Source organism: Melospiza melodia, chromosome 16, assembly GCF_035770615.1.
Source record: "Melospiza melodia melodia isolate bMelMel2 chromosome 16, bMelMel2.pri, whole genome shotgun sequence".
NCBI lineage: Eukaryota > Metazoa > Chordata > Aves > Passeriformes > Passerellidae > Melospiza > Melospiza melodia.
Window position 1 is genome coordinate 12,921,230 of NC_086209.1, and position 70,674 is coordinate 12,991,903.

At 43.6% G+C, this 70,674-nt stretch overlaps 3 protein-coding genes and 1 long non-coding RNA gene across 6 annotated transcripts in view; all 4 read right to left on the reverse strand.

Annotated features, from left to right (window-relative positions):
• Positions 1-4,121: 4,121 nt before the first annotated feature.
• LOC134425929 (protein FAM162A-like) lies at positions 4,122-8,901 on the reverse strand. Its single transcript, XM_063170949.1, has 4 exons — positions 8,657-8,901; positions 6,723-6,828; positions 5,360-5,468; positions 4,122-4,706 (listed from the first exon to the last, which is right to left on the reverse strand). Exons 1-4 carry the CDS (start codon positions 8,775-8,777, stop codon positions 4,599-4,601), a joined length of 444 nt encoding a protein of 147 aa, XP_063027019.1. The 5' UTR covers positions 8,778-8,901; the 3' UTR covers positions 4,122-4,598.
• An 11,045-nt stretch (positions 8,902-19,946) lies between these two features.
• LOC134425748 (sodium- and chloride-dependent neutral and basic amino acid transporter B(0+)-like) lies at positions 19,947-36,845 on the reverse strand. 3 transcript variants are annotated; one of them, XM_063170682.1, is made up of 15 exons: positions 36,759-36,845; positions 34,704-34,753; positions 34,482-34,620; positions 32,580-32,711; positions 30,942-31,103; positions 29,458-29,593; positions 28,569-28,701; positions 26,622-26,762; positions 25,438-25,666; positions 25,228-25,353; positions 25,027-25,145; positions 23,764-23,863; positions 23,261-23,370; positions 22,158-22,325; positions 19,947-21,557 (listed from the first exon to the last, which is right to left on the reverse strand). In XM_063170682.1, the coding sequence occupies exons 3-15, from the start codon at positions 34,549-34,551 to the stop codon at positions 21,411-21,413; spliced, it is 1,773 nt and encodes a 590-aa protein (XP_063026752.1). In that variant the 5' UTR covers positions 34,552-34,620; positions 34,704-34,753; positions 36,759-36,845; the 3' UTR covers positions 19,947-21,410. The 3 variants fall into 3 exon arrangements, with proteins under 3 accessions (XP_063026752.1, XP_063026750.1, XP_063026751.1); XM_063170680.1 differs by lacking the exon at positions 36,759-36,845 and adding an exon at positions 35,861-36,584; XM_063170681.1 differs by lacking the exons at positions 34,704-34,753; positions 36,759-36,845 and adding an exon at positions 35,226-35,291.
• Positions 36,725-50,760, reverse strand: SLC6A14 (solute carrier family 6 member 14). The gene is made up of 14 exons (XM_063170684.1): positions 50,682-50,760; positions 49,895-50,057; positions 47,995-48,126; positions 46,364-46,525; positions 44,880-45,015; positions 43,991-44,123; positions 42,037-42,177; positions 40,853-41,081; positions 40,643-40,768; positions 40,445-40,563; positions 39,178-39,277; positions 38,673-38,782; positions 37,569-37,736; positions 36,725-36,968 (listed from the first exon to the last, which is right to left on the reverse strand). The coding sequence occupies exons 1-14, from the start codon at positions 50,727-50,729 to the stop codon at positions 36,822-36,824; spliced, it is 1,914 nt and encodes a 637-aa protein (XP_063026754.1). The 5' UTR covers positions 50,730-50,760; the 3' UTR covers positions 36,725-36,821.
• Positions 50,761-65,537: 14,777 nt separating this feature from the next.
• LOC134425930 (uncharacterized) overlaps positions 65,538-70,674 on the reverse strand; it is a 13,404-nt gene continuing 8,267 nt past the window's right edge. The window contains exons 3-4 of the long non-coding RNA XR_010029806.1: positions 67,548-67,675; positions 65,538-65,614 (exon numbers count right to left, since the gene is read on the reverse strand). This is a non-coding gene — a long non-coding RNA (uncharacterized LOC134425930). The remainder of the gene's footprint in view (positions 65,615-67,547; positions 67,676-70,674) is intronic.

The following is a 70,674-nucleotide window of genomic DNA, read 5'->3' on the forward strand; positions in this document are numbered from 1 at the left end:
ATGTTTCCTCCATCTCACTTCCATGTTTGTGAGTATTTCTGCACTCAGCCACTTTCTACAGTATCACCACTCATTAGTGATACCCTTTCTAGTACACTCCCAGGGGATCCCTACAGGGGCTGGCCATTGCAGCAGGGTCTTAGGCAGAGTTCAGCAGCATCTCCAAGTGTCTGGGTGATGGGGAACCCCTTCCCAGCATCCCAAACCACAGCCCTTAAACCTCATTATCCTAAGTCCTCAGCTCTTTTTAGGGCACATAAAGGGGTGATGTCTATGCCAGTGCACACTTGCCCTGATGCCCTCTCAGAGCAGTGCTGCTCTCAGGGGTGCAATTTCCCCACCTTGAAAAGGTATGGCATGGCACTGACTGCCTTTGTGGTGCACACTGGGAGCTGCTGAGGAAAGCATTGATATCAGTTATCCTTTCCATCTCATGGTAGCTCTGCCCTTCCCAAGAGAATGCCCCTCAGCCAGCTGCACTTCTCCCCCTTCTCCTTGGCTACATCTTTTGTTGCTCTTAAGTACCAGTCATTATTGTCTCACCAACAAATAGGAGAAAATTCCCTGAGAGAAAGAAACAAAAGGAAAAATCCCAGCACTGTGGGAGTTAATACATAGGATGCTTTGCCCATTTTTGCAGGGTATCACTGTGCATCCCACTGGATCTGCATGTGCTCACACCACAGCAGTGGGTGCCCAGCAGTCCCCAGCCCACAGCATCCCCTGTGCCACCTGCACAAGGGCTCCCAGGAGAAGAAAAGTAGAAATGAGTGGGAAAGAACAACATACAATAGCTGTATTTTAGCTTTGCATTAATGCTTGTTTGTCAAGTAAAATTGCCTTCTCCTGGGGCTTAGAGTCCTGAAATATTGGGATATTTAAGTGCCCGCCTTTCACAGTTTTCTTCTGCCTCTTAAAACAACTTGGGACCATTCTGGAGATTGTTCTGTTCTCCCTGCAGCACCATTGCTTTAATGATGTCTTTACAACCTTAGTGGATGTCCTTGATACAGATTATAGCCCTGCTGGTAGAAATTTGTTGCAGGACAATGTTTAGACTGATAAAATTGCTTGTGGGGGATGAGAAGTTGAGTGCAAGGGGGTGCAATTCATAGAGCACCGTGTGAGCTGTGTTTGCATTCACACATTCTGCATACAGAGAAAAATGAACCATTAGGAACAATTGTAATTCACTCGGCTATTTTGGTTCCCATTTCATTTAGAAAAAGTCACAGGGCCATACATCATCTGTGGGATGTGGATTACAGACCAGCATGAAAATCCCGCCACATTCTGGTGAAGTTTCCAATAACTCTGATCATGCAGAACATACCTAAGCTGTGAATGAGCCCAACTTTTCTCTAGGAAACCCTGCTCCAGACTTAGCTCAAGGTTTGGGTCCTTCACTGAGGAACACTGCTGCAGAGGAAGAGTCAGGTGTGAGGTTTAGGTTTCCATGTAGAGAAGCTCTTGCCTGCACAGAGAAGGTGTGGAGCCAGCTTGACTAATGCAGTGCTGGAAGTTGTGTCTGGATCCCTTACAGAGCAGAGAAATTAAATGCTCAGGTCCTTTCAGTGCCCTTCAGGAGCTACTTACTCATGATATGACTGTCACAGAGGTTTTGCAATACATCACACAGCACTGGAAATCATCAAGCTACTTAACCATGGAAAATTGCTTTAATGTTATCTCAATGCGTTAATGAATGATTCATTAATTAATTCCAATTATTGAACACTGGCCTTGCTTTCCTGCTGGACTGGAATGACTCCATGCCAAATCCAAGCAGGAGAGTCGTGTTTAAGCCAGCTCTGAAATCATGGTGGCCATGAGGATCTCACCACATTGGAGGAAGAAAGCTCAGTGCACCCAGCTCTGCCCTGCAGCAGCCTGACTCCCTGGGGAAGCTGTCTCTGGAAATCATAGAAACTTCAAAAAGTGATGGATGATAACTTTAATCCCAGGAGGAACTGTAGCAGTGGTTTTAACGGAAGCAGAATTAGATAACCCCAGCTGCTCAGCAGAGCTTCCCCAATCATTGTTACTGTAATGTAAATCTCTGTGGCACCAGCACATTGTTAACCACTGCCATACAAGAATTCATTAAAACAGAAAAAAAATCCTGCAAGGGCAGAAGAATCCTTTCCCCCCAGCACAGAGCAGTAACGAGGAGGGGAGAGTTGAAAGGACTCACCCTTGGTCTCTCTGAGCAGCACAGCAAACCAGCATTTCCTCAGCTCTGTCCCCTGCCTCAGAAAGGAGCCAGCCCCTCTCCTCAGGGCCAGGCTGGCAAACACAGGGCCCCTTATTGAAAAGGGAAGAAAAGCTCCTAGCCAATAACACCTCCCATCCCCTTTTTAAATGCCTGGAGGGTCAGGTGTGACACTGAAGCAATTCAGATGGGAGGGGAAATGAAGAAACTCACAGCTATAAGGTGCTGAGGATCAGCCAATTATACATTCAGGACTCTGTGTTAATTAGAGGCTTTTCAAGAGGAGAGTCAAAGGACTTTGCAGACACAGATGGAAACAGGTTTTAACAAGCAGTGATAGGTCCCAGTGTTGGAGAGGCATGTCCAGCTCACACAGGGGAGACTCCAGCTGAGGCTGTGCTACACCAGCAGCCACCCACCACCGACCAAGTGCAAGCCACAGGTCAGTCCAATTGGTTTTTTGGGAGAGTATTATGATATTAAAATGAATAATTATGTAGGCACTGGTAAAGGATCTTTCCCTACATAATAGTCATAGCTCTTTATTAGAGCCCAAAAGCACCTGGGTCATCTGGTCACTCAGATGCTTTACCAGAGGCTCAGGGAGGAAGAATTGATTTTTTCTTAATGACTGTGTGTAATGTGGCAGCTTTATGCACTGTAGGCAGACAGCATGGCTGTTTAAGAGGATCTGACAAGAGCTCACAACTGAAGCAGGTTTCTTTCCTAGGCAGAGGAAAGTGCAGAGCAAAGACTGGAACAAGTCACAATTAATTTTCTTGTTCTTTAGATATTGCTATGGTCATGTCCTTTCCTGCTTAAGTCAGGGAAGCTCAAAACATGGATGTGCATTTGTTTACAAGCATCAAAATGGTTCCTTTAATTGTTACATAAACCTTCTGAAAAAGGGCACATTAAAGTAATTTAAGAATTTTAAAAAAATATATAAACTAAGAGACTGAGCAAGCTCTTTAAGTTTATCCCCAAATGAGCACTAACTTTGAGGTAATTCTTGCAATTTATTGCACTAACCAGGAAAACCAGGTCATACAAAATGAAAGAGCCCATATTACCTGTGAAGCAAAAGTGCCTTCTCAGCAGAGACTTATTCACTCTCTACTTGTCCTAGACCATTATTTCACTTCCCTGAGATGTGCTTTGTGAGGAATACTACAGGGAGCAGACATCACTTTTGGTGAACTGTACTGCATGGGGCTGTGAGTCAGAAACAAGGCCTGCAAGCCTGGAGATGTGACAGAGGTAACATCCCCTCACCCTAAACAGGTGTGCAGCAAGGGCAGAGTGCTCCTAAGAAGCACCAGAGGGAAAAAACTGCCCAAAAGCCACAGGCACAGGAGATGGAGCCCCAGAGCCCAACATCTGCTGCCCACCTGCCAGTGCCTCAGCCCAGCTTTGCCAGCAGCCTGTTTGTGCAGTGACACTTCAGCAATAAATGGATTTGATTTCTGACACAATAAACCACAGAGACCCGAGCAGGAGCTTCCAAACTCCCCTGGAGTGCAAGTGTGACAGCTCCAAGTAATAACCTTGGAAAGGCCAGCCCCAGTGTGATGCTCAGGACATTGCCCCAGGGCTGGGCAGGGCTGCAGCATCTCCTGCAGCAGCTGGGTCAGACTGGCTGGGTTTTGCCATGCTGTGTCCCTGGGCACTCCATGCAGCACATCCAGCTCCACCAACAGCGTTACAGGTCCTGAGGGGCTACATGTGACACTTGGGGGATCAGAGCATCAGCACCCACAGGCATGAACTGGGGCCTGTCTTGAAGTTAAGCCACTTTGTGAAAATGTAATTTTCAATATCTCATTAGGACTTCTCCCAACTGTTAAGCATAATCCCAGAGAGTTTGGTGACACTCTAAATGAAGCTGTGAAGAGATGTGTTTGTTTTAGATGTAATTGGACAGCTGTTTTATTATGAGTTAATGAACTATGATGATTAAAAAGAATTCAGTTTTAGCAAACCATGTATTAACAATTACTCTGGACTAAAATCACTGCTAAGCAAGAGCTAGACAACTTTCATGACAATCACTGGGAGCAATGATTGAATTGGAGGAGACCTGAGCACCAGCAGCACCATGAAAAGCTGATCCTGAGCTGGGGAGTCCTGCATTTGTCCTTTCCACACTTTGCAGTTTAAGAGAGATCTTTGTATATGAGCTGGGCCTGGTGCCAAAGACCAGAAGCCACAAAAAGCAGTTTATTTCCATAGGAGGTTCCTAGTTTGCATGGAGCAGTTTTTAAGCAGTGAAGTCTTCGCTCTGAGAGTTTCAGCAAAAAAGCTCTTAAGAGTTAAACGAAGACAGGTCCATATGCCACATGTGGAAATCACTTATCTTCTTATGTTAAAATAAATCTGTTCCAAATCATTGTGACTTCCCGACAGCTGCCTCCTGACCTTTCTCCACTTCAGCCCTCCATTTGGCCTTCTTCTCTGCATTCACCCTCAGCAGAGTCTGATTCTTCTTGGCAGCCTGGAAACAATTTGGTGGAAATCATTGCCTGCACACAATTGCCACCACTAAATTTCCCCACATCTGCACCACTTCCTTTGACACCTCACTGTCCATTTTGATATTTTCCAGTGATAGAAGTTAATCTGCTTCCTTGTTATACCACATTTTCAGCATTTGCAGCTCTGATTAGCGGGAGAATTATGCTGTAAATTGATTACAGGTGCACCGGGACTTGCAAGTCAAACTGGAGACCCAGCAGTGGTGTGGGACAGGGAGAAGAGTCACAGCTTTTGGTGCCCATGGTGGCATCCAGGCTGGGCAGGCAGGACCACAGGAGCCTCGTGGCTGGCAGATGTCAGGCAGAACCAGGTTCCAGTGACACTGTCTGAACTATTCCATTGCCTTTGGCCCAGCCTCCTGTTGAGACACCATCATAGAGAGCATTGCACTGCACAGGTTCATGGCAGAGTGGGTCAGGAGCAACACATTAATCAGCAGATTGTGCTTTCCAATGCCAGTGTCTCCTCTGGAGAAGGGGTGATACAGATCTTGTGCATACATTGCTCATGCGTACCTATTCTCAAACCTCTCTGTCACCCAGGTGCTTATTTCCAAAGAACACACACAGACCATGCGTTAAGTGAACCAGTACCCTCAGAAACAATACTCACTTCTTTGCCTGAGATGATCATGGTCACACAGCCCAGCACAGTCAGTGCAATCATGATGTAGCAAACCTTTACCCTGGCAATGCTCCTTGCAGTGTCCAGGACCTCAGACCTGTGGAGGACAGAGCAGATTTTTCATTCTGCAGCAGCCTGTGTGAAATGGGATCATGGGGAGAGGGGTAATGAACGCTCAAGTCTTGCAGCTACTTCCTGTCAATGTACAATAATGGGGTTCAGCCTTCTCTTTCTGCAGCTACTTAAAGGAGGACTCTAAAAATTAGCCTTGGGGAAAAGATTTAGGTCAAAAGCCATCAGTAATAACAGGATTAAAAACTCTTGCTCTCCTGCGTTCTTTTATTGTGTGAGAGAGGGAAAGCCTGTAAAATGACAGGGACAGGAAAATCTTTCCACTATAATAACAAAGGGCCAACCTTTGGGTGCTGCCTGGGGTGCTGTGCAGCAGCAGGAGGCACTGGGGCCATGCCACCAGGGCCAGGCAATGCCACCCTCAGGGAATCAAAAGCCCAGCACAGCACAGCTCTGCCAGGCAGTTGGCACCAGCCCCGTGAGCATCTGCCTGTGGTGGGAGGCTGGTGAGAGCACACAGCTGGGTCAGAGCACACAGCTGGGTCAGAGCACACAGCTGGGTCAGAGCACACAGCTGCGCCATCCATGAGTTTTCTTCCCACGCAGCTGAACAGCCCCATCCATCACTGGAAACCTCCACCACCTTCCATGAGTAACTCCTGGCATATACCCAACAATTCATGTTTGCAAGGAACTGCAGCATGGCAATGAGCCATCCCTGAAATTATATCCAGGATTTACTCACACCTGCAAGGGGAAGGACAGCTGGAGGTGACCCCGGGATGTCACAAGTCAGAAGCATTAGGATTCCAAAATTGAGTGATAATCCTTTAACAAAACATCTCAGCAAGGAGGTGAAACCACAGCCCATACAGGAGGAACTCATTGCACAGGTCTGTCAACAAAGCTGTATGTAGCCTCGGCTTCTAATTAAAATTGATGCAGCATTATTAATCACTGATCAATAAAACCCAGAAAAGCATGTAAAAACTCAGATTGAATGATGTCTTATTATGGCGGCTTCTGAGTTTTAAAGCCACTTGTCTTGCAAAAGATACTTCAGCTTAGTCTGAAATTTGTGATAACTAAAATAAGCACATCCAATTTACCTCACAGGGAATGACAAAAAGTTACAAGAGTTACAATTATTTACAGCTATTTTTGGACACCAGCATGGGGGAGGCACTAACTCCACAAGAGCACAGCTCTGGGTAATGCAGGCTGGGGTCTCAATCTGTATGTTCACAGCCAAAAGAATCATTCTGACATGTCCACTTACGAAATGTGCCTGGGAATGTCCTCCTCCTTTTTAAAGCGTCCCGACCATACCAGCACCTTTTTATCAAAATTTGTAGGCTTTCTTTCATTCCTGAAAGGTTCTTTACCTGTAAGAGATTTTGTACAAAGCAATGAGCTGAGCTTCAAGAAGGGAAAAGAGCTCTTGGTACAGAGGGAAGAGGATTGAAAATTTAAAATTACACTTTTCTATTCTGTGGAAGCTAAATGTGCTTTCTAACATCAAAAAGACTCAGCAGGTGGTGTGAGAACCTTTGTTACATTTGCAGCTTATTTAATTTGACTTTCTTCCGTTTAATTTTGGTAGGTTTTAAAGTAAAAAATCTCTTCTAAACTTCCTGATTAAGAGGGCAAATGATGTGGGGCTGAAGTCCCTGAGCCCACAGCAACATCTCCCCCTGTGAGCATCTTGCTTTTAAACGGCCCAACCAGTGAGTTAAGCAAACTGCCAGCGGCACAAGCAGCTCACTCCTCCACAGCTTCTCCTGAAATCACGGATGGAGAGATGATGTCTGCTGAAATGCAGCCTGGTGGGAGACTGGCAGTTGTTCTCATGCAAGCTGGGTACCACATTACTGAGCTCTAATGATGATACATTACACCCCATCAGGCTACCACGGTGATGCCATTTGCATGCTGTCACCCACAGCACGGTGAGAAAAGGACTCTGGCTCCTCTTGATGGAAACAAGCCCATTAACAGCCAACAACAAGGACAGTGGCAGAGAGATCCTGAAAACACAGTAAGCAATGGCTGGCTCAAACCCTGGCTTTTGCAGTGTACAAGTGGTGTTTGCAGGGCAGCTGAGACTGCTCACCCAGTACTTACATCCAGGTAGGTGCACCCACACTACAATGCCCTGTGCAAATGTGGGGCTTGGGTTGGGAACTGGCATTTGTGACCAGGATGGGCAGGATGAGATGGACATGAAGGTGTCTCCAGCCTCAGCATCCTCACTCCCTGCCTGTTGCTGGATTGCTGGTACTTAGCTGAAAGGAAATCACTGCTGCTGCAGAACAGGCATGGAGAGAATTTCTTCCTGCCTGTGTTGAGCTGGTGAAATTATAGTAAGTGCCTTGGCCCCAGAGCTGCTCATGTATGCCAGGACTTGTAAGTGGCTGAAAAATCCCAATTGTAAATCTTGGTCCAGGTAAATTGTCTCCTTTCTTCTCCTATTTCTCCCACAAGGTACAGTGAGACCAGGAGAGCTACATCAGCAAGTGCCAGAATCACATCTGCAGCAAGCAGTACACTTGCTCAAAGCAGATGCTCCATCCCAAGGAAGACAAGGACAAAGCCCCAGAAGCTTAGGGAAGCTGGAGACCCCCAGCCATCCCACAGGAGCACGGGCAGGCCCATGCAGCCCAGCTTTCCTAGGGTGAGGGGTCTGCAAAGGCACAGACAAGAAAGTGATGGTGCAAAGAGAAATTCTATCCATAGCAGGAAGCTTGTTCATGTGGGAGCAGCCCATGCCTGTTCTCTGGCTCATAATCCAGGGCAGTGCCTGGCACAAGCACACACAGCTGTGGCTGTAACCTGGCAAGGAGCAGAGCAGGAAGCAGAGGGGAGCAAATCCTCCACTTGCACCAGCCCTGCACACTCAGGGACAAGCACTGATCTTCCTCTGGAGACCTGGCAGCTGGGTAAGAGAAGGAACATTTATTTAATTGACAGATTTCCTGGCATGAAGCATCAGTTGGTATTTGCTGCCATAGGAGAACAGCTATATAATAGAAAAAGCTTTACCCCTGTGCACTGTGCTGGTCAGAGCTCTGGCTGAGCTCTCTGCCCCAGGACTCAGAGCCCTGCAGTACCTCAGCCATGGCTGAGAATGAGCTCATTTTCTCACCCTTTCCTGCAAATACCCTTTCCCTCCATGCTGCAGCACCCAACAGTGACCAAGGGCTTTCCACCCACCTGGATCAGCCGTCTGCCAAGCCGTGTCCTGGGCGTTCTTTGCTCTGCTGCCAGCAGCTCTGGCAGGGCACAGGACCAGCCCAGCCACCCTCTGGCTGTGCCCCAGCAACCTCCCCAGCATCCTGCCCTGGAGCCCCACCAGCCTGGCCAGGAGTCCACAGGCTGCTGCTGGGACTTAGTAAAGTAAAAATAGCTGCTGGGACTCAGTAAAGTAAAACCAGCCCTTCCTCTCAGAAGGGAGCAGCACGCACTTCCACCCCACTGACAACAGGCTTTGCTTACATCATGATGACGAGTTGAATTTATCAGCCGTGATTACCAAAATGACACACCCTGGGAGCTGGGCGGGCACAAATCACCGCTGGGGCAGCTCACACCCAGCCCTGACTCTGCCCCAGGCGCCCCATCCCAAGGAGCTGCTCAGGAGAACACTGGTTATTTACATTGTTTTCTCAGTCCTACTATGGAAGAACTAAAATAAGACAGTGTGCTGTATTTCCCCAAAGACAGGCTTAGAGAGTGCTAATTATCACAGCTGGTTAAGCTGTTAGAGTTCTTAATTGTTCTCAGCTCCAAAATAATCTTGCAAATCAGTTGCTTTAAACAGATTTTATGAAAAGGAGCAGTGTTTACCACAACTCAAAATAAATGTGGTTTGGTGGCAGGAAAATAAAGTTGATGTCTGTACCTATAAATGCAGTATAGGGAGTCCATCTCACATGCAGACTGCAAACTTTCCTAGCAAAGAAAAAATACTTCAGATATGCTTCAGGTTTAAAACAGTAAACTAAGAAATTATAACAAAAATCTCAGCTGAGGTAGTATTTGTCAGTCAGTAAAACTGTCATTAAAATGTAGTGATACCTATAAAGTATTTGCCGTCCACAAAGTCTGGATAGTACTGAATGTTTTCCATAACACCAACTGTTCTAACCAGAGAAAGAACCACAACCAATGCTGCTTTATCACTCTGACATTTCTCCTGCATTTTGCACAAAATTCTTCCTGATGGGTCAGGAAATGGAAATGCAAAATACTTGTTTCATTTGGAGCTGTGGGGTATTTACTCTCCTTAGACATGCAAGGCCCTAAAGCTGATTTACAGGTAAGGAAAAAAAATCCATTCAAAAGTGAAGAAGCAGTTGCCAAAAGGAAAATTTTCAGAACCACTTAGCAATACTATCAAATGCAATATTGCAAATAATCAAAATGTGTCCAAGAGCAAGGGGAGGGACTGCAAGGGAAGAGTACTGCAGGTGTGGGCAGGGATATTCTGAAGGGGCTGAAAGGATGAAAGATGTGAAACAGATGCAGCTCTGGCTCCTCGACTTCTGCCCCAAGAAAAAACACTGTCATTTATGGAGATGTTTTTATATTTTTTTGGGAACATGGAGTTAATGATACTGAGAAAAGAAGAAAATCCCAGCAGTGACAAATGTGGTTTTTCCTGTTTCATGAAAGCACCACTATGGATCCGGACACAGCACAATGTGTTCATCTTAATTCACTTGTAATTTGGTAAAGCAAATTAGATCCATTTCCAGATTAGGAACTCATACAGAAAATAAATAGTGTTTTGAGCTTCCAGCTGCAAACAAGACCTGCAAACAAGAAGAAATCAGTGGATGTGATTATGTTGAAAAAAGCAGAAGGGAAAGCTGGTAAAGTCAGAGAGAATATTTGTGTCCTGCTCAGGATTTCCCTGTGGTAAAATGGGTATGAGGGAAGATGCATTTATAGCCTGAAGTTTATGGCCAGCATGCCTGAGCATTCCCACGAGCTCCCTTCTCACCCTGTGCAAGAGCTGCTGAGTGAAAAAAGGCATTGTTAACCTGGACATCCCCTGGTCCCCAAGCCAGGAGGGCAGCAGGGGCTGTGGGCAGTGGGTGGGATGTGCTGCCCTGGTGCTCGGGTCACATTTGGACCTGCCTGGCCCCACAGGGGCTCCAGCTGTGCAGAACATCAGAGCATCTCCACTCAAACAGGCACTCTCCAAAATACTCATTGCAGAAGTGACTGTTCTTTATGTCATGTCTGATTATGGATTTGAAGAGGAAAAAAAGAACATTTTTATATTGTGTCTTAATTTCTCAAAATGGGAGAAAATTGTGGGGGTTGCAGGCCTCTTGCTTGCTCACCTAGGAGTTGCCAATTGTTTCCTCTAGCAGACACACCAGCTAACAGCTGTATTAATCATGTCTGCTGTGAGCAAAAAGGCACTTCAGGATTTATTATGCCAGCATTTGGAAGTGCAAAGACACAGAGGTCCCCACAAAACGACAAAGGCAGTTACTTGTTCCTGAATTTTATTTGTTTGTCTGGCACCATGCATGCTTAATGACAGGCTGAGTTTTACTGCAGTGCATGAAAGCTACAGGCACCTCTGTGTTAGGAATTCCAGCTTTCCCTACAACCCTGTGGGTCTCCCTCTGGCCCACAGCAACTTGGATCCCTTTCTGAAGAGCAGAGAGATGCAGAATGCTCTTGGACCAGGGCAGACTTGCGAGCAGCCTGATGAACTTTGGTCTCCTCAGAGGTGTGTTGTGCCTGTCTCAGTGCATGCACATCCCCTCTGGCCAGCTTACAGCACATCCACGGGAGGCTCAGCCAGTCACTCTCACACCAAGCCATCACTGATACCCCTCAGTGACTCATTACCAAAGGGCAGCCAGTATTTCATGAGCATTAAGATCACATGTAGGGAGTTGATTGAATAGGAGTAACAACTTGTTCAGAGTTCAGCATTAGCAAAACTGGGTCTAAAGCACCATCTCCTCTGCCTTCAGCATGCTTCTGCCAGGAGGAGAGCAGCACCCCAACTCCTGAGCAAGCCCTGGACAATACAGAAATCACTGACCAGCTCTACAGGCACTGCCCAGGCTTCCTCTGCCCTCACTGCAAGGGGAGGGCACAGATCTGAAGGGTTTTGAGTCACAAAGGACCAGACTAGCTCAGACAGAGCAGAGGATGGTCTGCAGCTGTGGTGGGGCAGCTCATGACATTTCTGGTTTCTGTGTGAGAGTGATAGGCAGCTGCCACACTTGCTGCACACTGCTGCCAACACTGAAGATTTAAACTAAACACAAAACCTCACAGGACTCCATCATGGTTCTGCGTCCTCTTCACACCCCTTCTGCCAGCTCAAACTCTGCTGCTTCAGCTGCCTCCACAGCAAGGACTAGCAGCCAGCCCCTAAACATACTCAAAAACCTTTGCAGAACTGGAACTGAGAGACCACAATATAAACCCAATTGTGTTTGTGAAACTCCATTGCTCTGGCTTATGGCTGACTTCATACTGTTATTCCCAGTGCCTTAATTCTGATTATTTTTAGAATTATTGCAGCAATGAGAAACTTGGACTCAGGTTCTCTTCACTTGTCCTTCTGCTGCTGCTTTCAACAGCCATAGGAATGAAAGTGTTTATTCTTCCAAGAGCCCCAGGTTCCCACATACCTCTTTATACCTCCTTGTTCATTTTCATAAAAACATATAACTAATCTTTTTCCTTATACACAGAGAAGAATTCATATGAGTATTAAAAAAAATAAAAAGGTATTACTCTGCAAAACTGTTTTCAGTGTCCTCAGAAACAAGTGTCTTACCATCAGCCTCTGGTTTGCATGCCATGAAAACTTCTTACACGAGGGCTGTGATGGGGAACAGAAGATAATCTTATCTTAAAATTCTTTGCCTTCCCCCATCTAATTAAACATGCAGCAGAGCTCTATCTTGGTTCCTAGACAAGATAAACAGCAATCCTGGATGGGCTTGTGGCTTATGAAATTAGAAGTGAGTCAGGAAATATCTTTCCACGCAACTGGATGTTCTCCAGCAGCACAATTTGACACAGCAAGAGCAAGGAATTGCTTTGGAAAGTCTCATTCACCTGCAGACTCCCAGCCCAAAGCTGTCCCTCCACTCTCAGGGCTGCAGCTCTCTCCAGATGAGTCACCTCCTCCCCATATCAGGGATTAGTCTGCCCTAAGGAAATTCAAATGCAAATACCAAGAACTAAAAGCTCCTTAACTGTTCCTCACCATGGTCAGGTCAATCAAAGGAATAGTTACAGCATCTTATAACAAAGCCAGAATTTTGTTGATTTGTAAAGAGTTCTTTGCACAAGCACCAACATGAGGCTTTAATCAACTCAGAACACTTGGATTCATATTTTTATAATTTTAAGTGTTGTCAATGAAACAAAACAATGAAGGAGTCCCTACCCTTTTTGTGTGTAAACTTCAACTTTGCTTTAAAAAAAGAAATCCTCTATCCAGTTACTGAGAGATCCTGTGTTTTCTGTCTATACTGTCCCTATTCCTCCAAATTTTATAGTACCTCTACCATTTGAAAAATCTTGCCTAGAAACCATAAATAAGATACTAAACCATAGTATTTAAACAAACAAACAAGACCAAGCCCAAACTCCACTGTCTCTGGTTAATCTTGCCTAATTCACACCACATGAGCCTTTTGACATCGGTTTCTTTAGAGGGAAAGCTAAGACAGGAGGACCCATAAGCCACATTTGCTGTGCTTCCTTCCATCAGTTCTGTGTTTTTAGAGAAGATGCAATAGAATCTTTGTTGGACACAGGAATGCAGCTAAGAATTGTCCTAATAGGAGCCAAATCCAGTGGAGGTTATGAGTTACAGCTGGAATCACTAATCTATGCAAGCAAACACAGTCAAAGAACCTGGAATGGCTCTGAAGTGTCCTGGGTACAAGGGGCAGGGTCTGTAACAGCTCGTGGCGGAAGGACAAAGCTCATGGCAGCCAAACAAAGTCAGTCCTTGCTCTGGCAAAGCCCCAGTTTGACTTTCCCAGGGTCTGGGATGACCACACAAAGCTGCTGGTCCAGCACAGGGCGACTTGGCAGGTGCAGCATTTGCCTGCACAGGGCCTGAAAGGTGGGGTGGTCCCAAGTGCAGCTTCACCAAGGGGGAGCAGCCCAGTGCGAGCAGCAAAGATCACAGGACCCACGGAAAATCATCCAAAATATTCGGGGTGTTGTGATGCAATCACAGCTTTTATTACTAGGGAAAATAATGCACTGATGAGCTTTGCACCAGGTCGCTGGTTCCTGGAATGGTGCACAATTGGACTGTAGGGCAAAAATGTGTGAAACCCCGGAGAAAACAGACCCATCAGAATCTTAACAGTTTACATTTTGACTCAGAGTTTGGAGAACCATTTAATTTAAATGTTTTCCACACCTGTTTCCCCAGCTGAGCCAGAGGAACACATTGACAAGGACAGACTTGCTGTTCCCTTGTCACTTAATTATTTTCTTTCCTAAGAAAAATGGCATTGTCTTCAAAAACAGATGCATTTACAAAAATTTCAGTCCATTAGTCAATAGTTTAGGGGGAAAAAAACCCTCTAATTTAAAAGGATTGAACCATTCTGTGTGGAAATTTCTTTTCCCTGCACTTGTTTTAATACAAGGATGACTCAGGTTTTTTTCGGCTCCTGCTGAGAAGTCATATACCACCAGTCAGGCCAATAAACTGTCAGATATCACTAGGACCCCCTTCATTGTGGGGTTAAATTTCCCTCTCAGTGAGTGGCTGAAAAGGTTCCTAACCAATGCAGGAGCACAGTGGGAGGCACTGCCCTGGGCACAATTTGCACCAGTAATGAACAACACAGCAACCAGAACAGAGCCAAATGCCTCCTCAAATATTTGAATTGTTTCTTGGCAATCCTTCTAAGGAGACCATGCTGGGTGAAACACAACCTACACACAGGATGAGATTTGCTTCCAGCAACTTTTATGTGTCCAAAGGGACCACAGGGAGACACATCTCCTAAGAGATGCATGGGCACCCAAGTGAGCATGGGGAGGGCAGGAGAGTGAAAATCTCACACAAGCCTCTGCATAGCAGCCTGGGGGCTTTGGTGGAGGAATGTTGTGTTGTTGCAGTGTTAAACCACTGGCTGTGTCTGCCTGCACACTCAGGGGTGGCTTCACTCATGCTGTGACTCCTCTGCTCCTTGCTTGTGCTTGGCACAAGGGAGTCCCATGTAGACTGGCAAAGCAATAATGAGTAGGAAAATGAGACATTCATCTTGAGAAGATGAATAAGGACTACAGAGGGGCAAGGAGCTGCTTAAAAATAAATTACATCCTACATAAACAGGACTTCACTTCTTCAGCAGTAACTCAAAACTGTCCTGCATTTTTTTGGACTATGCACATTGTAGAAACACATGCACAAACCATGGCAAAGAGCTGTCTCACTAAGGAGGGATTTACCCAAGATCTGAGTTTAGCATGGATATATGAGACGTTTCCAGTGTGCTACCCACATTGAATTGGCACCTTTCGTTTGCTTAACCTTCAAAAAAAGTCTCTCACAGGTACAAATACCATCCTTGGAGAACTGGGGGTTCCAGAAACAAAGACAATTTGGAGAAGGAAGTTAGTAAAGTGGGGGCCTAGGAAGACTGGAAGACCTTCTGATGTTGTATCAGAGGGACAAAAAGCACTTGGTGCAAAGTCAGTTCCTCAGGTCTGAGAATGAGGATTTCTGACTGCATTTGGTGAACCCAGGATGACACCAAGCTGCCAAATAAATGCTGGCATGGAAAAAGCAAATGTGATTCTAAGATGTACAAGAAAAGTCATTCTAGTAGAGAGAAAACAGTTTCAGTATTCTCACATAAAACATCTGGAATAGCCTGCAGTATTCTGCTTGTTTAAGAGAGTTACTCAAGAAGAAAAGGAATAAAGGAACAAATGAGAAGAATATATCTTTTTCTTGGCTGATTATAAATGGAGAGGCATCATGGTAGATGTCTCTCTGAGAAGCTCAATGCCAGAGAAGAAGGGCAGTCAGGCTGAATCCCAACACTGACACCTGAACAAAGGGAAAAAGCTGCTCCTGGTGAACTCCAAGGGCTGCACCTTTTCTGATGGGGCTCCTTGTACCTTCCAGCCCTGGGGCAGGGGCTGTCCCCACCCTTCCAGCAGCTGAAGCAGCACAAACAGTAAAGCCAACAGCCAGGCCACAAAGCTCTCCAGGCTCCTGCAGTGCTGGTTTAACTTCAGGCCACAGCTGCACAGTCATTAGTGTTTACAAAACAAGTTTCCAGAGAAGTAAAATTACACACCAAGGAAATAATAAGCAGCGATGTAATCAGATGTGAGAAGGAGATCATTTCATTACCTGAACCAGGCTTCATTATTCACCATTTCCCTGGCAAGAGCTGATAAATGCAGGCTAATGAATCTTCAAACTCAGATGAGCAGTTGGGGCTGCTGGCTCAGTGCTGCCACATGCAGAACAGGACCAGGACATCCCACTGTCAGCTGAAAGCCCAAGAGGTAAAATACAAACTCATCCATTGCAGCACTGCAGCGAGAGGAGGGAGAGGATTCAACCATGCCTGGCTTGGTCTTACAGAGTCACCTTAGCTATGGGAATGCTGTGGCTGCTATCTGGCTCAGAGGAACAAACCCTAAACGGCCCAAGACAATAGAGGATATGAGCAAAAACCAGAGCCAGATCTTTGGGAAAAGCCTTTCAGGACCAATAGTATCAGTCCTGACAGTTCCTTCCCCATCTCGACTGTTAAATATCATCCTCAGCCTGGTCATGATACAACATAACTACAAAGACAGAGGCAACAACATAAACACACAAAAAAGCAGGAGATTTGTCCACTTCTGTGGCACTGTCATTTCTTTAACACAATTTCCTGTTGCCTACTGTAGCTATTCGTCCTTCTAAAAAGCAAGGAAACAGGAAATACACCACTCACTGTAGATAATTATTAAAAAAAACCCACCCCAACCCCCCAAAAAATCCCACAACACAAACAGAAAACAATGCTAAAGAAAATACCAGATTAGGGGAGCAAACCTCCTTAACACAAATGAGTTCTCAGAGTTGTGAAGACAATCTCTGCTTTCCCTATACTTTCTGCATGTGTCACCAGCAATGTGGATCCCCAGTTTTATATGAAGAGGCAGAATATTTGGCAAGGCTCCTCTGGAAAGAGCTTAGACACTTAACAGCCCACATAAGATGAAAACCTTTTCAGAGCGGAACACACATGTCCTGACATTAAAGGGAAATACTGCCCTCATCTGTCTCCCAGTGACAGGTTTTATTTTCCTGCCTAGTCTGCCTAAGCCATTCATCACTTCCAGGATGAAAAGGTGACTCTGTTGTTGCAACCAGCTCCAAAGTCCATGCTTGGACTCAAGCTATTAAGCTATGCTGCTGTTGGTAACTGGAATCAATATGACCACGTTGCTGCAACAGAGCTTGAATGTAGGAATTTCTCAATTCTCTGCAGCGGAGACAGTGTCTAGGCTCAAAAGAAGAAAGTAGTTTGTAGATTCTTTCTAAAACTAAAACTAAATAATGAAAAACATATTTCTAATGCCAGAAGAGCAGAATACTGAGGTGCAGCATTGGGATTCAGCAAGAGCAGAGCAACCCCTGCTCCTGAAGCCATTTGCACACTCATGCACCAGGCAGGGATTAGGAAGCACAGAGAATGAGGCTGGTTTGCCTCTTCCATCCACACTGGCAAAAATCCATCCATCACACACACACACACATACACACAGGAGACACATTTTAAGCGCCATCAGTGGCCCTCAGGAAGGTGAAATGAAGGAGCAAATGAACACACATTCATTCATATTTCATAAAAGTATAAGCTTTGAAGCTGGAAAAATACATCTAGTAGACAAAGTGTAGCACTATCTGGTTCTGTAAGGGTTTGGGGTGCAGAAGGAGCCTCTATTAAATGTTCCTCAGTGAAACAATGCCAATGGCCAGCCACATCTTCAGAAAGTGCTGTGGCTGGTGAAAGTGCAGATCCTAGCACATATCTGGTGGCATTTCAGAGCTCTAGAGGAACACAGATTTTAAAAGCAGATGGAGGTGCTTCTCCACCCATGCCTGTGCCTCTTAGTTCTATTATTGAAGTTAGCCCTGCTGAAACTCCAATATGGGAGCTGGACAATGCAACTCTGCTAGTTCCCAGTTTACTGACATCTCTCTTTGCTTGAGCCTTATCCCACTTAATTCCCATTCCTTCTGATTTTATTTTATAAATCCCAGATTTAATCAAAGTCTGCATCTCCAAAGTTGAGCATACAGTTTCAGAACATCTTAATGGCAGGAGCATCATCCCAGATCATCCCAGCACAAGCAGACAGGTCTCATTTGATGACAACAAAGTGACTCTCTGGCAGCTCAGGGCAGGGGTTTGCTATCAACCACAGAGTCTGGATTTCAGGATTCCCCCAGCAGCATGATCAGCTCTCACCTGCACAAAGCCTGGAGGTGGCCACAGGTGTGGCACAGCCACAAGCTTTGTCCAGCCTGGAAGGCAGTGATGGAAACAAGGCTGGATGCTGCCTGCCCCATTGCTCCACACTAACATCCAGGCTCTTGTGTCCCCACCTGAGGGAGACAGACTGGCCAAAGCCTGCCAGAAACATTTTGATCTGTACAGAAATGCTCATGGGAAGTTTTGGTTTTTTTTAAACAACCCTGGAATTAATTTTGTTTCTAATTGCTATCTAGTTTCCTGGATGAAAATTTTCAAAACAGTCCTTCCAAACTGATTTCATGGAAACATCAATCCCAAATGATCTTTTCCAAGACCACAGAAGAAGCAGCGCACTCAGGGCTGAGCAGCCTCAGACCCTCCAGCTGCACCAGGGCTCCCTCCAGTGACTCTCCCTCACGGCAGATTTTCCCAGGTCACCACCTCCAGAGTCTGGTTAATATCTCAGCAATCAGTCTCTCACTACAGCCTTTTTCCCTGACACCTTAATTTGATCTGTCATTTCACAGCCCTGGAGCTCTATCTGAACAGGTGGAATATGACAGATTCCTCTCATTATTTTAGTCTTTGTCAAACACTGTTATTAATTCACCATAATCTACACACTTCTGGATTTTCCCATAAGCATTCTCTTTTCTCTCATCAACAGCTGCATTTTAACACTCTGTGATTTCTTCCCACATTGCCATCTGCCTTCCCAGCCTGTCCTGGGTGTACAACCTGGGTTTGCTTCTTTGGGGTCTTACCTGGAGGTTCCTCTTCTGTCTTTGAAGTACTTCAATACTCAGCAAAGTAAAACTAAGAACCAAAATTCCTGGCAGTCATCTGCTTGTGTTTAATCATTCTGGCCACAGAACACCTGGGGAAATTCTGTCTGTCTTCATGCTGCTAGTATTTCACTAACATGTATGTGTAGCTACAAGCTGCCTTGCAGGAATCCAGGTTAGGTGGTAGAGGTGAAGATGAGCTCTCTGCTTTCTTGAAAATGCCACAATTCATCTTTTAAAGGGAATTTCTTTACCTTACTTTGATTAACACTGGTGGAGGGGGATCTGCCATCATTGCTGCTTGGTGCTGGTTTCACTCTGTGGAACTCAGGCTGCCCATAGCAAAGCCAGTCATGGCTTTCATACTTTTTTAAATTACAGTAAGAAACTCTGCCAGGAAGGTCTGCTTTCCTGATTGCTTGAAGGAAAATAATGAAAGTCTAGAACTGAAGAGATTGTGCAATACAGAGAGATGTCCAGATGAAACTGCAACCAAACCGTGTTGAACGTGAATCTGATTGTGTCTGGCAGAGGACACAGGAGAAAATTCAATTCATTTCTCTTGGCAACAATGTTCTTTTTCTTGTAAATGAGTGAAAAGTTTGCAGACATGAATCTTAGAGCTTGAAGTCTACCCAAGTGAGCCCTGTGTGCAGCAGCAGGGGTTTCTTGCAGGGCAGTAGATGGCTGGTACCAGCCTTCAGCATCTCCTTTGCAAAAAATTTCCTGAATTCTTTCTGAAGCTGTTTTGTCCAATGTCCTTCCCCACCACCTCATTGCTCTCACTCACTACTTCACTAACTTCCCTCTCTTCCCCCAGTCTGTCCCTTCCCAGGCGAGGACTGCTGTCAGCTCCAGCAGCTGGAGCCTGCTCCCAGCCTCTCCAAGCTACTGACAGCCCTCTTTTCTGGCTGAACAATGATCTTAGAGCAGCTGGAGTGCAGGAAAAGGCTCCTCTTCACCAGCTTCTAGTACAGCCTCCAGTCCCACAGTCCTTTATATAAATTCCCATTTAATTACTTTCTGTACTTTCTGAGCCCACTCGAAAACAAGACTATTGCAACCTTCCTGGAGGTTGAATCTTTCCACTTCATGCTCTCAAAGGCTTAGGATCATAGCAGCTTTTGTGGCCACCAACTCCACACACAAAATTAAAAGTTTCTAGGTCCAAACACATTAAAAACAGAAAATTACATTTTATTTGCCAGTTCCAGAATCATTAAAAATAGGGGGGAAATCACATTTGTTCACCATAAAGTGTTGATTTGTCACAAAAAAAAGGAAAAAAAAGCCCACACACAAAACTCCCCAAGTATAAAACATAAACCAAGGTATGCTGCTTGAGCAAGAAAGCCAGTAGCCACACTCCTTCTTGTCCAGAAAAAGTGACAAAGCCCTGAGAGGACGTAACAGCTGAACACTGCTGCTTTGTTGCCAAGGAACCATTATCACAGTGAGAGGTGTTCTTCAGCACACCAAATGTATTCATTCTCTCCTCAGTCTTTTTTTCTCCCCTTTACCTGGATTCACTTGTATTACAAGTCAGTTTCTCTTCACCCAAACCCTTCCTGCCTATGTAGATGCTCAAGTCTGTGTTCCCAAATACATTACAAACTTCATAACTTTTCATTAATTTCATTATTTCAGCAAATTTTGGATAAACAGCACTACAAAGCAGTTGTAACCTTCACTTTAAGTTCTGCTTCTTTTGGCCCTACCATAATACTGCTTGAATCTTTTTTAAAAGCACTTTGGGTCTCCTTTGGAAGGGAAACTCAAATCTGACTGAAAGAAGCAGAAAAAACCTGATGGGTAAAGCATTGATGAAAATAGGAGAGCAGACAAACCAGAAATCAATGGTTACCCTTTCATCCTGTAGAACCAGAGAATATGGAAACATGACGTCTTTGAATTAAAGACAGATGAGGGCTGAGCACAGGGCATGAGAGAGAAGATAGCTCTTTAGGAATCCCAAGGGGAATGAGAAATAGAAGGCAGCCTGCTTTCAACCATATTTAAACCTTATTTCCTGTGATGGCAATTTTTGCCACACAATATTTGTATTTGTTTAGACAACACACACACACGCGCGCGCGCGCACACACACACACACACACACACAGAGTATACTTAACATCAAATCCTGAGCATCCTCCCAGGTGCTTACAGAGGAGCTTAGGGAGCAAGGCTTAGACAGAGAAGAATTATTCATGTTCCCTGAGCTCCAGTGCCCAGCAGCAGCACACCCGTTCCGCTCTGCTTACTGCACACCCCTGGGGTGGCAGAGCTGCCCCTCAGGGCATGGGCACCCGCACACACAGCCCCTTTGGGCTCCAGCTGGGAGCACCAGAATGTCTTCACTCTCCCCCATACCTGTATCTGCAGTCCAGCTGGATACCAGCCGGATGGGGTTAATCATGCCCAGTCCAGCAGCCTGGGGAGCCTGCAATGGATTATCCTGCCCTCTCAACCTACACACCTGGTGAGATCTCAGTGCCTAATTGATGTGTTCCACCCCAAAGACTAAAACAATAAAAATGAATAATACAACTCGCTTTCATTGTAGGGCTGCTCATTTGCCTTTTTTTTTTTTTTTGGTTTTTTTTGCAATATTGAAAGACGAAAGCCACATGTATGTTCTGAAAAGCAGTCATCCAAACAGCCATCTCACGGTCACTTGTCTGAGACGGCAGCCGCATCCGCAGGGGGATTCTCGTCCTCCTTTCTCTTGGGGTCCACCATGTGGCTGTACCGCTCCCCTCGGTGACGCTCCAGGTAGGGGCCCCAGTTTGATGCAGGCCGGCAGCAGCTGACAAGGCGCTGCAAAGCAAAACCAACAGGCATTTAATGTCTTCCCTTAGTCCAGGCTGCTTCTAAAATTCAGTACAATTATAGCTCTAGGCACACACTGCAGCTCAACAAATGGCAAATCACCAAAGTTGTTTAAAATTGTTCCAAGTGTCTTTGGGGTTGGTGGGTGCTGGACACTGAGGTCAAGGAACAGGAAAAGCTGTGACCAACACAACTGTTTGGGAAAGTTTGCCAAGAGCAGAATATCTCAGATGTGTCACTTGCTTCTGTGAGGAATGGGAGGCAAAACTCCAGAAAATTATATGGGGATAGAAAGCAATAGAAATTCTTCAGAGAATTTAAAGAAGCTGGAATAGCAACAGAACTGATGAAAAATCTCTCTCAAATGGTGTGTGTGCACTCCCAAAGAATTAGACGTTATCTTTTTATCAGAACATGGCAGGGAGATGCACCTTTGATGCAACTACCAGAGACAATGCTTTGGTCTAAAAGTCCACTTGAAAAACATGTCAAAGTAGTAAATGTGTTGGAGAAAACAGCACAGGTGGTCCTGATAATACCAAAGAAATTCAGATTTGGGGCTATATCAGTGGGGTTTTTTGCCCTTACCTCAAGAAGGGTTCCTTCAGCTCTATATAGTTTTACAACAGCAACAACAGGAATCCACATGATGCTGAAGATGATCATGCACCAGCCAAGAATGTTTCCCCAGGCTGGGTATATTATTGAGCCATAAGTGGGATTTGAAAATGTCATCAAAGACCAGATCAAAACAGCCTAGAAAAAATGGCAAAAACAATAAGAGAAAATCAGGTTTCCAACAACATTGAATTTGCACTGCTTCCAAGTTGGTTTAATAAAAAGAAGGGCTGTCTACAAGTTCTGCACAGTTCCCTCTTGTTTCCTGAGTAGGAGAACAGTTGTGCAGACTTTGGTGTTCAGTCATCACCAAGCAGCAAGACTGAAGGCCAGGACTGAAAAATGACACCAGTGCTGAGGTGCACTAAGTATATTTGTGTTTGAACATAACTTAATCTCTAGGTTTTCTTTAAATCTTATTTTGGGTAATATATGTATTGCTGGCTGAGCCCAGTACCCTTCTCTAAATGTTTTTTGCGTTCCTGTATTCCATTATTTACAGGAACACAGGAAAGAACCTGAGATTAGAAATTGGCAAATATTGCTTCAGAAATTGGATCGTTTTAAGCAGCATTTTCTAAACTATAGTCTGGGCAGATTACAGGTAATGTACTGGCCAGAGTGACTTCCCACTGTTCCTGGATTGGCAATGTTAATCAATTCTGTCATAGTAACATAATCCAACCATCTACACTCACCATTGGAAGTACAGGTTTAACAAAAACCAAACATTCAACAGGACATTTAAAGGTCTCAGTTAGACAGCAGAACATCTGACCCAAAAATGGGATTTCCCTCAAAAGGTTTTCAAACCAATCTCAGTCTGAAATTAAGATAATCCAGCTGCCAAGGCAGAGGCTCTAGCTGCCCTGTGTTAGTCCTTGGGAGTGTAGACCCAGCTCTCTCTGTATCAGAAAGCAGATACAGCCCATAGTTCACTTCACTGGCACAGCTATGCCCCATCTTTATACACAGAGCCCGGGCAGTCAGTCCTGAATCTTCACAAAGCAACCTCTTCAATATTAAGTTACTAAATTCTGTCACACTAACACAATCCAGTCATGTGCACTCACCAATAACACCACAGGAGTGACGTAAAACCAGGACATTTTCCACCACAGCCAGAATGAATTGGTCTTCTTTCCAATCATCATTTCAATGTCTTGAATGAACCTTTTTCCTCCTGTTGGAAGACAATCATGGGACTCACTGTAAAGCAGGTACCTCCCTTGCACGTGGGGTTACTCAAAAGCAATCAAAGAAAAGCATAATCAAGGACAGTTTCTCCAGCTCTGCATTAAAGTTTTTTTTAATCCTATTATTATTCAGATGGTTAACTTATAATTTCTTTATTGTAATAATTAGTATTTTATACCCCTGGCACTGCTCAAGGCCAGGCTGGATGGGCCTTTGAGAAACCTGGTCTATTGGAAGGTGTCCCTGCCCATGACAGGGGCTGGAATCAGGATGATTTTTCAAGTTCCTTCCACCCCAAAACCATACTGTGACTCCATGATATGAACTGCTCCTGAGATTGTTTAGTTTAATTAATGTATTTTCAATGCAAATAATTTACCGTAAATGTGGGAGATGCCTAATATCTCCAGGGAAGCTGAAATGAGGATTCCCCATCCAGCACAGAAGTGATCTATTAGGTTAACCCAGTAAACTCCTGCCTGCAGGACAAACATTAGAGGTTAGAATTTGAGTAGTAACATACAGATAAGATGCATTTGTTCAAGACAATTTAACTAATCATGACTCTGAGTTTTTAAGTTCACAGTTCTCCAGGTCAACTACAGATTTGTGAATATTATTTTCTTTAAATCCTCTATGTAAAGTTGAAAAGCACATCTAACAAAACACTATAGGTGCTACAAGCAAGATCTATGCTTATATAGAGCATACATAAACAACTGAGAGCTAGATTTAAATTTGGAGCTTACAGGAAAAAATTTGGGGCCGAAAGTTTTATACTGAACTATAGCCAACAGCTATACCTGTTATCAGTTCTGGGAGGCTTCAATCCTCCTACATGCCTGACTTCTCCACGGGGCTAACCACAGCTTTGAACACCAGCATGCAATAGCAGGATCCCAGAGCAGAAAACAATCTCTGAGCCATTCCACACTCTTGTGATTGAGTCCCTTGCAAGCTTCCTCATCATCCTGTTTCATGACTTATGTACTTTGCTTGACAATACAAATGTCTACTCACCACAATTACCTCCTTCACATTTTCAGTCTGATTACACACATAAATCTTTATTTCTAGATCGAGTAATAGCAGTGAACCTTTACACCCTTAAAAGCAATTGCCTCAAGAAATTTTACACAGTATACTTAAAATTCCTTTTCTGTATATCTATTTATAGAACTATACACGTGCAGGAGAAGTAACCATGCAATCTACAAATGCTCATGAGCCAATGGGTTTTTAATACATGGACAGGTCATTCCTTAATTCCTGTCCTCCTTGGTAGTGAGTTCTGAACAAAAAGATCCCATCAGCATTTATTAGCAGCACCCACTGTGCTGTGGACATGTTCTATGTGTGTACTTGTGAATACACAAATAAATTCCTGAACTGAGGAACCATAATCAGGCTGATCATTTGCAGGCTCTGTAAAAGCCTTCTATTTAAAAGCCTGTCTCAGTTCAATAATCACAGAAAACCTTTGGTTCTTCAAGCTTTCCACTTGCTTGTGTGTTTAGGCACACTGTCAAAATTCAAGGGTCTCTAAGATTTATCCACAAAGAAAGCAACAGTTGGAAGGGGTGATTTGAGTTCATCACTTGCAGCATAACTAAACTCACTACCAAAAAACTTAATTTCTTACCTGAGTAACACAGACAAGCCCAAATAAAAACAATACTGCACACACACCCATGGTTATAGGTCCTCTATATTTTTTTAACGCGGTGGGATTTATATCTTGAATGCTGGTTATAACTGTTTCTGCAAAGGAAGAAGAAGTGAGTTTGAACAGCAAAATTAAGAAAATTAAGAAAAGACATGAGTCACTTAAAACCCCACTTACCTATAAGGGCAAACTGGGAGTCAAGGCCCAAAAGCACAAGCATGAAGAAAAACAGAATGGACCACAGAGTAGAAGCTGGTAACTGAGTGAGAGCCTCTGGGTAGGCTACAAAGGCCAGATCAAACCCTGGAAAATATTGGAGAGAAGGATGTTGTTGTCGTGCCTTGGCCAATGCAAGTCCCAATACCAACAGTGTGACCATCAGCCTACCTGAGTCCACCACCTCTGAGACAGGCCTCTGAGACACAAATGCCATGTGCCCCAGGATGGAGAATATTGCAAACCCAGCAAATACACTGGTGGCACAGTTGACCACACAAACTATAATGGCATCTGCGTAGCAGTTGTTGTAGAACTTGTTGTATGAAGACAAAGCAACAAGCCCGCCCCACCCCGTAGAAAGGGAGAAAAATATCTGGGTGGCTGCAGCTTTCCAAACCTGCCAAAAAGAAAACTAACATGAGAATTGCTGTATTACTTATAGTATTTATCATAAACACTGAAGTCTGTCCACCATTGAAGCTCAAGGGTATCTTTTTTCATTCAGCCTGTGTATCTAATTCTATTTTGTATGAATTTTAGGGAGGATAGAATATAACATGCTGGTGACCTTGCAGTCTCAATCACAAACAGTATCTCTATCGTGTCTAAAGGTCACATCCCAAGCACGTTGCCAAATACTTAAATCGTAGTGGGCTAACCCTGACGAAAAGATTAGATTTGTTCACATAGGTGAATTGCTGAGATGTGAATCTTGGCACAGAAACAACAAATAAGGACCACCAGGACTGGTTGCAGGAGTGAGAACTCCCATGTACCCTCCCACTTGTGTGACCCAAACAAACCACTCCTGCTTCTGATGTAGCCCCTCAGCTAGTGCCAAGCACTCATATAAATACCACAAATACATATCACACCTAATGGTTGCTTTTGATAAAACTGCAATAATATTGGCATAAGCCAGAACAAAGAAAGTTCTGGCTTTCTTTGCATGAGGTGCCCTTCCTGGTCCACCTAATTACCCAAGGTAATTTCCCAGGCAAGGCATGGCCTGAATTTCAAACTCAGGGATCCCTTCAGCCTTATGATAAAGTCCCTTAAAATCATCAGCAAGAACTTTGTCAGCAGATCCTGCTAAGATTAAACTCCAGCACGGTCCCCAAGAACTGTTTAGAAGCAATAGCACAGTTCTCATCACTGGTGTGGCAGGGAGGGCGAAGGAGGTAACTGTCTTTCAATTTGAGAGAAGCTGCAATAGGGGCTTGGACGTTTTACACAACCAGCTGCTGATACAAAATACAGGGCAGAACCTGAAGGACCTGACTGGATAAAAAAGAAGAAAGCCACATAACCAGGAAAGCGTGTCACACTTCTGGGGCTGAACTTCCTCTCACCTCCGCCTCCATCAGCTTGGTGATGTTGGACTCTCTCCCAATGTAGAACTGGACGCCATCCAAAGCACCTTCCAGGGTGGCACCTCGCACCAACAGGACGAACAGGATGACATATGGGAAGAGTGCAGTAAAGTAGACAACCTGCAGAAAGATGGGCAGGGACACACATTAGGTGTGAGGGGATCCACAGACCTTCATGCAGGAAGACTGGACAGGCTGTAGGCTAAGGTCTGCTGGTACAAAAGAGAAACAGGCAACCAGAGAAATGAGCACATGCCAACCACCAAACCATCTGGCTTAGCCGGTTCTGGAGCTGCATTCCCGCAGAAGCAGAAGGCCCAAGCCACATATCCACTTTTGAGAGCGCACTTGACCAGTTTCAGAAATGCATTTTTCTGGCATGATTTACTGCTGTAGGTCTGGATTCAACTAGCCCACACATCTCTTGCTAGGCAGTGCTTCTAGCAAGTGCAAGCTGAAAGCCAGGAAAAACTAGGCGACCAAGGGGGAATTATCTCCTGCTAATCCCCCCAACCATCCCTCAAAAAAAAAGCCAAAACAAAAAAATTTTTTTTAAAGTCACTGCTCTGGAAGCTTTCTTTGATGGAGCAAGGACTTTTAGGTTCTCTCAGACACAGTTCTATTCTGTTGTACTAGCACAATGGGACCAAGGCCAGCAGTACAGTTATTGTCACACAGGCTACGTTCAACAATACTCTGGTTTCTTGAGTCTTAGCTTCAGTGTTATTCAGACAGGGAATTGACCCAGGACTGCTGCCTCCACCAAGCCAGAGCATTGTGCCATTGTGTGGTGAGTCTGACATTTCCAAAGACTTCCTTCATGCTTGCCTAGCACAATTCTCACTGCCTTTCATCTGTCTTGCTCCTGCCCAGCTAGATTCTTCCAAGTCTCACCTTACTCTCCAAAGAAAATTGTCTTGGTGCCAGAAAAAAAATGACAACAGCAAGAGCAACTGCCAGGAACCCAAAGAACATGAGATTAAGAAGAGCCATGCAGCCAAATAATTGAGGCTGGGAAAGAACAGATATTCCACCTCAAGGAATTAAACAAGGACAGAAAGCTCCAAATAGAAATTAAAACAGGAGGAGACCGCACACTGAGCGGAAGAAAGGAGGCAGCAAGGAACCAAAGAAAGGCACAATGACAGAAGGAAAATGGGGAAAGAAATCTGTGCAGAGAAGGTGAACAAAAGAGCAAAGGCAACTGAGACTGAAGATGTAAACGATGGAGATGCAACACAAAGGTGAGAAAAGAGTATGAGGAGGAAGAAACCAAACCAAGAAAAGGGTCTCGGTGAGAAAGGATAAAATTCAGCCTGCCTCAAGTCAGCCTAGCCCAAAAAAAACTCCAGAAAACCATGCTGCAGCTTGTGGAAATGGGAGCTCAGCAGAGACAGATTCTGAAAACAAGCATCTAAGTACCTTGTCCCTACAACTAATTTCAACCCTTGGGAACAAACAACATTTCACAATCTGCCAGAAACCTGCGCACACACACACACCTGTTCACAGCACCTGACCTGTATGGTCCAACCATCTCAACCAGACTGGAAGCACAAAATAATCACCAGGTGCTCCCAGGGCGTGTGCCCATGTGTGCCATCACACGCACGCTTCCATCACACAGCCCAGGCAACGGCTGAAACTCAGCTGGAACCACCGGCACAACGGCAAGATTCCAAAATACAGGGCAGCCCAGTGGAGTGGAGGCCCAGGAGTGAAGTAATAGTTGTGTAATCAGCACCTTACTCATATTTTATGTAACAGTTATGAAGCCGAGGAGGAGAAGGGAAGACAAATGCTGAGCCCAGCAGAGGCGGGTGTGTTAGGACTGCATCCTGCCTTGTGCTAAAGTTCCCTGGCTCCAGCTGACATTGGGAGGGCAGAATCAGGCCAAAAGTCATCTCCTTGGTCTTCCTAACATACCTTTCCAGAAGATTTGATTCCTTTGTACAGGGCACCTGCAACAATGATCCAGGCGAGGAGGAGGCAGAGAGCCAGGTACCAGACGACCCTGCCGGTCTCGTCCAGCCCACTCGAGCGCTGCAGAGCCACTTTGCTGAAAGCACACGATGCTCCCGTCAGGAGGGGATGGCACAGCACACAAAGCTCACACACTCCTCTTCAGCTACTTCTCCAGAAAAAATGAGCTGCTGTGTGAGGCTATTACAACACTCTGCAGCCTTTTCCAAGAGCGTGCAGTTGGAAGTGCATGATTGGCAATGAGAAGCTCTATATGTATGTAACTGCAATTTTTCCTTCTTTTTGAAGCCTACCAGCTCTCATCTCTCCATACATCTCCTCTAAGACCCACCTAAGATATTCTGTGTTAATCATGAAATCCTGACAGGAAAAGAAGAGCCCAAAAGAATCAGTTTCCAGGAACCCAGTGAACACAAGGCAAATTGAGACCGTGGAGCAATAAAGAAATGGCAATTTTACAACAGGCTCAGATTCAGAATAAGGTGAATATATTTTACACAGTAACTCCTGAGAAAAAGAAAAGTATATGCTATGTGTAAAGATGCCAAGTAGTGCCTACCAGGACTCCAGAGAAGAGAACTTCTAGAAATGGCAGCATTTTCCAATTGGTTAAAGGTTGACTCACTTGCTTCTCTTTCTATACATAATTTCTCTTAAAAAAAGCCAAACTTATCAATTAAATTTTAAGTCCCCTCTCTAGTGATTTGCATGCCCATGTCCCTTGACTACATTTTTTCTGGACTGCAAGATAAGACGAAAATAAAAGGTACATCCAAAACCACAAAGCATAAGAAGGTATTTTTTCAGTAATTTCTTTAAAGTATTTACTTACTTCCAGTATTGCTCGGTAGGAAATTGCACTGGTTTGTACGTTATGGTGCCCTCTATACATGTGAGATTGTTGGCCGTGACGAAGGTGTAGTTTGCACGAATGATTTCCCCATTGTATGTTGTGTTGCAGTCATTTACTGAAATCAAGAAAAAGGAATCATTAATACTGGGATGGCTCTTATTTAAAACATCAGACCGATACAGCAAATGTGTTTCCTAAGCAATTACAGCTTCAGTTTGCCTGCTAACAAGATTTGGAAACAAACCGGAAATGTCACTTGCAGCTGTGATTTCGCTACTTGACTGTAAATCAAAACACCAAGAATCTGGTGTGCTCACCACGTTTTACTTATCCTCAAGAATACTTACAAAAATCAAATCTGAGCATAGTTAAAATTGTAGCCTTGGTTACTCCATGAAAACCTTTGTCCCAAACCAAGGTAACACATGGATCATCTGGTATCTGATATTCATCTGATTGCGGCAGAGGGCTTGTTAGAACACTTTACATATTTTCCTTGGAGCAGAGTTGGAGGAATGGAAACTGGGGTTGGGAATTTTTTGCCAGAACATACCATAAAAAACACTTCATCAGCATATGCATCAGCATTTACTGGAAATTCTTATTGAAGCCTATTTCAGGACAGCTTCCTCAGTTCAGTTCAGTTTTGTGTTCCCCCAAAACTTACAAATTAGGTGCTGAAATCTTTGTTGTTTTGCCAATAAATGATCACCAACTTTTTGTTACATAAGGCCTCTTAGAAGATATTTTCAGATATATGGTTGAGATATATTTACATTAATACTGCAAACAATATAAGCCATCCTCATCTTGTCCTTGTTATTTTAATAATCACTGGTTACCAGGCAAGAACATTTCCAGCTGCTAACTGGTAATTACCTCACCAACTTCACCTTTTGCCTTAAACTGGGCTGATACAGAAACTGGTGAGGTAAGTGCTTAGGCCCTACATCTGCTGTGAAACACAAGAACAATGGTGTGGAGATACATTCTAAAGAGTTAATGAAGAGCGAAACCAGCGCCTCAGTGGTGCTCAGGATTACCATAGCCACAGGGGACCCAAGGAGTAATGAAAAGACCTCGATAAAAACTACTCCACTAGTTTGTCTCATGGAAGGGGTTTTTTTGCCACAAAGCCTGATGAAATGGGAATGCCGTATTTCAAGCAATTGGAAATGTATGTATTAGAAAAAAGCTGAGGTTTAAAAGGAAACAAAAAGGATCCAACAAAGTGATTTCAGCCCAGTTCTCTGTAGATTTCCCAAGCATCCAGAACCGGTGGCAAAGAAGTGGATAAGTATCACTCCTCTGTGTTCAGATACAAAACTCCAGGAAGGACTTTTGAAGCCATGGGTAGCTGTCCTAATCCTGTACTTTCACCCAGAAAACAGTTACCAAACAATTACCAAATATAACCAGTACCAAAACCAATAATATTCAACTCTGTCTGGTAAGTATGGTACCTTTTTGTGTCTTGCTGCAGAGATCATCTGACCAGGACAAGCAATCTGACCACGGCAACACTTTTTGAAATGAGGCAAAGAAATAGAAGAGTGCATAAGCAATGATAACATTGTAGTAGATGGTCACAAATGCTGTCAGGATGACCATTGTGATGCCCACTCCTAGAAAAGAGAAACACAAAATATCTTAACCACCTCAAACTCGGGTTGCAAAACCCCTCCTCCCACTAAAACAAATAGCCTTCACTTGACTTTTAAAAGGTGACATGGGAAGAAGTTCAAATTGGTTTTTGTTTGGTTTTAAAATATTTTTTAACAGCAAACAAACAGCGACATTTCAAACCCATTAAATGATGGATATGATCCAAACTGACCATCTCAAACATGCTTTTGAAACACAATTTGAATCAGGCCCATAGAAAAATGCACTATTTACAAAGTCTAAAGGAGAAATTCAGTATTTTGTTCTCTCCCCATTCAGAGGGAAATTTACTAAAATAAAACAAACTCTACTAGGACTGCCCAAGCCCTTTTAAAGATTCCACTGTAATGAATGCTTTAAACCACAGTAAATCTTCTCAATATTACTGTTCTCCCCCTTGTTAAATCAGTTTTGTTCTGTGAGTTTGGAAAAGCCTGACAAACAGTAGCAGTCATCTTAGAAACTATAAATAAGTTGCTGTCTTTACAGATATATAAAATATATGCTGGGTTTAAAACCTTTTGCTTTAAGATAGACAGACTGCTTTCGTGAAAGTTTCTTGTGCTGCAGAACAGAGACTGGCAATAAGAGTAAATGTTGGGGCAACCAGTTTCTGTAGGTGACAAGCAAATTCTTGTTGCATCCGAAGGAAACTTCTCCTACGTTAACTCCTCTGGTAGATTAAGACAAACAAAACCATTGCAGAGTCCTTTACACCCTTGGTACAGGACCAGGATGGACAGGCATGAGTGTAGCCATGGTTAATTGTTTCCAAACAAATCTCCTTTGAGAGTGTTTGAAATACAAACCATCACCCCAAACTCAAACTACCACTACAGCATGCAACGATTTCTCTTATCTCAAGAGGCACCCCACTTTACAAAGCCAGAATCTAGGCTATTTTATCCCACCAGCAGGTGACTCCCAAGGCAGCTGCTCACTGATTGTGCACAAGATTGCACAGAGCACCCAGACCCACGTGCCTGTGCCCACACTGGCAGCCAAATACAGAATTAACCCATCCAACACACAATTGCCTCACAAGCTACACTGGACATGAAGCATAAAAAACCAGTGATAAAGTCAACTTCTAAAATTTACTTTCAATCTGTTGCTCGCATTACACAAGTTGTTTTACTTAAGTTTTTCCCTCACACGGCAAAACAGAGATATTTCCTTCTGCCTGGACAGATGGAGTGAGAGTGATGGAGCTGCTGAGCACAAGAATCTCTGACAAAACCTTTCATAACCAAGAGCCTTTCTGGGGGAATCTTTACTCAGCATCTGTTTATTAACTGAATAATGAGGAAGTATATACCTGAGGACAGAACACTGGTAACACGGATATCGGTGTCTCACAATTAGTAACTTCATTAAGAAATCATTAATTCAAAACAGTTTATTATTAGAATAAACGGAAAGATAAGAAAACCAACCTTGAAACAATGGTAGCATTCTCCAGACTAAAATTGGCCCTTGACTGGCAAACTGCCCCATGGAACATTCCATGAAAAATAAGGGCAAGCCAGCTAATGCCAGCATGAAGGTGTAGGGGATTAGAAAAGCACCTAAGAGGAGATAAAAAATGGGGGGAAAAGCACAATCACACACACAGAGAAAACAATCCATCTTTCAGTATTCACCACAGTTTTATCACATTTTATACTCCTCCTTTCTCCCCTGTTCCCCACTGGAGGTGCTTATTTTTGAAACAGAGAGATTTGTTTCTAAGTCCTGTTTTCTATAAGACTAAGTAGTACCTGCAATGAAGGTCAGAACTGATTTTAAAAGAATGACTTCTCTTATAAGAAAGTAAATTCATTTTATAAAAAACTATTGAGGATGTGCTCTAATACAAGTAAGAATGCTGCTTAACTGTAGTGCACCTTGTCCACTTTCTATTTAATCCTCCAACTTTTAATTTAAAGAGGAACAGAACCATTCCTGTGTGCGCTCAGCTGTGTTTTGCAACTGCCCTGTTAAGCAGGTACTGGACATCAAAGCATGAAGATTATTTTCAATGGTTGGCTGAGTCCTGTGTCAAACATCATCTCAGGATGGCTCTTGTTCAAGTCCATTTAACAGTGCATGTTAACCTGATATCAGTGAGCGCCTTGTTCTGTGAAAGGGACTGGCACTTCTTTGTGTGTGCACAGAAGACAGGGAAAGCGAGAGCACGAGTTTCATAAACATAACACGATATCCCTGCAGGAATCTGTCCTCATCACTCTCAGTGAATTTAAAGCAATCAAGGACCCAGTTCTGCAAGGAACTGCAAATACCTGATGAAATTTCAGGAAGTAAATTGTCCCACAGAATTAACTGGATTACTCCTCTGTTTCAAAACAAGGATATAACAGTTGTCTTTATCAATCATGGGCAAGGGGCACAGAAAAGGATGCAAGCAACAGCACAAATATGCTTTAAATGCGAAGTCTCTGCTGCAGCAGATGAAAAAAAATATCTAGTCCATGGGCTGACATCACAACTTACTTGGTTTTCACAATTTTCTTCAACAAAACTTCAAGTAATTCAAACCAACCCATGTCACTCCAATAAAAATTCCATACTGGAGATGCCTCCTTATATTCCATGTGTAGCTGTGTGGGTTGTACTGCCTTTACAGCCCAGAATTTTACTTCAACAAGAGTTAGGCAGAGCAAACAGGTACATACAAGTAAGTTCTCTGCAGTTACTATTTAGGCACTCTTTAATTACCAGGGGTCGCCTGGCAAGTAGATAAAGCTCTGGAATACAAGCCAAGGAAGCCAGTGCCTCTGCGTGGCTTTGCCACTAGTTCATTGTGTAAGCAGGTAGAGGCTCTCCCTGTCTCAAACACTTCCCAAGTGTTTGATCTGGGTAATTATTGAGCTGAGATAAATATTCTGGCTTAGAGTGTTTCCATGGAAAAACAAAGGTGCAGAGGGGATTCCACTGTTCTCTATAAACATACCAGGTATGGTATATAACATAAACTTACCAGAGGGTAAGCACTGGGGAGGGAGAGCAGCTATTTAGACAAGGAGAGGATATTGGCACATGGACAAAAAGGTACACGTTGTTTATGAGTAATTCAGAAGATGGTATTCTCAGGTAGAAATTTGCAACTCAAACTAAATACTATTTCCCTTCTCAGCTGGTACCAAAAAAGCACATAGGTGCCTCTTAGTGCCCTTTCCCATGAGCAGGCTCTATCCCAGTTCCCAGGGTGGTAGAGCTCACATCCAGCTTTAACAGAACATGCCCAGCCTCAGAGCTGGCCCTTGGAGCTTGCTCTGCTCTCTCCTGGGGATAGCAAGGTGTGCCCCCCCTGTGACCCTGCCGTTCAGCACAGGTACCTCCTCCATTCTGGTAGGCGAGGTAGGGAAAGCGCCAGACGTTGCCCAGGCCCACGGCATAGCCCACCATGGACAGCAGGTATTCGGCTTTGTTTGTCCAGTTGCCACGGTCCACATTCTCATCGGTGCATCTGACCTCCTTTGAAGAGAAGAGGGAAGGCTTGTGATACCCACCAGACAAGAAGGGCAATCATATCATCATTTCTCTGTCCAGAGACGTACCTTGTCAGGATCAGCAGAGTCATTTTTTTGGGTACCAGTCCAGTTGGCCTCTGGCAGGACAGCACAGACCTGTGAGAGAGGGTCCCCCCAGAGAGCCCAAACACCTCCACAATTTTGCCTTACTCCTGCCTTACTCCTTTGTGCTATCAGCTGCAGGACACTCCTCTATTCTGCCCCTACAGACGCCCCCATACTTGTTCAGATGTTCACATCAGCACATACCTGTATGCTCACTTTAAAAAACACCTGTCCTAGCGCCTTGTACATCTGTCGAGGAGCTCATCCCACTTTACCTTCCGCTACCTGTTTGAATCTCGCCTGCACAGACAACTTCATACCTGCCCTCAGCTGCCGACATACCTGCGCCCTGCTTGCCCGAGCGCCGCTACGCCCACCTGGGCACCTCCACAACCCACCTGCCCAGGTGCACCCACACTCGCCTACATTCTCGCACACCTGCCCAGGTGCCTCGGCACCCCACCTGCCCGGGAGCCTCCGGCCAGCCTCCCCCCGCCGCCTCACCTTCTTCTTCCCGCAGGACAGAAAGCCGGGCAGGCTGAGCATCCCCATCTCTGCCGCCGCTGCGCTCTGCCCGCGCCGCCCGCCGCCCGCCGCTTTATCGGGCCGGCAGCCGCCCGCCCCTCGCTGCCCTGCCGGGAACCGCGGCCCCTGCGCTGCCCCGGGGCCCGGGCGGGGCCGCCTCCCGCCCCCGGGGCAGCCCCTCGCAGCCCGGGCCCGCTGACCCTCCCCCGGCCCCGCGCCCGCTTCCTCGGGAACACCCACCTGCCTCAAACACCTCGCACGGTCACCTGCCCACTTCCCCTCCTAAATACCGCCTGCCCTCCGCACGCCCTCGCTCCTCGCCTTAGCCCGACCCACTTCCCTGCCGCCAACCTGCCCGGGCTCGCTCCCCCACTCTGGGCTCTTCAGCTCTGCTTGCACCCCTGCCTGGCCGCCTCTCTGTCACACACCTTCACTTCTAGCATGTCTCCCCACTCCTTCCCCTCTTCCTGCTCTTCCAACATCTACCCACACACTCTCCTTGTTTTCTACCTCAGGACTGCCAATCCCCCATCAAACACTGACTTTCGCCTGATCAGCCCACTCCGCTGCTCCTTGTGCCTGCTCCCCACGGAGGCACTGCCTGTCGGCCTCACCTTCTCCCACTGCCCTGGTGGTTTCTTGGCGGTCCTGCTTCCGCACCAAGGAACTTACGTTCCCCGGTAGTTTTTGCATCTTAACACAACTTTCAGGTACAGACTCAGAAAGGGCAAGTCAGGAGAGTTGTCATGTCCAGTGGAAGAACTAGAGCAGAATGACCAGGCAACCACCAACACAACCCATCTGCCCTGTTCCAACCAGAACCGTGGCTGTGACATTTCACCCTCTATGGGAAGGGATGTCATAGTGACCTTCCCCAGACATTCCATAACAGCCAAGGACACTCCTCAAAGTCCACACTGAGTACAGACATGGGAAGACACAGATTTTCTGGTTGCTTAATTGCTCTCCCCTATTTATAAATGGTCTTTTCCATGGCTCTTTCAGATCCACACCTTGACAAATACCTTTTCTGTCCAAATTAGTGGGGACTTTTTATTTAGCAAAGTGCTACCCAGTGTGTCTCAGTATGCCAGGCAGCAGCACACCCGTTCCCCTCTGCTTACTGCACACCCCTGGGGTGGCAGAGCTGCACCTCAGGGCACGGGCACACGCACACACAGCCCCTTTGGGCTCCAGCTGGTAGCACCAGAATGTCTTTACTTTCCCCCACACCCGTATCTGCAGTCCAGCTGGATACCAGCTGGATGGGGTTAATCATGCCCAGTCCAGCATGTATCTGGGCATGATTAACCCCATCCAGCCTGGGGAGCCTGCAATGGATTATCCTGCCCTCTCACCCTACACACCTGGTGAGATCTCAGTGCCTAATTGATGTGTTCCACCCCAAAGACTAAAACAATAAAAATAAATAATACAACTCGCTTTCATTTGGGGGCTGGATATTAAAGACGCAGGGCTGCTGATTTGCCTTTTTTTTTTTTTTTTCGGTACCTTTTCCATATCAAAAGACAAAACCCATATATGTGTTAAAAAACAGTCATCCAAACAGCCATCTCAACGTCGCTTGTATACAATGGCAGACACAGTGGGAATCTCGTTCTCCATCTTCTTGGGGTCCACCATGTGGCTGTACCGCTCCCCTCGGTGACACTCCAGGTAGGGGCCCCAGTTTGCTGCAGGCCGGCAGCAGCTGACAAGGCGCTGCAAAGCAAAACCAACAGGCATTTAATGTCTTCCCTTAGTCCAGGCTGCTTCTAAAATTCAGTACAATTATAGCTCTAGGCACACACTGCAGCTCAACAAATGGCGAATCACCAAAGTTGTTTAAAATCGTTGCAAGTGTCTTTGGGGTTGGTGGGTGCTGGACACTGAGGTCAAGGAACAGGAAAAGCTGTGACCAACACAACTGTTTGGGAAAGCCTGCCAAGAGCAGAATATCTCAGATGTGTCACTTGCTTCTGTGAGGAATGGGAGGCAAAACTCCAGAAAATTATATGGGGATAGAAAGCAATAGAAATTCTTCAGAGAATTTAAAGAAGCTGGAATAGCAACAGAACTGATGAAAAATCTCTCTCAAATGGTGTGTGTGCACTCCCAAAGAATTAGACTTTATCTTTTTATCAGAACATGGCAGGGAGATGCACCTTCGATGCAACTACCAGAGATAATGCTTTGGTCTAAAAGTCCACTTGAAAAACATGTCAAAGTAGTAAATGTGTTGGAGAAAACAGCACAGGTGGTCCTGATAATACCAAAGAAATTCAGATTTGAGGCTATATCAGTGGGGTTTTTTGCCCTTACCTCAAGAAGGGTTCCTTCAGCTTTAAGTATTTTTACAATAGCAACAATAGGAATCCAGATGATACTGAAGATGATCATGCACCAGCCAAGAATGTTTCCCCAGGCTGGGTATTTCACTGAGCCATAAGTGGGATTTGAAAATGTGGTCAAAGACCAGATCAAAACAGCCTAGAAAAAATGGCAAAAACAATAAGAGAAAATCAGGTTTCCAACAACATTGAATTTGCACTGCTTCCAAGTTGGTTTAATAAAAAGAAGGGCTGTCTACAAGTTCTGCACAGTTCCCTCTTGTTTCCTGAGTAGGAGAACAGTTGTGCAGACTTTGGTGTTCAGTCATCACCAAGCAGCAAGACTGAAGGCCAGGACTGAAAAATGACACCAGTGCTGAGGTGCACTAAGTATATTTGTGTTTGAACATAACTTAATCTCTAGGTTTTCTTTAAATCATATGTTGGGTAATATATGTATTGCTGGCTGAGCCCAGTACCCTTCTCTAAATGTTTTTTTGCGTTCCATTATTCCATTATTTACAGGAACACAGGAAAGAACCTGAGATTAGAAATTGGCAAATATTGCTTCAGAAATTGGATCGTTTTAAGCAGCATTTTCTAAACTATAGTCTGGGCAGATTACAGGTAATGTACTGGCCAGAGTGACTTCCCACTGTTCCTGGATTGGCAATGTTAATCAATTCTGTCATAGTAACATAATCCAACCATCTACACTCACCATTGGAAGTACAGGTTTAACAAAAACCAAACATTCAACAGGACATTTAAAGGTCTCAGTTAGACAGCAGAACATCTGACCCAAAAATGGGATTTCCCTCAAAAGGTTTTCAAACCAATCTCAGTCTGAAATTAAGATAATCCAGCTGCCAAGGCAGAGGCTCTAGCTGCCCTGTGTTAGTCCTTGGGAGTGTAGACCCAGCTCTCTCTGTATCAGAAAGCAGATACAGCCCATAGTTCACTTCACTGGCACAGCTATGCCCCATCTTTATACACAGAGCCTGGGCAGTCAGTCCTGAATCTTCACAAAGAAACCTCTTCGATATTAAGTTACTAAATTCTGTCACACTAACACAATCCAGTCGTGTGCACTCACTATTAACAGCACAGGAGTGATGAAAAACCAGCATATTTTCCACCACAGCCAGAATGAATTGGTCTTCTTTCCAATCATCATTTCAATGTCTTGAATGAACCTTTTTCCTCCTGTTGGAAGACAATCATGGGACTCACTGTAAAGCAGGTACCTCCCTTGCACGTGGGGTTACTCAAAAGCAATCAAAGAAAAGCAATAATCAAGGACAGTTTCTCCAGCTCTGCATTAAAGTTTTTTTTTAATCCTATTATTATTCAGATGGTTAACTTATAATTTCTTTATTGTAATAATTAGTATTTTATACCCCTGGCACTGCTCAAGGCCAGGCTGGATGGGCCTTTGAGAAACCTGGTCTATTGGAAGGTGTCCCTGCCCATGACAGGGGCTGGAATCAGGATGATTTTTCAAGTTCCTTCCACCCCAAAACCATACTGTGACTCCATGATATACACTGCTCCTGGGATTGTTTAGTTTAATTAATGTATTTTCAATGCAAATAATTTACCGTAAATGTAGGCGACACCTATTATCTCCAGGGAAGCTGTAATGAGGAGTCCCCATCCAGCACAGAAGTGATCTATTAGGTTAACCCAGTAAATTCCTGCCTGCAGGACAAACATTAGAGGTTAGAATTTGAGTAGTAACATACAGATAAGATGCATTTGTTCAAGACAATTTAACTAATCATGACTCTGAGTTTTTAAGTTCACAGTTCTCCAGGTCAACTACAGATTTGTGAATATTATTTTCTTTAAATCCTCTATGTAAAGTTGAAAAGCACATCTAACAAAATACTACAGATGCTAAAAGCAAGATCTATGCATATAGAGAGCATACATAAACAACTGAGAGCAAGATTTAAATTTGGAGCTTACAGGAAAAAATTTGGGGCCGAAAGTTTTATACTGAACTATAGCCAACAGCTATACCTGTTATCAGTTCTGGGAGGCTTCAATCCTCCTACATGCCTGACTTCTCCACGGGGTTAACCACAGCTTTGAACACCAGCATGCAATAGCAGGATCCCAGAGCAGGAAACAATCTCTGAGCCATTCCACACTCTTGTGATTGAGTCCCTTGCAAGTTTCCTCATCATCCTGTTTCATGACTTATGTACTTTGCTTGACAATACAAATGTCTACTCACCACAATTACCTCCTTCACATTTTCAGTCTGATTACACACATAAATCTTTATTTCTAGATGGAGTAATAGCAGTGAACCTTTACACCCTTAAAAGCAATTGCCTCAAGAAATTTTACACAGTATACTTAAAATTCCTTTTCTGTATATCTATTTATAGAACTATACACATACAGGAGAAGTAACCATGCAATCTACAAATGCTCATGAGCCAATGGGTTTTTAATACATGGACAGGTCATTCCTGAATTCCTGTCCTCCTTGGTAGTGAGTTCTGAACAAAAAGACCCCATCAGCATTTATTAGCAGCACCCACTGTGCTGTGGACATGTTCTATGTGTACTTGTGAATACACAAATAAATTCCTGAACTGAGGAACCATAAATCAGGCTGATCATTTGCAGGCTCTGTAAAAGCCTTCTATTTAAAAGCCTGTCTCAGTTCAATAATCACAGAAAACCTTTGGTTCTTCAAGCTTTCCACTTGCTTGTGTGTTTAGGCACACTGTCAAAATTCAAGGGTCTCTAAGATTTATCCACAAAGAAAGCAACAGTTGGAAAGGGTATTTTGATTTGAGTTCATCACTTGCAGCATAACTAAACTCACTACCAAAAAACTTAATTTCTTACCTGAGTAACACAGACAAGCCCAAATAAAAACAATACTGCACACACACCCACGGTTATAGGTCCTCTTAATTTTTTCATCATGCTGGGATTTATATCGTGAATGCTGGTTGTAATTGTTTCTGCAAAGGAAGAAGTGAGTTTGAGCAGCAAAATTAAGAAAATTAAGAAAAGACATGAGTCACTTAAACCCCCACTTACCTATGCTGGCAAACTGGGAGTCAAGGCCCAAAAGCACAAGCATGAAGAAAAACATGAAGGACCACAGAGGAGAAACTGGTAACTGGGATAGAGCCTCTGGGTAGGCTACAAAGGCCAGTTCAAACCCTGGAAAATATTGGAGAGAAGGATGTTGTTGTCGTGCCTTGGCCAATGCAAGTCCCAATACCAACAGTATGACCATCAGCCTACCTGAGTCCACCACCTCTGAGACAGGCCTCTGAGACACAAATGCCATGTGTCCCAGGATGGAGAATATTGCAAACCCAGCAAATACACTGGTGGCACAGTTGATCACACAAACAAGAATGGCATCTGAGTAGCAGTTGTTGTGGAACTTGTTGTATGAAGACAAAGCAACAAGCCCACCCCAGGCCGTAGAAAGGGAGAAAAATATCTGGGTGGCTGCATCTTTCCAAACCTGCCAAAAAGAAAACTAACATGAGAATTGCTGTATTACTTATAGTATTTATCATAAACACTGAAGTCTGTCCACCATTGAAGCTCAAGGGTATCTTTTTTCATTCAGCCTGTGTATCTAATTCTATTTTGTATGAATTTTAGGGAGGATAGAATATAACATGCTGGTGACCTTGCAGTCTCAATCACAAACAGTATCTCTATCGTGTCTAAAGGTCACATCCCAAGCACGTTGCCAAATACTTAAATCGTAGTGGGCTAACCCTGAAGAAAAGATTAGATTTGTTCACATAGGTGAATTGCTGAGATATGAATCTTGGCACAGACACAACAAATAAGGACCACCAGGACTGGCTGCAGGAGTGAGAACTTCCATGTACCCTCCCACTTGTGTGACCCAAACAAACCACTCCTGCTTCTGATGTAGCCCCTCAGCTAGTGCCAAGCACTCATATAAATACCACAAATACATATCACACCTAATGGTTGCTTTTGATAAAACTGCAATAATATTGGCATAAGCCAGAACAAAGAAAGTTCTGGCTTTCTTTGCATGAGGTGCCCTTCCTGGTCCACCTAATTACCCAAGGTAATTTCCCAGGCAAGGCATGGCCTGAATTTCAAACTCAGGGATCCCTTCAGCCTTATGATAAAGTCCCTTAAAATCATCAGCAAGAACTTTGTCAGCAGATCCTGCTAAGATTAAACTCCAGCACGGTCCCCAAGAACTGTTTAGAAGCAATAGCACAGTTCTCATCACTGGTGTGGCAGGGAGGGCGAAGGAGGTAACTGTCTTTCAATTTGAGAGAAGCTGCAATAGGGGCTTGGACGTTTTACACAACCAGCTGCTGATACAAAATACAGGGCAGAACCTGAAGGACCTGACTGGATAAAAAAGAAGAAAGCCACATAACCAGGAAAGCGTGTCACACTTCTGGGGCTGAACTTCCTCTCACCTCCGCCTCCATCAGCTTGGTGATGTTGGACTCTCTCCCAATGTAGAACTGGACGCCATCCAAAGCACCTTCCAGGGTGGCACCTCGCACCAACAGGACGAACAGGATGACATATGGGAAGAGTGCAGTAAAGTAGACAACCTGCAGAAAGATGGGCAGGGACACACATTAGGTGTGAGGGGATCCACAGACCTTCATGCAGGAAGACTGGACAGGCTGTAGGCTAAGGTCTGCTGGTACAAAAGAGAAACAGGCAACCAGAGAAATGAGCACATGCCAACCACCAAACCATCTGGCTTAGCCGGTTCTGGAGCTGCATTCCCGCAGAAGCAGAAGGCCCAAGCCACATATCCACTTTTGAGAGCGCACTTGACCAGTTTCAGAAATGCATTTTTCTGGCATGATTTACTGCTGTAGGTCTGGATTCAACTAGCCCAGACATCTCTTGCTAGGCAGTGCTTCTAGCAAGTGCAAGCTGAAAGCCAGGAAAAACTAGGCGACCAGGGGGGAATTATCTCCTGATGAGCTCTCTGCTACTCCCCCCAACCATCCCTCAAAAAAAAAGTCAAAACAAAAAAATTTTTTTTAAAGTCACTGCTCTGGAAGCTTTCTTTGATGGAGCAAGGACTTTTAGGTTCTCTCAGACACAGTTCTATTCTGTTGTACTAGCACAATGGGACCAAGGCCAGCAGTACAGTTATTGTCACACAGGCTACGTTCAACAATACTCTGGTTTCTTGAGTCTTAGCTTCAGTGTTATTCAGACAGGGAATTGACCCAGGACTGCTGCCTCCACCAAGCCAGAGCATTGTGCCATTGTGTGGTGAGTCTGACATTTCCAAAGACTTCCTTCATGCTTGCCTAGCACAATTCTCACTGCCTTTCATCTGTCTTGCTCCTGCCCAGCTAGATTCTTCCAAGTCTCACCTTACTCTCCAAAGAAAATTGTCTTGGTGCCAGAAAAAAATGACAACAGCAAGAGCAACTGCCAGGAACCCAAAGAACATGAGATTAAGAAGAGCCATGCAGCCAAATAATTGAGGCTGGGAAAGAAGAGATATTCCACCCCAAAGCACTGAAACAAGGACAGAAAGCTCCAAATAGAAATCAAAACAGGAGGAGACCGCACACTGAGTGGAGGAAAGGAGGCAGCAAGGAACCAAAGAAAGGCACAATGACAGAAGGAAAATGGGGAAAAAATCTGTGCAGAGAAGGTGAACAAAAGAGCAAAGGCAACTGAGACTGAAGATATAAATGATGGAGATGCAACAAAAGGTGAGAAAAGAGTATGAGGAGGAAGAAACCAAACCAAGAAAAGGGTCTCGGTGAGAAAGGATAAATTCAGTGTGCCTGAAGTCAGCCTAGCCCAAAAAAAACTCCAGAAAACCATGCTGCAGCTTGTGGAAATGGGAGCTCAGCAGAGACAGATTCTGAAAACAAGCATCTAAGTACCTTGTCCCTACAACTAATTTCAACCCTTGGGAAAAAACAACATTTCACAATCTGCCAGAAACCTGCGCACACACACACCTGTTCACAGCACCTGACCTGTATGGTCCAACCGTCTCAACCAGACGGGAAGCACAAAATAATCACCGGGTGCTCCCAGGGCGTGTGCCCATGTGTGCCATCACACGCACGCTTCCATCACACAGCCCAGGCAACGGCTGAAACTCAGCTGGAACCACCGGCACAACGGCAAGATTCCAAAATACAGGGCAGCCCAGTGGAGTGGAGGCCCAGGAGTGAAGTAATAGCTGTGTAATCAGCACCTTACTCATATTTTATGTAACAGTTATGAAGCCGAGGAGCAGAAGGGAAGACAAACGCTGAGCCCAGCAGAGGCGGGTGTGTTAGGACTGCATCCTGCCTTGTGCTAAAGTTCCCTGGCTCCAGCTGACTTTGGGAGGGCAGAATCAGGCCAAAAGTCATCTCCTTGGTCTTCCTAACATACCTTTCCAGAAGATTTGATTCCTTTGTACAGGGCACCTGCAACAATGATCCAGGCGAGGAGGAGGCAGAGAGCCAGGTACCAGACGACCCTGCCGGTCTCGTCCAGCCCACTTGAGCGCTGCAGAGCCACTTTGCTGAAAGCACACGATGCTCCCGTCAGGAGGGGATGGCACAGCACACAAAGCTCACACACTCCTCTTCAGCTACTTCTCCAGAAAAAATGAGCTGCTGTGTGAGGCTATTACAACACTCTGCAGCCTCTTCCAAGAGCGTGCAGTTGGAAGTGCATGATTGGCAATGAGAAGCTGTATATGTATGTAACTGCAATTTTTCCTTCTTTTTGAAGCCTACCAGCTCTCATCTCTCCATACATCTCCTCTAAGACCCACCTAAGATATTCTGTGTTAATCATGAAATCCTGACAGGAAAAGAAGAGCCCAAAAGAATCAGTTTCCAGGAACCCAGTGAACACAAGGCAAATTGAGACCGTGGAGCAATAAAGAAATGGCAATTTTACAACAGGCCCAGATTCAGAATAAGGTGAATATATTTTACACAGTAACTCCTGAGAAAAAGAAAAGTATATGCTATGTGTAAAGATGCCAAGTAGTGCCTACCAGGACTCCAGAGAAGAGGACTTCTAGAAATGGCAGCATTTTCCAATTGGTTAAAGGTTGACTCACTTGCTTCTCTTTCTATACATAATTTCTCTTTAAAAAAGCCAAACTTATCAATTAAATTTTAAGTCCCCTCTCTAGTGATTTGCATGCCCATGTCCCTTGACTAGATTTTTTCTGGACTGCAAGATAAGACGAAAATAAAAGGTGCATCCAAAACCACAATGCATAAAAGGGTATTTTTTCAGTAATTTCTTTAAAGTATTTACTTACTTCCAGTATTGCTCGGTAGGAAATTGCACTGGTTTGTACGTTATGGTGCCATTTATACATGTGAGATTATTGGCCGTGAGGTAGGAGTAATTTGCACGAATGATATTCCCATTGTAGGTTGTGTTGCAGTCATTTACTGAAATCAAGAAAAAGGAATCATTAATACTGGGATGACTCTTATTTAAAACATCAGACCGATACAGCAAATGTGTTTCCTAAGCAATTACAGCTTCAGTTTGCCTGCTAACAAGATTTGGAAACAAACCGGAAATGTCACTTGCAGCTGTGATTTCGCTACTTGACTGTAAATCAAAACACCAAGAATCTGGTATGCTCACCATGTTTTACTTATCCTCAAGAATACTTACAAAAAACAAATCTGAGCATAGTTAAAATTGTAGCCTTGGTTACTCCATGAAAACCTTTGTCCCAAACCAAGGTAACACATGGATCATCTGGTATCTGATATTCATCTGATTGCGGCAGAGGGCTTGTTAGAACACTTTACATATTTTCCTTGGAGCAGAGTTGGAGGAATGGAAACTGGGGTTGGGAATTTTTTGCCAGAACATACAATAAAAAACATTTCATCAGCATATGCATCAGCATTTACTGGAAATTCTTGTTGAAGCCTATTTCAGGACAGCTTCCTCAGTTCAGTTCAGTTTTGTGTTCCCCCAAAACTTACAAATTAGGTGCTGAAATCTTTGTTGTTTTGCCAATAAATGATCACCAACTTTTTGTTACATAATGCCTCTTAGAAGATATTTTCAGATATATGGTTGAGATATATTTACATTAATACTGCAAACAATATAATCCATCCTCATCTTGTCCTTGTTATTTTAATAATCACTGGTTACCAGGCAAGAACATTTCCAGCTGCTAACTGGTAATTACCTCACCAACTTCACCTTTTGCCTTAAACTGGGCTGATACAGAAACTGGTGAGGTAACTGCTTAGGCCCTACATCTGCTGTGAAACACAAGAACAATGGTGTGGAGATACATTCTAAAGAGTTAATGAAGAGCGAAACCAGCGCCTCAATGGTGCTCAGGATTACCATAGCCACAGGGGACCCAAGGAGTAATGAAAAGACCTCGATAAAAACTACTGCACTAGTTTGTCTCATGGAAGGGGTTTTTTTGCCACAAAGCCTGATGAAATGGGAATGCCGTATTTCAAGCAATTGGAAATGTATGTATTAGAAAAAAGCTGAGGTTTAAAAGGAAACAAAAAGGATCCAACAAAGTGATTTCAGCCCAGTTCTCTGTAGATTTCCCAAGCATCCAGAACCGGTGGCAAAGAAGTGGATAAGCATCACTCCTCTGTGTTCAGATACAAAACTCCAGGAAGGACTTTTGAAGCCATGGGTAGCTGTCCTAATCCTGTACTTTCACCCAGAAAACAGTTACCAAACAATTACCAAATATAACCAGTACCAAAACCAATAATATTCAACTCTGTCTGGTAAGTATGGTACCTATTTTTGTCTTGCTGCAGAGATCATCTGACCAGGAAAAGCAATCTGACCACGGCAGCACTTTTTGAAATGAGGCAAATAAATAGTAGAGTGCATAAGCAATGATAACATTGTAGTAGATAGTCACAAATGTTGAGAGGATGACCATTGTGATGCCCACTCCTAGGAAAGAGAAACACAAAATATCTTAACCACCTCAAACTCGGGTTGCAAAACCCCTCCTCCCACCAAAACAAATAGCCTTCACTTGAGTTTTAAAAGGCAACTTGGGAAGAAGTTCAAATTGGTTTTTGTTTGGTTTTAAAATATTTTTTAACAGCAACAAACAGCAACATTTCAAACCCATTAAATGATGGATATGATCCAAACTGACCATCTCAAACATGCTTTTGAAACACAATTTGAATCAGGCCCATAGAAAAATGCACTATTTACAAAGTCTAAAGGAGAAATTCAGTATTTTGTTCTCTCCCCATTCAGAGGGAAATTTACAAAAGTAAAACAAACTCTACTAGGACTGCCCAAGCCCTTTTAAAGATACCACTGTAATGAATGCTTTAAACCACAGTAAATCTTCTCAATATTACTGTTCTCCCCCTTGTTAAATCAGTTTTGTTCTGTGAGTTTGGAAAAGCCTGACAAACCATACCAGTCATCTTAGAAACTATAAATAAGTTGCTGTCTTTACAGATATATAAAATATATGCTGGGTTTAAAACCTTTTGCTTTAAGATAGACAGACTGCTTTCGTGAAAGTTTCTTGTGCTGCAGAACAGAGACTGGTAATAAGAGTAAATGTTGGGGCAACCAGTTTCTCTAGGTGACAAGCAAATTCTTGTTGTATCCGAAGGAAACTTCTCCTACGTTAACTCCTCTGGTAGATTAAGACAAACAAAACCATTGCAGAGTCCTTTACACCCTTGGTACAGGACCAGGATGGACAGGCATGAGTAAAGCGCATTGTTAATTGTTTCCAAACAAATCTCCTTTGAGAGCGTTTGAAATACAAACCATCACCCCAAACTCAAACTACCACTACAGCACGCAACGATTTCTCTTATCTCAAGAGGCACCCCACTTTACAAAGCCAGAATCTAGGCTATTTTATCCCACCAGCAGGTGACTCCCAAGGCAGCTGCTCACTGATTGTGCACAAGATTGCACAGAGCACCCAGACCCACGTGCCTGTGCCCACACTGGCAGCCAAATACAGAATTAACCCATCCAACACACAATTGCCTCACAAGCTACACTGGACGTGAAGTATAATAAACCAGTGATAAAGTCAACTTCTAAAGTTTGCTTTCAATCTGTTGCACACAAGTTATTTTACTTGAGTTTTTCCCTCACACGGCAAAACAGAGATATTTCCTTCTGCCTGGACAGATGGAGTGAGAGTGGTGGAGCTGCTGAGCACAAGAATCTCTGACAAAACCTTTCATAACCAAGAGCCTTTCTGGGGGAATCTTTACTCAGCATCTGTTTATTAACTGAATAATGAGGAAGTATATACCTGAGGACAGAACACTGGTAACACAGATATCGGTGTCTCACAATTAGTAACTTCATTAAGAAATCATTAATTCACAACAGTTTATTATTAGAATAAACGGAAAGATAAGAAAACCAACCTTGAAACAATGGTAGCATTCTCCAGACGGAAATTGGCCCTTGACTGGCAAACTGCCCAATGGAACATTCCATGAAAAATAAGGGCAAGCCAGCTAACGCCAGCATGACGGTGTAGGGGATTAGAAAAGCACCTGAGAGGAGATAAAAAATGGGGGGAAAAGCACAATCACACACACAGAGAAAACAATCCATCTTTCAGTATTCACCACAGTTTTATCACATTTTATACTCCTCCTTTCTCCCCTGCTCCCCACTGGAGGTGCTTATTTTTGAAATAGAGAGATTTGTTTCTAAGTCCTGTTTTCTATAAGACTAAGTAGTACCTGCAATGAATGTCAGAACTGATTTTAAAAGAATGACTTCTCTTAAAAGAAAGTAAATTCATTTTATAAAAAACTATTGAGGATGTGCTCTAATACAAGTAAGAATGCTGCTTAACTGTAGTGCATCTTGTCCACTTCCTATTTAATCCTCCAACTTTTAATTTAAAGAGGAACAGAACCATTCCTGTGTGTGCTCAGCTGTGTTTTGCAACTGCCCTGTTAAGCAGGTACTGGACATCAAAGCATGAAGATTATTTTCAATGGTTGGCTGAGTCCTGTGTCAAACATCATCTCAGGATGGCTCTTGTTCAAGTCCATTTAACAGTGCATGTTAACCTGATATCAGTGAGCGCCTTGTTCTGTGAAAGGGACTGGCACTTCTTTGTGTGTGCACAGAAGACAGGGAAAGCGAGAGCACGAGTTTCATAAACATAACACGATATCCCTGCAGGAATCTGTCCTCATCACTCTCAGTGAATTTAAAGCAATCAAGGACCCAGTTCTGCAAGGAACTGCAAATACCAGATGAAATTTCAGGAAGTAAATTGTCCCACAGAATTAACTGCATTACTCCTCTGTTTCAAAACAAGGATGTAACAGTTGTCTTTATCAATCATGGGCAAGGGGCACAGAAAAGGATGCAAGCAACAGCACAAATATGCTTTAAATGCAAAGTCTCTGCTGCAGCAGATGAAAAAAAAGATCTAGTCCAAGGGCTGACATCACAACTTACTTGGTTTTCACAATTTTCTTCAACAAAACTTCAAGTAATTCAAACCAACCCATGTCACTCCAATAAAAATTCCATACTGGAGATGCCTCCTTATATTCCATGTGTAGCTGTGTGGGTTGTACTGCCTTTACAGCCCAAAATTTTACTTCAACAAGAGTTAGGCAGAGCAAACAGGTACATACAAGTAAGTTCTCTGCAGTTACTATTTAGGCACTCTTTAATTACCAGGGGTCGCCTGGCAAGTAGATAAAGCTCTGGAATACAAGCCAAGGAAGCCAGTGCCTCTGCGTGGCTTTGCCACTAGTTCATTGTGTAAGCAGGTAGAGGCTCTCCCTGTCTCACACTTCCCAAGTGTTTGATCTGGGTAATTATTGAGCTGAGATAATTATTCCGGCTTAGAGTGTTTCCATGGAAAAACAAAGGTGCAGAGGGGATTCCACTGTTCTCTATAAACATACCAGGTATGGTATATAACATAAACTTACCAGAGGGTAAGCACTGGGGAGGGAGAGCAGCTATTTAGACAAGGAGAGGATATTGGCACATGGACAAAAAGGTACAAGTTGTTTATGAGTAATTCAGAAGATAGTATTCTCAGGTAGAAATTTGCAACTCAAACTAAATACTATTTCCCTTCTCAGCTGGTACCAAAAAAGCACATAGGTGCCTCTTAGTGCCCTTTCCCATGAGCAGGCTCTATCCCAGTTCCCAGGGTGGTAGAGCTCACATCCAGCTTTAACAGAACATGCCCAGCCTCAGAGCTGGCCCTTGGAGCTTGCTCTGCTCTCTCCTGGGGATAGCAAGGTGTGCCCCCCCTGTGACCCTGCCGTTCAGCACAGGTACCTCCTCCATTCTGGTAGGCGAGGTAGGGAAAGCGCCAGACGTTGCCCAGGCCCACGGCATAGCCCACCATGGACAGCAGGTATTCGGCTTTGTTTGCCCAGTTGCCACGGTCCACGTTCTCATCAGTGCAACCGGTATCTCCATCATATGTGAAACTGACGTCCTTTGGAGAGAAGAGGGAAGGCTTGTGATACCCACCAGGCAGGAAGGGCAATCATATCATCATTTCTCTGTCCAGAGACGCACCTTGGGATAGCTGACCAGCCAGACAGGACGGGCAGAGTCATTTTTTTGGGTGCCAGTCCACTTGGTCCCTGGCAGGACAGCACAGACCTGTGAGAGAGGGTCCCCCCCAGAGAGCCCAAACACCTCCACAATTTTGCCTTACTCCTGCCTTACTCCTTTGTGCTACCAGCTGCAGGACACTCCTCTATTCTGCCCCTACAGACGCCCCCATACTTGTTCAGATGTTCACATCAGCACATACCTGTATGCTCACTTTAAAAAACACCTGTCCTAGCGCCTTGTACATCTGTCGAGGAGCTCATCCCACTTTACCTTCCGCTACCTGTTTGAATCTCGCCTGCACAGACAACTTCATACCTGCCCTCAGCTGCCGACATACCTGCGCCCTGCTTGCCCGAGCGCCGCTACGCCCACCTGGGCACCTCCACAACCCACCTGCCCAGGTGCACCCACACTCGCCTACATTCTCGCACACCTGCCCAGGTGCCTCGGCACCCCACCTGCCCGGGAGCCTCCGGCCAGCCTCCCCCCGCCGCCTCACCTTCTTCTTCCCGCAGGACAGAAAGCCGGGCAGGCTGAGCATCCCCATCTCTGCCGCCGCTGCGCTCTGCCCGCGCCGCCCGCCGCCCGCCGCTTTATCGGGCCGGCAGCCGCCCGCCCCTCGCTGCCCTGCCGGGAACCGCGGCCCCTGCGCTGCCCCGGGGCCCGGGCGGGGCCGCCTCCCGCCCCCGGGGCAGCCCCTCGCAGCCCGGGCCCGCTGACCCTCCCCCGGCCCCGCGCCCGCTTCCTCGGGAACACCCACCTGCCTCAAACACCTCGCACGGTCACCTGCCCACTTCCCCTCCTAAATACCGCCTGCCCTCCGCACGCCCTCGCTCCTCGCCTTAGCCCGACCCACTTCCCTGCCGCCAACCTGCCCGGGCTCGCTCCCCCACTCTGGGCTCTTCAGCTCTGCTTGCACCCCTGCCTGGCCGCCTCTCTGTCACACACCTTCACTTCTAGCATGTCTCCCCACTCCTTCCCCTCTTCCTGCTCTTCCAACACCTACCCACACACTCTCCTTGTTTTCTACCTCAGGACTGCCAATCCCCCATCAAACACTGACCCTCGCTGTCATAGTGACCTTCCCTAGGCTTTACCTAACACCCTGCTCAAAGCACACTCTGTGTACAGACATGAGGAGACACAGATTGTCTGGTTGCTTAATTGTTCTCTCCTGTTTATAAATGGTCTTTTCCATGGCTTTTTCAGATCCACACCTTGACAAATACCTTTTCTGTCTAAATTAGTGTGGACTTTTCATTTAGCAAAGTGCTACCCAGTGTGTTTCAATCTAGCCACAACAAAGAGGTACACCAGGACTGAGGACTGTGTGGAACAGCATCTGTAAATTGGGAATGAAACATAAGATTTTATTTTATCACCCTGTGCAGCAAATTCTCAAGGAGAGTTATATTTTAGATACTGGAAAGATGCCAGAATACTCTTACCTTTGGAACAAAAAGCAAGTACAGGTGCACTGTCCTGACAGGACACAGGCTTTGGGAGAAAATAATAAATAAAAATTAAAGAAAACAAGCCTCTGCAGACTGTCTACAGTGAGCAGAGGAGAGAGGACTATCTCCAGAGAGGATTGTGCCTGAAGCAGGGCTGTATTTCTCCTGTTAGCTCTGCAGCCGAACAGCACAGCAGCTCCCCTTGCATTCACTAGGGGCTGAGTCCATCAGGTTGATCCCTGAGGCTGGTTCCTCACAGCTGGGATCACCGCTCACCAACCAAGCACCATGCCAGCCAGTCACCCCTGGAATGTCTCAGCTATGAATACAGAATTATCAGCCAGCAAACCAGGGCCAGTTTGGCTCTACCATAGATGAGATATCCCATCTCCTGACCAGCAGCCTGACTGACGTAATCTTTCTAGTTTGGAAAGCACCTCTGGATTACTATCAATGCCATTTACTGAATCTTCTGTTAATCCAATGGGGGGAAAAATTAGAAATGAATTAATTATAATCTTAACATGCTGAGAATACAGCAAACAATTCAGACATTTCCAAGGAGCAGTGAGATACCTGTGTTTTCCATTTGGTTGCACCAGTGCTATTATCAGGTGTTGGGTATTGCCCTTAGCTAACACAAATAGCTCTGGTGATACAGCAGATTGTGTTTGATGTGCTTATTTAGGGATACGATGAGTAAATTCTGTTCTTAACCTCTATCTTCTGTGATAGCAATGCTTACTAATATTGGCACTAACATTGACACACACATCCAAAACTGATTCAGCAGACAAAGCTGGGGTTCATTTACCCCTTCCAACTGGTGTGAGCTAAAGACCAGAAAACTCACTTTGCAAATCACTTCAGAATGCACTGAATCCTAGCAGCCCAACACACGCAGACCCACCAACCAACAACAACAAAAAAAACCCCATATTGGCCTTCAGGATCTGAGGAAGATGATCTAAATCATTTAACTGTCTATCAACAGCATATAATTACTCTTATCCAGAACTCAACTGGCAATGTAACACTCTTTAGAGGAGACAATCAGACAGACTGCTATAAACAGGCGAAGCAAGGCAGAAAACACACAGGTAACTTAGACCAAACCTTTACCACTAACTTAAAAACAAAAAAAAAATCAATCATTGGTCTAGTAGCCCATGAAAGCAAGGCAGCATTCTCCATCTGGTGAGAAATGTCTTATTTCACTGTGAGCCTGCTGTAAGCAAGGTGGAAGTGTATCTACAAGGAGGGCATGTCAAGAAGTGGCCCTTCTGCTTAGAAGACAGAATGGAGAGGCAAAGATGGCGTTGTCAAGGACAAATTACAAAGGCAACAGTTTCTGAAATGGCCATCTGTGACTCCAGAGAGGTACCTGTGGAAGCAGACAGGGTTTGTAGCAAAACACAGTCTGGGAATTACTTGCTGAAGAGGCCTCATGCCAATACTGGCTTGCCTGGCTCTAATGGTTCATCCAACTGTTTGTGCAACAAAGGTAGGAAGCAAATTTTCCTTCCAATGCTGCCAATCTCTCCAGGGTGAGGAGGTTTTGCTCATGTGAAAAGGAGTTGATGTATTATATATCCTTCCTGGATTCTTATTTTTAATCAGTTTTTGCTTTTCTCCATAACTGGGATGTTCATTGCTGCTGCTCAACAGACCACCAGGACACACACATCTACTCAATATGGATCTCAAGCCACAAATATTTTTTCATTAAATGGAAATCATGAAAAAATTTTATTCAGAAAAACATCAGAAGTTTTCAGCACTGTGTGATAAGTTTGGTTCACTAACATAACAGTAATTCATTCTATTACAAATTACATAATCATATTAAAGACCTGTATTGGCAAAATCACAACGAGGTGCTTAATCCAATTTTCTCCAACTTCAGGACTTTTGGATTCATCTCTAAAGCCACCTCAGAGGTGAGAAATGCAGCAAGGTCACTCCTACTTGCCTCTATGGACAGTCTTCTATCACAACTCAAAAGAAGCAGCTCGCTCATTTATCTCCTTACAAAGGAACAGTTGCAAAAGTGCTACAAATGCAAAATGCTTAAGCCTTCGAAGTCATGCTCATAATATGGGTGGAGACTTGAAACTATATGGAAAGCAGATTTGCCCTCAGGACTTTTCAGCAAGTTGCAACCTGCAAATCATTAATATTATATGCAGTAATCAAGTTAGCGATGGGGAAGTTTTACATATGCATGTAGAAAAAACTTATAAGACAGAAATAAATTAAAATATACCAATAAAACTGAAAGGTTCTGCAGAATTGCTTTTCTACCACACCGAGCCTGGAAGATTTTGTTGTCCCAGCCACTCAAGAGGAAGCCACAGGTCTCCAACCACAAAATTAATCAAGGTGTTTTCATGACTCTTGGCAAGATTGACAGTTCTGTATCTATGGAACATTGATCTCCAGTTAATTTTATTCAAGAGTTGGAATGTGCTCCTCAATCACTTTACCCTCTGACTAAAACTCCAGGATAACATGGTCTTTCTTGTAACACTGCCTCTCTCCAGACCCTGAGAGCTCATCAATCAGTCAGAGATTACTGAAGTTGCCATACAGGAAAAAAAGGTTGTTCTCAAACACAGAGCTCCATATACAATAAGGAGAAAAGCAATCAAGAAAGGATTAAATGTTGATAAAGGTCGAAGATGTTCAAACCACACAACCATCTGGAAATCTCTGCTGAAATCCAGACTTGCATTAGAGTTACCAAAGCACAGTGAACACCAGCATTTGCAGCTCAGGGCTCCTAATCCCCTCAGTTCTGCTTTGGCTTTTGGCACAGAGCATCTGAGTTTTCCATGAATCATTGCAGCCTTGTGCCAAACAAACATCCAGGCCTTTCCAAGGTGCATCAGGCAGGTGTCACTCTACCGGCCCCCTCCCTGACCATCCTAGAGGCAGGTTCCAAACACGTTCAACTTGTCTTTGAGCAACTGAAAGGCTCTGTAAACACAAAACCTTGGGTATCGCATGAGGGAGGACATAACAACAGATGCAATGAAGGAAAGGGGAGAGATAAAGTATGGGAAAATGAAAAACTGGAAGCATGCAATTATCAAAACTTAATGATCAGGGAGCATACAGGTGTCAGAATATAATGACTTTTCTATTAGGAAATATTTCAGAGGTGGGGCCAGTAGAAACTAAGGAGTCATTTTTAATTGAGCAAAATAAAGCCTAGGAGTGAGTACATTAGTAATTTTCAAATGTGCTGTACTGAGTTCATCAATCATTAAGAGTTTCATTTTTAAATTCTTCCCCAAAACCAAGTGCCAATATTTCTGGAGTTCAGCACAGCCAAGAGATGCTGGTAGGGAGTTTCTGTTCCCCAGCCCCCCAGTTCTATACTTTCTTGCTAATTGCTAAAAAAAAAAAAAAAAAAAAAAAAAAAAAGAAAAAGCTTTTCACAGAAGATAACATAAATGCATATTCTTGAGAAGCTTTTGACTAACAGAAAGGCTTTGAAATACAAGTAATGGCTATCACACAGCAAAAAGAAGATCTTTCAGCTTAGCCCTTTCCTTGAGGTAATTTTACATATTGACATGCAGTCTTGCCATGTGATAGCCAAGAGAATTATCTTTGTGATTGTCCTCCTTCACAAAAGGACAAAAGCCGGGCTGTTAGTCCTGCCTGATATCTTTGGAATGGAAATACCTCCATCAACACTTTCCTCTGTGCAATACCTGTTCCTGCAGGTCAGCAATTACTCTCAAAAAGAGCCTCATCCAACCCACTGGAGCTTCTCATGTAAGATAAAAAAACGTCATATCAAGTAGTAATGCCATAAAGTCACCTGCTGCAATAACATGATTCTGAGTGCAAAACAAAAAAAAAAAAAACAAGATTTGCAGGGACACTAGGACAATTACTTAGCTGAGCATTTTCACAATTTGAAAAAAAAAGGCATTTAAAAGAAGTTAAATACAAGAGGTATTAATATTATTCCTTCTGCTATCTGGATCTCCTACAACTCTTTTCTTCATTAGACTTAAAAATTCTTTCTAAAAGAAATTGGTCTTTTTACCTTTTTTCACGGATGGTAGTAGAGGTAGGGCTCAAGTATTTAATATAGCACAGGTTTTGCAGAGAGCATGTGATCTGCAGTGGTCTCAAGCATTAGACCCTGTAATTTCTTTTGCTTCAGCACAGGACATCCTCCCCTCTAAAATCAGGGTGTGCATTTGTATTCCCCTTAAGCAAGGAAGAAAGTTGACCACCCCAAAATAATCCATGACTGACTGGGAAGAAAAGCTTCAACGAGAAACACCATAAGTTATTTTACCACCCACAACACTCACCCTGGTTGCCACAAATGTGGTCACTCCCCTGACATTCCTTTCCAGGCCCTCAGGCTCTCTCCCTCTGGCTCAGGCTCTCCTGAACAGGCATCCTCAGAGCCCAGACCATCCTTTTCTCCTGCAGGATCAGGAACAGCCATACCTGAGCCCAAAGGGCCAGGGAATGGCAGGGTGGAAGGGATGTGAAGGCAACTCCCTGCTTCCCATGGCCCTGCCATTAGCAAGGCAGCAGTGGCAACACCTGCTCTGGGGTGGATCCTCTCAGCACACTCTCACCTGACCCAACAGCCAAAGAGAAGCCATTTTCTCATGAAATACTGATTTTAACCAAGCCTCTCAGAACTCCCAGCACTGAAGATTTTCTGGACTTTGCCTGATTTCCTGTGCCTAAACTCGGGGTTCACAGATTTTAAATGTGTTAGGCAGCATCTCAGCATGAGGCTTCTAGGATTACAGTTTTGGATTCGTGTTCCACAGAATTGCCACATTAACTGATTTGAGGGAAGGGCTGAAGTCTCTGTCAGACTTCAAGGAGTCTGAGTACAGAAAGGTGAGGGGCTGAATACTGTCCTGATGTGAGGTCTCAGTGCAACTGTACCTCTGAAAGGTGAATTGCTGAAATTATTTTATACCCAATGGCAACAACCTGCTTCCACTAGGTTACAGCTGCTCTGTAGTGCTAAGGGCACCCGCTCCTACAAATGTTGTACTCCAGAGGTTAAAAAAATGTACACTCCACTTTCCTGAAAGCTGAAGACTAATGTATGAAATTTTACACTGTTATTTTTTTTTTTTGTTCTCAAAGGACCTGCATTTTCTGTGGCTGGTTTTAATGTTCAAGTGAAAAAAAGTATTATGAAGACATGTTTGGGTTTTTTTCCTTAAAGCTGGGGCAATTATATAAAGGCTGATATCTGGTATATCAACATTTGGCACTCATCTGGACACCTCTGGATTGTGAAGCTTTCCAAACTTTTATACAGTCATTAGTTTCTTTGCATAATCTTGGTCTGGCAGTGTTATAATCTCCTGCACTCCTCCTTATAAACTTCTCCTTGACTGGCAAACAAAGGAGTAGAGTTTGAACAGGAGTGCAGGAAGGCAAAGCAAGGAAGTGCACTGACGTCCTTCCCATGAGATGAAGCAAGACACAAGAAGATGTGTTTATACACTTGGCAGGGAACACCAGGACAAGTCAGAGAGACACTACTAAAAACAGTCAATCAGTTCCTGGAAAGGTACCAATAAACTGTGATGGACATCAAATACAGATCCAAAGGGGCCTAGCTGTGAGAAATGCTCTGCTTTATGGTGACAGTCTAGGTGTGCTGGCTATACAGTGTTGTCTTTCTTTTCCCCAAGGCTCACCTTCTCTCTGTTGGTTTGGTTTTGGTATTTTATGAAGAGTTGCAAAAGCCAAAGGAGAGAACCAGATTTTCTGTCCATGATGGGAAGTCTCCAGGACTGTTCCACACATTACAGAGCACTTGCAACTGCTTATAGGACCGTGGGAAAAAATGCCCTACAAATTTATTGCTGAGTCGTGGTACCCAGTAAGAAGTTAAAAATAATAGCAAGCCTCAGAGTTTATGTAGAACGGCTACTTCAAACCCAAGAAATGTGCACAGAGATTGTATTTGTTTGCATACCCAGATACATGCTTTGCAGCCATGCCTCCCACACCAGTATATATAAGAGTATTTGCCCTGTTTTAGCAGCCTGAGGCATGCAGTTAACACACATCATATTTTCAGGCTACTGAATAGAGAGGACCCACCTTGATTAAAGAATTTAATCACGTAATGTGATTAGATGATTTAGTCAAAGACATCATGTAACATGATAATTTTCCCAGCTGCACAGTGCAGCACCTGGAAAAAGTCCCAGGAAACTTCTCTCCATTATTCCACCCAATCCCATGCACTTCTGGGCTGATAATTCAAGGCTTACTGCAATCACTCCAGAGCTGCTGCAGTATGGAGAAAATTTGGAAAAGTAATTTTTGAGTGTTAATTTTCATTTTAAAAATTGATGGTTTATGTCCAAACCACAAGATTCTATGTTTATTGATCATCACTTTGCAGAATTTCATTAACTAAGCACATATCACTTCCTTCTACAAATGTTTCAAGGTAGCATTTCATTTAGGACATTCTGGTGGTAGATATTAACCAAAAGGTAAATTTACAGCATTGTTTCCAGTGGTGCTTGTAGTGCCAGCAATTGTCCAGTTTGTGGAAGCAACCATACTTATAAAAGTTTCTGTGGTTATGAAACAATCCTGTGTGGCAGGGCTTTGTTAGTTACATGAAAATTTGCTTTCACTTTGAAATGAGGGGTTCATTTGCTGTTGTTATTTTTTTTAATTTGTTCCCTGCAAAGTGAATGTTGATACTGGACTATAGTTCCATTTAGAAGGAATTGTTCAGGACATAGCTTGGTCACCTCTATTCTGATACATGTGCATGGAAACAGAACAAAATTTGCCTGAATCTGAATCTTCCTAGGGTATAAATGATAGTTGCCTTCTTTACTGGGACACTGAGGGACGGTCCCAGGTCTGTCTGCAGCATGAAGATGACACTGATACTAAACTGGGCACTCGTAGTAAAAGGGACAACCCTGACACAAGTCCTTCCAGCAAGGACTTAATATTGGCTGCTTTCTTTCTCTGATGTTTCAATGCTTCCCATGTCTTGGCTTTTGCCCATATACAGTGTGGCTTAACAGGCTAAATTACACAGCTTTGTGTCCCTCCTTTTAGTGCCCTTCCCTGCTAAGTGAATGTTGAAGCAGAGGAGGAATCATTGAGGAATCATTGTGGTAGAAAGTAAAGCCAGACAAGAGAGCTGTGTTTAATCCTCTGCTTAACTAAGAAAACAATCATGTTTTTTCCTTTACATTCAAATTTCATGCACTTGGGAATTAACCTGGGTGTATATACCTGTAACACTAAATAAATAGATTTTTTTTTTTATTTTTTAACCTCAATAAGATTACAAGGAGGCTGTAAAAGAAACATTTTCCCATCAAAGACTAAAAGACTACTGGTGATAGGAGTTCAATCAGAAATCCTGGTACATTTATCTAAGGCTTTCCAGGGTTCAATTGGCAATGAATATTCTTTCTCCAAGGGCATGCATTGGCTTATGAAGTGGATGTGGATGGTGGAGAGGAAACTGAAACCTAGAGAAGAGTTCCATCTGCCAGCTAGCAAACATTTACTGCTATGCTGCTGGCTGTTTATATAAAGGTTGAAGTCAGGTCCTTCCTTATTTGCCTAAATCAAGGGCAGATAACATCTCTACTAGTCTGAATATTTTAAGCATAATATTTAATGACATGGACACTTGTTTTAGGCCTTTAGTTTCAAAAGATAGTGATTGCAAACACAAGAACACAATCACCACATGGCACTCTGAGCAAGGTCAGGAGATTCACAGGCACACTCAGGTCACAGATGATAAAACACTGCAAATGGCTAACTTGCTAGCTTTGCTCCAAAATAGAAAGGATATTTGCCAACTTGGCACCTGGATCTTCTTTACCAAACAATATATCAAGCATTCCTATTACAGGGTCAGGAAAAAGGAAGTAAATATTTCTACAAAAAATTGTTAGAATGGATGATCTGCAAGGGTTTATCCTAGTTGTCTTCTTTAGTAGGAAGGGTCACTGTGGTGTCAGAGGGCACAAAGCAGGAGTTAGGAGACAGGCAGATCTAGATTGTACAATCCAACATTCTGTGGACAGTAGCCTCATTCCATTCCTCTCAAAGTGATCAAACCTCAATTTAACCTGTTAAGGTTTTCCACACGCTCCTCCAGATGGAGCATTTCCACAATCTGACACCTCTGAAGACAAAATGTACCTTTAACAACTGTACTTGTGCTTAATTCACTTTATTCTCCTCCTTTGCTTTTCTCCCACTTCTCCCCTTTCCTTCTGTCTTTCCTCTTGCCCTTTTCTACTGAGACCTGTCATATCTCCTCCCACTCTGGCATTTCTAAGGTAAATAAACCAAATTCCTCTAGTCACATCTCAGTTCCTCTGGTTATTCTGACCTCCCTTCTCTGCACAGTCTGGATTAAGTCTCCTTTGAACATGGGGAACCACAGGCAGGGACAAAGAGCAGGGAGGCCAAGGGTGCAAACTTTGAAGACAGAAGTTTACAAACAGAAGAGGCATTCCATTCTATTCTATTCTATTCTATTCTATTCTATTCTATTCTATTCTATTCTATTCTATTCTATTCTATTCTATTCTATTCTACAGCCATTTGAAAAGCTGTTGATCCTAGAAAGGTGATAAAGTAGAACCAGTAAGTCTAAATTCTTTATCAGCTTAATACATTTATTTATTGAGGTGTTTCTTTGCTTACTGTTTAAAGGTAGTTCCCCACTGGAAACAGAACAAACAACTATTTTTGCAGAGGATTAGATTGTATTAGTCTGTGTTATAAAGAGAAAAATATTTAGGAGGAAGTCAATGGAGGTGAGATGTCTTTTTTTAAATGGCAAACTCCATAGAGCTGACTTTCCAAAGAACTAACTCATCTCAAATTCAACAAAAAGCTCAGGCATTTAAAAAAATTAAAAGGGAAACATACTGTAACATAATTTTTAAACTTTTATTTTCAAAATATCTTTTAAATTTTGTTGTAATTTCCTTTATTTTTTTTTTCTTTCAACTTAACCTGAGCATTTATATGACAACAGGCTCAGAAACAGAACAACTCAGGCAGGAATGTACCTCTAGTCCAGACTCCTTCCTATCAGGTGAACAGGTTTTTGCCTTTTTTATATGAAATTAAGTAAAGAGGGTGGAAATCTAGGCTGAAGCAAGCAGTCAGGTTTTGCTTTACACTGAAACTATTTTTACCTTCAGAAGACAGCCAGGAGCTTATCCTCATCTCAGAGTGAGCAGAGGCAATCAGAGGTGGCCTGTGTAATATTGTCACAGCAAACATTTCTGCTAAAAAGTCCTGAGATCAGTTTTACTGAACCTGTAGTAGTGGAAATGAAATTCCTGAAAGAGAGAAAAAACTTCCAAAAAATCAATACCAAAGCAAAAGCCTGCTGGAGATGAGGGAAAGAAAAAAATAATGAAATAGAACAACTAAAAGCTTCTAACATCCTAAAATCATTTAAAGTTATAGGAAAAAAATTAAAACAGGGCTTGGACAGTCATAGAGCAGCAATTCAGCAGGAAAAGGCAGAAAAAAGTCTGAAGCCCACAGATGCAGTTTGGGTATATTATGGCTATTATATACTTCACAGGCTCAGCAGGCAGAAAGCAGTACATAGGTCATCTCCTCACATTTCCCATGAAACAGAAATTCTTGCTTGACTAATGCCAGAAAAGATAAGATTTTCTTCTGAGGAAAAAAAAAAAACTAAAGCCAGTAAAGACCTGTAGCATTTCCCCCACTCAGCTCTTCTGCTGAGATGACATTTGAGAGGACATGGGCATCCAAAGATTTGAGATCAGGCATTAGAACAAGAAATCACAGCTGCTATTGCTCCAGAGTCAATGTTGTGTATCCCATGCTTAAACAATATGGTAGATTCATCACATACTCAAATGTTGTGATGACGCTATGAAACCTTACAATAATGAAATAATAACTCTGTGATGTTATCCAAACCCTTCAGCTGTCTTTTTGCAACTCTCTCTCTCTGAGTCAATTGGCTGTATCTGCCTCATTGGATTGAAATGTACTTCCAAGTCTCTTTTATCCGGTCACAATACCTGATTGCTCACTGTTACTGAAATCTGCTAGGCTCTAAATTTTTGGTCACATTTAATTTGTGTCATGAATGAAGAAGAGTTTGCAAATGAAGTAGAAAAAGTGTGGGGGAGGTGTGTGTTGACTATTTCCTTTTCTCTTTGAGAAATGCCTTTGCATCTGTTTTTGTGTTTTCCAGTGTGGACCAACTGATATATAACCCAGACACAATTTAACCAACATACACAAAACCTAAGCCACATGCAATCACAACAGAAATTCCAATTTCACAGCAGGATGGTGAGAAAGAGACAAAGTTCAAGCTTGATTGCGGAAGAAGGACAGCAAGCACAACTTGTTTGTTTACTATCACTATCTCCATTCCTCGCCCCTCTGCTGAGATGCTGAGCTTAGCCTGTGTACAAGCCAAGCTGAGATGAGCCTTGGAGCCTGTGTTGGCCACGTTGGTCAAAGACACTCAGATGACTTCCAAGCTCTTTCTAAAAATATCTACTTCTTCCTCTTCCGTAAGTTCCATGACAATTGTTTTCTTTAGGAGGCTCACTCGTGTTTACAGTTGCTGAAGAAACCAAGGTGTGTTCAGAGGACTGAAACCCACAGGGCTGGTTTTGCTGGTGATAGGACCAGTCTCCTCCTCCTTCTCCTTGGCCAAGTTTTCAAACCCGAGCAATGACCTGGGACCTCCTTGGGCAGGCAGTTTGGAACACCTTGCAATGGAGCCTGATGAATGTGCTGTCTGCCAAGGCAGCACCTGCACACAGGCAGCACCTCAGCACTGGGAACAATGGCTCTTGGCTCTGCTGAGGGGCAAATTCAGAGCCAAGAACTGAGAATTTATTTGTTCAATAGCAACATTTGAGTACTGGAGCAAACTCCCATGTGCACCAGTTTAGTTGGGTCTATTGGACAAAGCATTTAGATAAAATGCCAGTACAACCTAAAAATTATGTGGAACAATACACAGTAAAACACCTTTCTATCTATTTTATTCTTCCTGTCCCCCTTCAGCTCTTTTTATGACAAAACATTTGGAAACCATCAGAGGTAGAGTCTCACTCAGTGAAGAAAACTTCCTTTTTAGATAAACTTTTCCCTCTTGTTTATACATGTAAGATAGAGTTTGATAGCAATGGACTCATAGTTTGCTTAAGCTAGTAGTCAAAGGGTGTTTACAGCTTTTGTAAAAGAATGTGATTATTTTATACTTGTATTTATTCAGAATGAGAAATTATCATCAATTTCCTTCTATTAGCATTTTATTTTCTTCTACTGAATTCTATTCCTTAGATTCTGTTTTGAAAAACTCAAATAATTTAATGTTTCTGTGCCTGCTATATTTTCTCTGGATTAGACTATTTAGACCATGAAAGAAATGTCAGGCTTGTTCTAATTCTTTGTTAAACTACACCATCATCTGTCAGGTGGATGCCTAACAGATGTAACAGTTTTTTTCTTTTTTTATTTGCAGTATATTCAGATCACAGGACTTCTGTATGAGCAAAGGCAGTAATCATTAACCAGGCAGAAAACTGGATTCCAAAAGGCTACATAAAATTCCTTTTATTTCCCAAATGGGACACAGTAGGTTCCCATGGAAGTTGCCAGATTAGCTTAGGATAATTATATCTATTTTCACAAAGCCTGCTAAATGAACCTTATGAAGACAGGTTAATTGCTTTAAATATTGCAGTAACCTCCTACCAAGCTATGCCAAATCTTGTAGGTTGCAATGTCTTTTCCTTGTTCTTCCAAACTCTGACTCTGTCAGCAAGTACTGAACAGAGGAAGACTTAAAAGCCTCCTGTGTTGCAAGTCCATGTTGAGCTAAAGGAATCATAGAATTATAGAATATCTCAGGTTGGAAGGACTCATAAAGATGGAGTCCAGCTCCCTGCCTTTCACAGGACTATCTAAAGCTATCCCAAATTACCAAGAATGTTCTCCAGACACTCTTTGAACCCTGACAGGCTTGGTGCCATGGCCACATGTGGAGCCTGTTACAGTGACCAGCCACTCTCGCAGTGAAGAACCTTCTCCTAATGTCTAATCAGAACTTCCCCTGACACAGCTTCATCCCATTTCCTCATACTTTGCTGGTCACCAGAGAGAGGAGATCAGCATCCCCCATCCACTGCCCTCCATGAACAATCGGCAGACTGTGGTGAGGTCCCTCAGCCTTCTCTTCTCCAAGCTGAACAAACCAGGTGACCTCAGACACTCCTCCAAGTCTTGCCCTTTTCACCATCTTGGTTGCCCTCCTTTGAACATGCTCTATAATTTGATGTTCTTCTTACAAAAAAGCAGCAAATCTGCACATGGGACTCAGGATGGGGCTGCACCAGCAGAGAACAGAGCAGGACAATCCCCTCCCTCAAATGGCTGCTGATGCTGGGGTTGATGCACCACAGGACATGGCTGACATATTCAGCTTGCCATCAACCCAAGCCCCCAGTACAGTTCTCATGAGTTAAAATATTCACAAAGCCTGAGGACCAGGGATGCCTGGTTAGAATTGCCCATTTCAAGATGCCACAAGGTCTATTTTGTCATGCTCACCATTCCATGAAACAAGAGGGATCACCAACAGGCAGATGTGGTCCTAAATGCAGCAACCCCTCTTTGCCCACAGAGTCCCAGAAACACACACATGAGGTGAAACCCTGCTAGGTGTAAATGCAGGAGGCTTCAATAGCTGTCATGGAGCTGTGCAAAGAGGCAACTCCCAGATACTGTCAATTGTCTGGCTCTGTTTCTCTTTTCTGGGTGGTTTGTTTCAAAGTTGTGAGGTTTATTTTTTCAAACTTTCCTTAAAGTTACTTGGTCTGGCATTGAGGAAGGTAATTTATTTACATAGAAGGGGCTGGAGTTTAAACACAAAGATGACTCAAGATAACCCTCCCTTCTCTGTTTTACTCAAAAGGAATTTACTGAAAGCCTTTATCAAACCCTCTCCTCCCCCAGACTTGGGAGCAGGAAGAGGCATAAATGGATTAGTGCCTGTTCCACCTGCAGCAGTCACCGAGTACAGGCCAAAGAGTGAAAAGTTCAAGAAAGTAGGTAACATTGTCACCTCACAAAGGTCTGGGGACCAGGTCAGTTGTGAAACACACTAACAGCATGGGGCTGGCCCAGCCTTTGAAACAAAAAGCTGAAAACAAGATTTAGTCTGACACCACAAGGAGCGGAAGCACTGGAGCTCAATCAGGAGGAATGTGTTTTGTTACAAACTGCACGGATTTACTGCAATTCCCACTTCCAGTAAAATCACAACTGGGGATCAGGGGGCTGGCTCTCTCCCCATCCTTGGCGCAAGAGGCAACTCTTGGCTCTCCAGTTTTGTCTGCTTAAGCCTCCCCTGTAGCTCTGGGTGTGCTGTGGGTTAACTCCAGCCAGCAGCCAAGCACCACAGGCCACCCAGGTCATTCCCTCACCAGCAGGATGGGGGAGAGAACTGGAAGGGTAAAAGGTAGGAAATCACAGGTTGAAAAAAGACAGTTTAATAGGGAAAGCAAAAGCCACGCACACAGGCAAAGCAAAACAAGAAATTAATTCACTTTTTTCCATGGGCAGGCAGGAGTTCAGCCACATCCCTGAAAGCAAGGCCCCAATACACAGAACCATGACCTGAGAAGACAAATGCCGTCACTCCAAAGTCCGTCCGTCCTTCCTTCCTTCCTTCCTTCCTTCCTTCCTTCCTTCCTTCCTTCCTTCCTTCCTTCCTTCCTTCCTTCCTTCCTTCCTTCCTTCCTTCCTTCCTTCCTTCCTTCCTTCCTTCCTTCCTTCCTTCCTTCCTTCCTTCCTTCCTTCCTTCCTTCCGCCATTTCCGTCCGCCATTTCCGTCCGCCACTTCCTTCCTTTTTATATACTGAGCACGACATCATGGGGCATCTTTCTGCAATAAAGAACAGAGTCATAACAACAACTACAACTGCAGAAGGTCACAATTTCATCTGTTCAGAGACATAACCTCACCAGGGCAAGGATAAGGTAGAAATAAATATGGAAGTGGAAGTGTCCCTCACAGCTCATTTTGTGTGTATTTAGCACTCCAGTACAAACTTGCTGCTAGTTCTCTGTAGCTCAGTTGTATTCACTGCTTGCTGAACTTTTCTTCAAAAATGGGCAGAAAGCTCATGGTTAAATATGGGTCAAAAGAGATTACAGTGGTGAGATTTAGATTCAACTTTATGTAACTGGAAGCTCATATCAGCATTTCAAATCTGAAAGCAAGACTCAAAATTCTCATTTTGGATTCTGCTCAGAAGAATCTAGGCAGACAATCTCACAAATAAATATAACTTTGACAACATTATGAGTGTCATTAACAACTTGATTATTTTTCTACAGCTGTCTCTCTGCCAACTGCCTGAAGTTAAATGTCCAGAGTCAACAGGAACATGCTGAAAAAGCTGCAAGAAATAGCAACTTTGTTTTTTCAAACAGCATCTAATTGGTATTTTCTAAAGATTGAAGACAAAGAAATATCAAATTCCCTAACTTTTCATCAGCCTAGAAAATCCTGTGCATTTATGGAAACCACACATATACAAGGTAGGATTCTGTTGACTTAGGCAATGTGGGACTTCACCTGTTGCTTGGGTATATCTTTCTTGCAATTTCCTCCTCTTCAGATAGGAGGAAGTTCCTGTATTGCTTAATACAAGGATTTATGTCCTACAGCTTGTGCTCCCTCCAGCAGCCTCCTCTTTCCACAGAGCACAGCCTTAAAGACATGCAATGTTCTTCCATAAGTGCCAGCAGCAGAGTTCAACAATTTTCTGCTTTGTTTTGGTCTCTCCGTCATTTACTGCTCTTGCCATGACCTGATCTGTCCCTAGGATTTACCACAATTAAAACGTATTTGTTTTTGTAAGTAACAACATTAGCTTAACTACTGATGCTAGAAAGAGGCTCTGTATTAAAAATAACATGCCTAAAATCCAAACATGCCAAAGGATCTTGGAAGCCACATGGTTTGGAATAAACACACCACAGGGATTTTTCATTTACAGGTGCCTGGATTTGGCTGCTTTAGCAGTGAGTGCCCAGCAGCTGCTGCCTGTGAGTGCTGAGGAGCTGGCTCCTGTTAGAGGAAATTCAGCATTAAACACCCTTGTTATCTTGCCCATGAAGCAGTCATCCCTCTCCCTTTATTTGCATAGATAAAAACTTTCCATGCATGTGTTTCTGCATTGTCCCAAACACTGCCCTGTAAACCTGACCCATATCAGGGTGGCAAACAGAGCCTGTGAGTGTGTAACAAATGCTGCTCACACCACACAGAGCTTCTGGCCGTGGCAGGGATCCCTGGAAGGAAAGCAGCCACCAGGCCATGACTAACAGAGAAGCAAGAATTGAATGTGAATCATCATCTTCCAAAGTATCAAAACCAAAACAACGTTAGGTGACAGATACACATGGATTGATACAGACAAGCTGCACTTCCCTTGCCAGAGCAACACAAAGTTCACTCATTCTTTCATAAGCCACCAACACTGGTAATTCCTGGTGGGAAGTACTCGCAGGGCCCTCTCCTACAGCAGCTCCCTCCCTGAGGCATCACTGCCCCATCCTGCTCTTCCCCTGTGCTGCTCCTGCCCACCACAACACCTGGGTGCTTGTACTGCTGGAAAGGGTGGGCAGGAGGGGGAGATTCACACAGGAACACAGGGGCTGTAGGGATCTGCAGGAGCAGATTCCCCACAGGAACACAGGGGCTGCAGGGATCTGCAGGAACACAGGGGCTGTAGGGCTGCCTGGCAGAGTTCAGTCAGCTCCTCTCTGGGAGGGGCACCCATTCCTGTACCATCTTTCATCACCATTACCTTGGCATTCAGGTCAAGGTTAGCATGCACTTCAATCTTCTCTTACTAAATGTAGCTGCAGGAGTTTGCTTGGGTTTTTAAAGTTCCATTTCTGCTTGTGATACTGATTTTGTTGGTGCTGTACATGCCTGAAAGAGAGATAACATTACATGAACTCAAATGGCAATGGCAATCCAAATATAGTTTTTTTGAAGCACTGTAAAAACCTTATGACATCACACAAACACACTGTAGAGAGAACATGTAAACAAAAATAAATGTCTTGTATAAGCTGCTACAGGACTCTTAATCAGGAAGCTTTCATTGCTGTCAATCTTAGTTAGTCATTACCTTCATTGTTAATTATAACCCTCCCAAATTTTATTCCATATGATTCTTAAGACTGAGGCATTCTGACTGAGACAATCTTTGAGGCCAATACCACAATACAGAAACCTCTGAGACAGAAGTGCCTGTCTGTAACAAAAAGTACATGGAGGTCAGCCCAATTAGCCAGGTAAAACTCCTTGAGCATCATGACCAACTTCATGGGTAAAGGCTCCATCTGCTCCTAGTAACTTCAATTTTAATATTTTGTCCTAATACAAAGTTACTGCTTCATATTATTTGTAAAATCTATTAAATGTTGGACAGATGAAAATTCTAAAGATTTAGTAAAACTTCAGAATGATATTTCACTTTGGCTGAAGTCACAGGAACCTAAAGCAGGAAATGGGAGTGGACATTGACTCTAGACAATGAACCATTTGTTCAAGCAAGCTTTTAGAATTTGTGAAAACTCTTACATATTGTGCAAAACACTAATGAAAAGCCTTTCATCCTGTGGTGCAATATCCACACTTCTGCCTAGGTCTTATATGCACAGAGATCTTTTATTTGCAGATTACAGTGGCCTCTGCCCACACTCCAGCTCTCAGACTGAAGTGCACTTTGCCACTGAGTACTTGCTCTTCACATAGATGGTGTCATGATTTGTATATTGTGAAGACATTTTGTACTCATTATTAATACAGCAGTATTTCTGTACTTTGAACATCATCTGAAAGATCATCTATATAATTTTCAGAATTAATTAATGCACTAAAAATAAATCCACTGATGTTTCAATGTTTACTGAGAACAGAATTTATGATTACTTATGTACAATGCTCCCTTTTCAACTTGAGAGTACTCCAACAACCACCTAGATTCATTAGGATGGCTGTCAGGACTTCAAAACTCTTCTGGGGACTGCACATAGAGGAAACATTATAACTTCCTCATTCTCTAAAGAGATGGAATGTTTTGGAAAGGCTGGTTTACCTGAAGAACAACAAGGAGACAAGGTCAGGCTCTGAAGTGGAGGCATCAGACAAAGTCAGAGCTCTGAACCGCAACCCAGATCTTAGGACTGAATTTCAATCTGCCATAGGTAAAATGCCATCTCCTTCCTCAGAACTGGTCAAATAGATTAGAAATCTGGTAGGGAATTATATTTGATGATGAATTTTGTAGGAAGCCAGTTTTAAGCAGAAAGCAGCTTAAACAAAACTGAAGGTCACTGCTGACTATTTACAGTGCTGCATTGATAATAACTGGTAGGGAGAATTTGGTTTGGCTTTTGGCAAGGAAATATTTCTAAAGGTTATCACAGACTATCACAGAGAGATTGTGAAGTTTGGGGAGTGAGCAAGGGGAGGGATTCTGGGAAAGGAAGAAAGAAAAGACTGGAAATAACTGCCAGGTCAGAACCACTTATTCTCTTGTGAATTGTATTTCCCCACTGTAGTAATAACCTGACTTGATTCAGTAGAAATTGTTTCAAGGCCAGGGAAAGGCAAACAAAATCACACATCAGAAAGCAGCAAACAGAACTGACACTGCAGGATCAGGATTTCATCACCTCCAGGAAAAGACAGTCTGAGCATTTCCCACGGGGAATACCAAAACAATCTCCCTTGCCCTACAGGCACATGACTGGATCCAAGGCAATTGCAGAGGAGAAACCAAACTTCTTCCCTTCCAGTAAGGTGCACAGACAGCCCTCAGAGATGCCATGCCCACAGCAGTTTTCAAGGATGAAATCAGAAACTACTCAAAAAATAATTGGCAGTTGCCAAACTAAATGCTCAGAACGTTCTATTTGTTTCATAACTTTATGTTTGTTTCTATCATATTGCTATGAAAAGCTGTGGCACTTCTCATTAGATGCCTCTAATTCTAAGTTCCTATAAAAATTATTTGCCACAGAGTCTTAGGAATAATGAAAAAAGCCCACTAGTCTCATTCTTTCTATTGCTGTTAGATCTAGCTGGAAATTCACCCACAGAGCAATTCTCCAAAAGAGCAGTGACTTGGTAGTGTTGTGCAAGGGTTTTTGGCAACATTAAATTTGTATCTGTTCTCTACAGAAATATTTTGTTTTGACTTCAAAGAATTCAATGTTAATCTTTCTTTCAATCCAATAGAATTAACAATTTTGGGTTTAACACTGCTGAAAAAGTCACGAAATGCCCTGATCTAGTAAAATAAATTATCTTTATCTTGATCATTTAGAAGTAAAATGTATCAGAAAAAAATAATTGTAGTAAATAAAAAAGGTCAGCTTTTCATAACAATTCCAAAGAAAATAATTCTTAGAACTTCTAGTCAGAAAAATTTTCAATTTTTTTATTACATTGTAAAAGCAGGTGAGATTGATGGAATTACTGGCATCATTTCGCTTTCTCATGGCTCATAGTACATTCTTAAAATTTTAAATCAGAGACCATGTAGCTTGGCAGACACAACAGGGAACTGGAAACTGCAAACATCCATCCTGAGTGTGACACAGACTCACTGCTGCTCAACTCCCATCCTCCTGCTCCCCACAGCTCTCAGGGAGCCTGTGGGAGGCTGGGATATGCCTGGAATGCAGACACGTGGCTCAAGACGGGAATTTCATCTTTCTTTTTCCTCCTATATGGGAACTGGGAGAGCTACTAAGCTACAAATCTAATGTAAGATTATCCTTGCACAGAACTTTGTAGTGCAGAGCAACTCAAGACCTGGCGCACGTTTGAGTTATCAATAGGTGTAATACAGGACTAAAGATTTTAAGGATTAAAATTTAAGGATTAAAGAGTGATTATTCAAAAAGCTGTGTACA

Coding starts and splice junctions, on each gene's coding strand:
- LOC134425929 (XM_063170949.1), bottom strand. CDS start 8,777: ATGCTGGGGAGGTTGCTGGGGCACAGCCAGAGGGTGGCTGGGCTGGTC. Junction 5,469..6,722: donor GACATTCCCAGGCACATTTC/GTAAGTGGACAT, acceptor TGTCCTCCACAG/GTCTGAGGTCCTGGACACTG. Junction 4,707..5,359: donor TGATCATCTCAGGCAAAGAA/GTGAGTATTGTT, acceptor AATTGTTTCCAG/GCTGCCAAGAAGAATCAGAC.
- SLC6A14 (XM_063170684.1), bottom strand. CDS start 50,729: ATGGGGATGCTCAGCCTGCCCGGCTTTCTGTCCTGCGGGAAGAAGAAG. Junction 38,783..39,177: donor AGGTGTCGCCTACATTTACG/GTAAATTATTTG, acceptor GTCTTCCAACAG/GAGGAAAAAGGTTCATTCAA. Junction 37,737..38,672: donor TCACTCCTGTGCTGTTAATA/GTGAGTGCACAC, acceptor CATTTTTTCTAG/GCTGTTTTGATCTGGTCTTT.
- LOC134425748 (XM_063170680.1), bottom strand. CDS start 35,939: ATGCAAAAACTACCGGGGAACGTAAGTTCCTTGGTGCGGAAGCAGGAC. Junction 32,712..34,481: donor CGCCTACCAGAATGGAGGAG/GTACCTGTGCTG, acceptor ATCTCCTCTTAG/GTGCTTTTCTAATCCCCTAC. Junction 25,146..25,227: donor CTCCCAGTTTGCCCTTATAG/GTAAGTGGGGTT, acceptor CTTCCTTTGCAG/AAACAGTTATAACCAGCATT.